We start from the raw sequence: 72089 nt of genomic DNA, 5'->3' as shown, positions 1-72089 counted from the left end.
TACCAGGAAGAGAAGTACCTTTACCAAAGAGAATGTGTAAAAGGACAGGTGACCTCGGGCTGGAAGGACAACTGGACTGATGCAGTTAGTCTTCCTGAAACGCTCATTTTGAATCCTTGCCAAGGTTTTTGAGCCAGATGACAGCTATAATATTTAGTATTTTTAGTAAGATTCTTCCCTATCTCTTCAGGGCTGAGTGTAGAGACAGGTATGGCCTTCAAAATGCAGCAAGATATGAAGATAAAGACATGTATGTCATATGAGATACAAGTTAAAAACCAAGATGTTATGTTTAATCTGGCTCTAGGCAGTTCTCCAGATGAATGTTTCTACCAAGTACACAGTATGACCTCTGAAGATTCAGGAAAGGAGGCAGGAAGCCAATGTAACCCTAGCAATCAGCTGCTTATTTGAACTGCTACAGAAGCATTTGCCTGAAAAAATACACTTCCCAGCCTCTTTCCCACTGGACGTGGTGTATCAGTCTGCAGTGGCTGCCTGCAGGAAATATCCCTTCTGGGAAGGTTGAAGGACTCAGGGATTCAGGCTCCTGGGTTTACCACAGTGCAGTTATACAATGGGAATTTTAGCTTCAGATTCATCTGCTAGCACCTGTTTGAAATTTACATATATATATTATAAACATAAATTACATAAGGTATAATTCACATGTGGTAAAACCTGTTAGTTTTAAGTGCACAATTCAATGAGTTTTGAGAAGTGTATAGTCATGTAAAGGGTACCACAATTAGGAAATAAAACACTTCCATCCTCCCTGAAATGTTCTCTTGTGCTTTTTTATAGTGAACTCCTACCCCCACCTTCCAGTCTCTGGCCACCACCGATCTGTTTCCTAAACCTATGGTTTGCTTTTTCCCCAAAGTCATGGACATGGAATTATATGGTGAATAGGCTTTTGAATGTCTTCTTCAACAAGAGAACTAGTGGGTTCAAATTACCCCAGAGGGGAACTGGGCATTACCAGTGCTCTTGGGGTTTCCTGCATTGTTTATTGTCTTTCCTGGGGTTGGGTAGGGGATTATGGAGAGCTGTGGTGACCTACTGCCCTTCTAAGTGTTCCCGAGTGGCTTGTAGGCCATGGGAGGGGTCGGAATCTGTGCACCAATCAAACCTACCAGTCAGTGCTCCCAAAGCATGAGATTTTCTTCTTATCAGGCTTGTTGAAGGTTTGTTCTCCAATCTTACTCCTGTACTACAAGCATCCCTATCCAGGTGAGACTGGATATTAGTTAACACTGCACAGAGTGGTTATGAGCACAGGATTCAGAGTCACGCAAAAATGGATTTGACTCTTGGTCCTGCTACTTGCATATGGTACGGTTTTGGGATGGTGCCTTAACTTTTCTGAGACTCAGTGCCTTTTTCTGTAAGATGGGATAAAACCACCTACCTCACAGTCCTGTGGGATAAATTAAATGGTATTACGTATATAAAGTGTTTAGGGAAGTCCTTGGCCCATGCTCTGCCCTTTACAACGAGTTTTTAATCCCTGTTTCTCATTTTGAATTTTAGGTTCAGAACAGTCATTGGGTTGAAAAGATATAAAACTAACTGGGATTCAAGTTTACATTTCCTTCTACAATGCCTGTTGTAGCTCGTGACTTTTTGAAGTGGATATCATTTTGCCATGAAGAGTTCCAAAGGCTAGAACATCCTCTCTTTGTCCTCAATTCCAAGATTGATCCTCAGTGCTGATATTTTCTGTGCTTTGATCCCAAAAGATTAGCCAATGTGATCAGCAGAAACAAACCTGTTTCCCATTTCTTTTGGTCCACTGATAACCTAAATGAAGGCTGGCTCTCATGAAGCCCTGTGGATAAGACTCAACTATATGCATATGTTCTTCTACTTGCTTTGCCGTAGTCAACATGGGTATCAGCCTTTTCAGAAGATGCATGGATACTTATTTTGTACTCCATTTTGAGTAAAATGCATTTACCTCTTAAGGTTTGTTTATATCACCAACCTAAAGAGTCTATTTTTTTTCTCCTCTTCTCGTTCATGAATCACTGAAAGGGAGAGCTTCATCCTTTGTCCTCTGACTGTGTGGGCTGCCTTCGGGATGACGCTGGGAGGTTCTGTGCCTCAGCCTTCAGTCATCTCAAACAGATGTCATGCCATGGAGGGTGATGAGCTTCCTGTACTCCAGAATGTTCCGGAAAAACAAAAGGGTAAGTCGTGACACACCAGAAAATAAAAGGCAGGCACATTTCTAAGGCGTGCTCTTAGTCAGTGGAACAGACCAGCTGGCCTGGCTCATGGGTAAGAGATGCTATTTGAGCTGTCAGTTCAGTTGCCAGGCCCCACATCTGTAGCCCTGGATGTGCCCACTTGTCTCTGATATCTGCATCTGTTCCTGGAACTCATTCAGGGGGAATAGCCCTCAGAATCAAGGTCCAGTAGGGAAAGATGGCCTTCAGTTTGTCCAACAGGGAGGTTTCTTGGGTGGCACCCTGAACCTCTTGGAGCCAAAAGTTCTGCTAGTAGAAGGGTTTTTCAGACCTTGACTGCTCTGAGGACTATTAAGGAAAGACCTGTGGTGTGTTTGAGGACTTCTGAGGGGTTTGGCCAGAGCTCAGTGCATGTGCAGGGCGGCAGAGGATGGGTACGAAAGGACAGGTAGGGCCCAGGTTTATATTCTATCAAAGGAGTTTGATTTCTGTACCTCCATCCATCAAATTTATGGTGACTTCAACTTTCTCAAGTCTTCTCTTTCCCCCCCAGCTTTATTGAGGTAAAATTGACAAATAAAAATTGTACATATTCAAGGTATACAAGATGGTGCTTTGATATATGTATTCACTGTGAAATAATTGCCGTCATTAAGTGAATTAACACATCACTTGCCTCACATAGTTACCAAATCTCTTCTCTTTTTAGATTCTGCCAACTCATGTGTTCTTTTTGGTTGTGACCAGTAATATTTTTATATCAACATTACCAGTGATTTTTCTCTTTCACCTTGGTGGCTGTTGTCAAGGTTCACTGTAAGAACAGAAAGAACATCTTTTAACTGGAGCTGCTAACTGCTCTATTAGATGAACCTCAGTATCTCAGTGACTTGGTGTAGCAGTGGGGTGTTTTTCTCCCTCACTTCAAGGCCACTGCTCTCATCATTTTGTCCTTGGTCATTGCTTCTTTTAACGTCTTTCTCATCCTAACCCCCTTTTCCGCCCTCACTCCCGGTTTGTGGTTTTGTCTGGTGCTGCCACGATGGGAGACAGCTTCTCTTCCAAGATGACTCTCTTTTAAGCAGTGGGTCAGGAACCCAGGCTTGCTCCATCTTGTGTTATCACCATCTCCATATATAGCTTCCAAGGTCATTGTGCTCGTTTGCATCGCACAACTGGAAAGGAAAGGAATATGAAGAAGCCTGGTAGAGAGGTTGGTTGAATCTCTTCGTTTTGGTCTAAGAATGATGTCCAACATTTCTGCTCACAATTCATTAGTGTAGGTCATGCCTAGCTACAAAGAAGGCTGGGAAACATATAGCTGATGGGTGCATAGGAGAAGAGAAAATAGCTTGGTGAGCAGCCAGCCAGTGTGCCTTACCACTATAGGTATTACAGGAAGAAGAGGATTTAATACAGAAAATCAGGTGCTAAAAAGAAATCACTGGAAAGGTTGAAGGTGCAGGGCAAGTAGGGGCTGCAATTTAACAGTTGGCTTTGAGGTCACTCCACTACCTACAACCTAGAAATCAAGAAACTGCATCTGCTACTACCATTGGTGTCATCCCCACATTCCCCATCCTGATACCAGATGATGGACTCTGGACTCTGCCACAAGCTCTCATCTCTGCTGGTGCTCACCTAGCCTACCCACAGTAAGCCTTTCACCTTTCAAATCTAATGTAAGTGGATCTTATTGACCGAATCTAAAATCACCCTGAACTGTATCAGAGGAGCCTGGGAAATGTAGTTTTAATCTTTCTTCCCCTGTGACACAGTGAAAATGATAGGAGAGGTTGAAAATTGATACCAGTGCCAATAGTCAGTATCTGTCACAACTTCATTCAGCAATCCCTGTTTTCATCATTGCTGCTGCTTGGTGATTGCTTCTTTTAGCACTTCCTGTATCCCCTGGTCATTTGTCACCATTTTGTTTTATAATGTTCACATTCCAGTGGTAGCTAGCCTATACCACCATAATGGGGGAAAGTTTCTCCTCTAACAATGCACGCTCCAAACGACCTTTTTTTTTCTTCATTTTTTGAGATGGAGTCTTGCTCTGTCACCCAGGCTGGATTGCAGTGGCATGATCTTGTCTCATGGCAACTTCTACCTCCAAGGTTCAAACAATTCCCTTGCCTCAGCCTCCTGAGTAGCTGGGATCGCAGGTGTGTGGCACCATACCAGGCTAATTTTTTTTCTTTTTTGCATTTTTAGTTTAGTAGAGACAGGGTTTCGTCATGTTGGACAGGCTGATCTTGAACTCCTGACCTCAGGTGATCCTCCTACCTTGGCCTCCTAGGCAAAGTGGCTCATGCTGGGATTACAGGCGTGAGCCACTGCATGTAGCCCCAGACTGACTTTTGAAGGGGAACTGGGCTTTATAATTTGTAGCTCCTCCACCAGACTTCATCAGAGTTGCATGGCACCACATGGCAAATTTCTCTCTGGTGACCTATCACTGTTCTAGGAGAGCTTCAGGCCCCTCAATTCTTTTTTGTCTCTGCATAAGAATCTCTTCTGTTTCTGGGAAGAACGGAAGCAGCGTCGTTGCCTAGGGCAATACCTGAGGTTCGTGGTCTCACACTGAGGATATCAAGGATGTGGACACACAAGGAATGAGGTTATGAGTGGAGGTGTAATAGGGGAAAGAAAGAGAAAAGCTCTCTCCTGCAGAGAGAAGGGTCCCAAGCAGATTTTCCACTTCTGCAGTGAAATGAAATGGATTTTATAGATGAGCTTGAGGAGGCAGTGGCTGATTTACATAGGGCATGAAAGATTGGTTGGACCAGGTATGTCATTTGCATAGGGTGTGGAAAGCTGGCCTAATCTTTATTATGCAGATGGCCAGCACCATGTTGCCTGTTTCGTTACTGTGCACATGGCGACAAAATAAAGGGAAGATGGAGCCCCCATGTTGAACATACCTGGCCCTCAGGTAGCCCTTTTCTATTGGCATAGCTGCAGGCCTTCATCCATGCAAGCTTCCAGCTTGCCTATCCATGTTTGCAGCTCGAGTTTTCAGGCTGCTCTTTGTTAGAAAAGAAATGAGTTTGGGGTTGCTTTTTCAGTTAAAAAGGAAAATTCTGCAAGGACTCTTTTAACCTCACTATCTGCCTAAATAATCATTTTGTATCTCCTGTAACAGAACCACCCAGAAGCTTCCAGAATTTGGAATATTCTATACCCCTTATTTCCCCCTGTTCATCATCCCTGAAATACTGGCTGAAATTTTTCCCAGGAAGAATTATGGGGTTATTTGGCCAACAGGCTACTGCTCTTGGGAGGTGACAGTGTAGAGGGGGACCACCCTGAGGCCATCTACAGGCCCTGATTTCCACCTGAAGAACACCCTGATAAGTTATGGTAGTGTTCTGATTCTCTTCTCAGAATGATCCTGGGTGGGGCCGCACCACACTGAGTTTTACAGCCCCACTGAGATGATCTGTTGCTTGCTGCAGCCTGGGTAGCAGATTTTCTAGTAGGATCTGAAAAGTCAATGAGTGAAGGCAGAACTGCCCTGGAGAGAAGGAATTCTGGCAGCATAAGCTCAGGGAATTAGTTTGGGAAGGAAAGTTTGTAATAACAGTGTTCTAGTTCCTGCTGAATAAAACATTCAGAGAGCTTTTCTTCTCCCAGCAGAAAAATAAAATACTCTGGTGGCAATAGCATAGTTGTGCTTTTTAAATGTTGTTTTTCATAAAAATCAGATGGTTGCAGTCATCTGACCTGACACTGCTCTCCCAGGATGCCCTGCTCCTGCACTGGGCATCTTGTGGGGGTGTGTGAGACTACATGTCCTGGGGCTGTATCATGGTTCTCTCATTTAAGCAGATGGAGAAACAGCCACTTAAATGAATAGGGCATGAGCCCAGAGAAGGTATAACCAGCTGCAAACAGACCAGTAACTATGGTTGTTACACATCTGGTAGGTAGTTCTACAGCGACGCAGCTAATGGGACTGGTATTTAAATGGCCATTAGTAGACTCTGACTCTGTGCACCCAATCAAGAAGTACCCTGGAAGCTCTCTCTCGGTGCCACTCTGCTGTCATTTGGCTGCAGATTGGGCCAGCAGCAGAGCTCTGGTCTGCATGGCTGTCATTGTTGCCGACAGGGAGAAACTTCATTTTTGTCTAACTGAAATAGGGGATTCTGGAGTGGGCCCCCCACACCTGTGAGGCGTCGCAGAGAGGTGTGCGTCTTGTGGCCCTCTCCTGCATAGGTGAGGGTGCCAGCTTGGCACAGCATGCACCTCCAGCGTCTGCCTCTCATTAACCTTGTATCGACAAAGCCGAGAGCCAGTTAATCCTAGGGATTCAATCCGCGTGAGTGCCAGGTTATTCCTTTTAAGCCCTCTGGCAAAGTGAAGAAGGGGGAGGTGCTTTTTCATTATGAAGGGGCCTCACAAGAGAACGGAGACGGCCTCTGCCCACCTGGTGTAAAATTCTGATTCTGAGGCTGCTGAGAGCCATTCCTTTGCCTTAGAGATTTGTTCACAGTTAAAATGCAAATATCTCTGGCAAAGAGAATTTATTCAGAATGCTTTTTAAACCTTGCCTGAAAAGTTTGAATAATGAGGAGTATAAAGACTTTGAGGAAAGTGGAGCTTGGTATTGATGAGGAACATCTGGACAGTTTAAGGAAAAGAAAAAGGAGACAGAAAGACTGGAGAGACACCTTTTCCTGCCTTTGCCAGGCATCCTTTCTCCACCCCTTCTCAGGAACAAACTATTTCCCCCCCTTGTTTTTTTTATGGATATTAACAATAGGTCAGGTGCAGTGGCTCATGTCTAATTCCAGCACTTTGGGAGGCAGAGGCAGGAGGATCACTTGAGTCCAGGAGACCAGATTGGGCAACGTGGCAAAACCAAACCTCTATAAAGAGTACAACAAAAAAAATTAGCCTGGCGTGGTGGTGCATGCCTGTAGTCCCAGCCACTTGTGAGGCTGGAGTGCAAGGATTGCTTGAGCCGAGGAGGTCAAGACTGCAGTGAGCCAAGATCTTACCACTGCACGCCAGCCTGGGCAACCCTGAGACCTTGTCTCACTCTGTTCATGCTTGTTGTCCTGGTGTAATTATTAATAGTGAGCCCTTTTTACTCTCAGAAAGGTTCCAGTTTGAACAATAAAACATATAATCACCCTATTTTTAGGCACCTCATAGAAAAAGGACATTTGTTTTGTCTCTTTTGTTTCTCTCTTCATTGCTTTTGGTCTGGTTTTGAGGAAGCTACAAGGAGACACATGCTTCTACCTTCACATAGCAATTCAGTGACAAGTAAAAACGTGAATCAAGTGTGTTTGGCGGGGCGGTGGGGGGGGGGGAACAAGGCAAGCCTAAAAGACATCAACTGCACCAAAAATGCAGATTGAAATTGTCTGTGGACCCCTGATTCCTCCTTGGCCCCTGATGTTGTGATCACTGCTTAGCACTAAAGCTGCAGGCCTGGCAGCTGGGACGAGGCTTTGGAAAATGACATGGTGGGTTAGTCTACTTGTGGCCAGTGGCCTGAATGGAACTTTGTGGGGGTACAATATGCTGAAGATGTGGCTGTGTGGTAGTGGAACTGCCCAGTGGGTTCCTGCCTGCTGCCTAGACAGATGGGAAACACTCAGAGTAGTGGGAGGACACAGTCACATCTGCTTCCAGCACCAGCAGAGTGAAGGCTGATCACTCGTCCTGGCCTCTCCATAGGAGAGGGACTTTGGAGATATGTGTGTACACACACATGCATACGCATGCACACACACACGCATACACGTGTGTACACACACACAAAGCAGGCACCAACATATGGGTGAGCTGATAGTATGACTTAGTATAAAAAGGTCTGGTTTTGGAAGCAATCAAACTTGAGTTCAGATCCTCTCAGCTCCACAATTTATAAGCTGTGTTACCTTGGTCAAGTTTCTTAAACACTCTGAGTCTGTTTCCTTAACTATGAAATGTGGTAGTGGTGAGGATTGACTGATATCATATATTCCAGTTTTTAGCACCATGTCTGCCCCATAGGATGATCGATAAATGTTAGTTTCCAGTGTATCCTCATCCTGTCTTCCAGCTCTAGTATTTAAGAACCTTTAAGCGCAGCAGGAAGAGGCTTGTGGAAGAGAAAAATGTGCTCTCTTCTGTCCAAGGAAGCATGCCCACAGTCAACCTTTTATTTAGTTTTTATACTCATTACAGGAAGCATCCAGGTCTAGCTCCATTCATCCAACTTCATACATTGTGTAGGGCCTAGCATGGCCAGGCTCCTGGCTTACAAAATGGCAGTTGCTGTGTGGGTGCTGAACAGAGGAACACAATTGGGTAAGGAACAGGAAGTGTTTTGTTCACAGAAGCCATGCAGCTCAGAGTTATGTTTTGGTTCCTTAAAGTCCCTGCAGGTGGATCCAGTAGTGATTTAGCACGGGTGTTTGTCTTTCAGACACTGCTGAAGAAGTCCTGCTCCTTTTTCTACTTCTTGCTATCCCCAGACAACAAGAGGGTAACAGGATCTGTCCCCCAGAAAACAGCCTGCTCTTGGCCTGTTACTATTGCGCATCCTCTGTGTTTGGCCTTGACTCTCCTGTGTGCAACACCGTGAGCAGAATATTGATTGGTATGGAGGAGAAGCAAGCCAGGCGCTACCAGCCCGAGCCTGCATTATCGGGGAGAAATCATGCTACATCACAGAAAATAACTCTTTTTCTCATTTTATAAATTAGCTTGGTAATTTCTAGAATGATGACCCTTTAGTCTCACAGATCCTGCTGGCAAAGGGTAGGGGAAAAGGAATCAGAATGCAATACTCCTTGCACTTCCAGAAAGGAAGCCTGGGTGGGAATTACTCTGGCAATCCCTAGGGTACCCTACGGTCTCCCCTCCCTGACTCCACTTTTTTCTCCTTAGCAGCACCCCTATTTTAGCTGCTTTATTCGCCTTTGGCGAAGGCCTGGGATCTCAGTTGAGGCTTCCAGGCTGGGGAGAAGGGCAGGGACCCTGCTTTTAATAGCAGAAGAACCATGCAAAATGCTGGATTCCTGTGCCTGATAGATGACTAGCCTTTTCAGATATAGGTTTATCCTGTATATTGATTTTGTCATAGAAGCATAAAAGCAGAGATAATCAGAGTTACAAATGAACCAAAACATCAGCTAGACTCACCTCTTTGCTCTATAGATAAGGAAATTGAGACCCAGAGAGGATAAGTGACCCACCCAAGGTCTTCACACAGCTGACAGGTGGTCAGGCTGGGCTGGATCAGGAGCCTGGGGGTGCATCAAGGTGCTTCCCCTTCCTTGCTCTGCCTATCATAGAAACAGACTCAGGCTTCCCAAGGGGAAAATGGGCAGATTTTTCTCATTTCCTTTTGTTTCAAAGTAAAAAACACATTCTTATTTGTTCTTATTCTACTTGCAAACTCTAATGACTAGTTCTAGTGTTAACTATTTAAAATAATTTACTTAATTAGCTAATTACTAGCAATGGAAAGTAGTTTTCTTTGACCTTTTATTATCCACATTCCTTCCATCATAAAGAAGTTCTTTTTATTAGTGTTGAGTGACATTTGCATAAATGGTGAATTACTTGGCAGAAAACTATAGTCTAGCTCCTGAAGGTCTTGCTTCACTTTGCTAAACACTCTGTACTCCTTTATAAAGAGAGGGCAATTCTGAGTTGAAAGCAGTACACACATACATATGTACTGATCATCAGGGAGCGTTAATGTTGTAATTAAATATAGAGGAATTGGGGTCTCTTGGATTTGACTTCAAGCTTCCTCCCTTTCCCAGATAGGTGACTTTGAGCAGATAACCTAAGCCTCTATTTTCTCAGTTGTAAAATGGGTGTGATGATTGTGCTTATTTTGTAGTTGCTATGAGGATTAAGTGGAGGTGATATATATGTAAAGTTCTTAGTACCTTACCTGGTACATACCAAGTCTTCAATAAATGCTAATTATTATCATCGTTAATACACATGTGTCACAGAAAAATTGGAGAGCTCATACAGATAGGAAGAAGGAAATAAAGTCTGCCTCAATTCCACCTCTTAGAGTCTGCTTCTCTTCCCATTGGGTACAGACTGATAGAAGATATAATTACAGAAACATGTTCCTATTGTAATGTATGTATATTTTAGTTGGCTGTGAGTTCCTAATGTATGTATAATTCAGTAGGCTGCTTTTTTCATTTCACATTCTTTTGTGGACAACTTCCCTTATTTTTTAAAATCATGACTTTTGAGAGGGAGAGATAATTGTGCAACTTGATTGTGGCAGGAGCTAATGAGTACAGTGCCCTCAAATCTTTAGATTTTATCTCATTGAATAAAAATGACTTTTAATGCCTACAAATTATTCCATAGACATATCATAATTTATTTAATCATTTCCCTATATTGCAAGTTAGTTTGTTTTCCCTATTTAATGTTATTTTTTTGACATTATAAACCTCTTTTTTTTCTTCTAAACTTGGATTTTCTCATAAACTTCTTAACTATAAATCTTTTGTCTGCACCTTTGATCATGTCCTTAGGATATTAAGTAAATTATTAGGTCAAAATACAAACACTTGTCAGAATCTTAATCCATACTGCCAAGTTGCTCTGCAAAAAAGAGCAGCACTTTGCTTTGTAAAGTTCATTCTCCAAAGCTGTACAGGCCAAGGTTTCCCACTGGGCTGTTTTTGTGAAAGTGGTAGTCAAATTCCTAACTAATATCCTTGGTCATCAGGAGTCATTTTCCCCTTCCTTCCTTTCCTGGGCTGCACCTAGGACAGTTGGAAATGTCTCTGGTTTGGGGATCCTTTGGGATCTCCCTCTAAGAAAGCCTTGTGTATACTGATTTGGAGGCTACCTAAACCTGAACTTGACCTCTAAAACTCAGCTAATCTAATCCTAAATCTTCTGATCAGTGCGATGGCATCCTCTATCATGCTTGTATTTAAAAGCTTTCAAAAGAGTCAAGCCCGTGGGTTCTTTGCTCAGTCTACTATTAGATGGATAATATTTCCTCTTTGCTAGAAAGTTACTGCTGACGTTTACCCTCAAAGACTTAATGAATTTGGTCCTGGTGAGGGGACCATCCAGACACATGACTTCCCTTCGTAACAACCCCATCATAGGGAAGCTTTGCTGATGCCCTCTCTTTGTCCAGTACAGGAAATGTTTGCTACCTGACTTGGGTATTGTTAAGCTTCTTCTCCATCTTCTCTTCCTTGAATCTAGACTTTTTACCTTTCCTGGAATCCTTTCTATTCTCATGGCTGCTCCTCTGAATTCATTTATGCCTCAAACATTGCATCTTTTTTCTTTTGAGATGGAGTCTTACTGTATCTCCCAGGCTGGAGTGCAGTGGCACTGTGACCTCCACCTCCCAGGCTCAAGTGATTCTCCTGCCTCTGCCTCCCAAGCAGCTGGAATTGCAGGCATGCACCACGACACCCAGGTGCCCAGCCAAATGTTGCATGCTTAACTAATTGGTTTCTCTGCTGCCAACCTCTTCTTCCTCCAACCTGTCCTGCACACAGTTGGCAAATTAATCTTTTTAAAACATAGTCCTGAGGCTGCCACTCTTCACTGATGACCAGATTAAGCATTCTTTCAAGGCTATCCATTGTATAGACCCTGTTTCCTGGTTACTCCATTGCATTTTCCACCCAAAAGGCATTACTTGCTGTTCTTCCATGGACCCAGTCTTTTACTGACTTCTTACTTTCCCCTTGCCTTAATTTCCCTCCCTTTTCCCATGTCTCTGTGTTGAAATTTCATCAGTGATCAGTGTCTATCCCAAATGCTCCTATGTGAAGCCTGTCGTTACCCTCTTCACTAGAATGAAAGCTTACTCATCATGAATACCTAGTGCATGTTCCTCTCTCTTCTCAGTTTGCCCCATATTAGAATGATTTCTTTGGCTGGAGATTTCTCCCTTTGTCTCAATCTTGGCAGATAATAAACTCCTGGAGGGCAGGACTGTGTCTTCTTCCTCTCTATGTCCCCCGCATCACCTGAAGAGTGCTCTGTACGTGGACACTCATGTGTTCTGAGACAGAAGTCCTCAGACGCAGTCCTCCTGTTGTGTTGCCTAAGAGCAGGAGCAGCGCAGCTGCCTGGATTTATTGTTTTTCCCAGGAGAGGTGATTATAACACTTTGTCTTCCCCCTTTGGCTTTCAGCTAGTGGCTCTGCATCTAATCTCTAATTTTCATTTTGTTTAAAGGGTTGTTCTGTCTTCCCAGCCAAAGCAAAATGATGATGGTAACAATGTGAGTTGTTATTTCTTGAAAACCTACTATGTGGTAGATACTGTGCTTTACACATAGATCTCATTTATTAATCTTCACAAACATTTTATAAATTAGGTTCTGTTTCCCTATTTTATGGGTGACAAAATGGAAGCCTGGAGAGATGAAAGACACTGCACCCAAATTACTGAAGTCATAGGTTAGGGTTAGAGTCAAGAGGTGAACCCGAGGCTGTCACCCCAAGTCTTCTCATTATGTCCTGCTAGAAAAGGATGACTTAAGGGTGGGAGAGATATCAGACTTGTCTCACTTTTCCTGGGACCTAAGACCATGAGGCTTTTGTAGTAGAGGGACATGCAAAACTTGATTACAGCTTAGTTATGCTGAGTGCTGGTTCTTCATCTGTTGCAGGCTTTAGGAAAGGACAGGGAGACTGAGTTAAGCCTCTTCTCCCAGACATATCACTGCACCAATATGCAAAATGTACCCCTGATGTTAAATTTGTGGGAAACTTGACTCATTGCTATACTATCCAAGTCATCTGCTTGCTGGGCAAAGGCAGTTGAAAATGGGTACAGTACATGCCAAGATTAAGACACTCTCAAAACTAGTTATGGTGGGAGAATTCAACGCTGCTTCTTAAGGAACTCTAGAAAACAGTACCTTTGCTTAGTGATTGATGTAAAGTAGTTATTTAATAGACATTAATCAAATAAATGAATGAATTAATATGGGAATGAATTAGTGGTATTTTATGGGTGTTTTAAAATGGCAAACGATGTGGAATAATGGGAAAAATGGGATCTGTCAATCATTAGTGCTTTGACCTTGGGTAACTTATTCTCCCTGAGGTTCAATTTGTCACGTGTAAAATGGTAATGTTAAAACCAACTGTCAAGAACTATGAGAAATCTGAGATTTTATCTACTTTCTTTCTTTCTTTTTTTTTTTTGAGGTGGATTTTTACTCTTGTCGCCCAGGCGGGAGTGCAATGGCATGATCTTGGATCACTGCAACTTCTGCCTCCTGGGTACAAGCGATTCTCCTGCTTCAGCCTCCTGAGTAGCTGGGATTACAGGCACCTGCCACCATGCTGGCTAATTTATATATTTTTAATAGCGATGGGGTTTCACCATGTTGGCCAGGCTGGTCTTGAACTCCTGACCTCAGGTGATCTGCCCGCCTTGGCCTCCCAAAGTGCTGGGATTACAGGTGAGAGCCACTATGCTTGGCCTGATTTTACCTACTTTCAATATGTCCTGCCACATTTTCAAAGATGCTTGCGGAAGACATGGGTATTTTGGGTCAGCTACATGGACTTTATTACTCATGGCATAGCAAAACATGAACATCACCGTATCTGTATCAGTTTCCCTTGCAAATGGCTCTAATGTATGCTTGTACAGAGAGTGAGCTGTGTTGAAGATGAGGGACCCCCAAGCCTAGCTGTCCTGAATTTAAAATGGGCGGTAAGCATGCTTGCCCTTTCCTCCGGCAGGAGATGCTATCTTCCCTTTTTTCAGGCTACTGTCTCTCCACGTGTCCTTGAGAAGATGTATGGGAACAAAGGCTGATACTGCCATGCTTGCAAGACATAGAGAATGCATGAGATCTGTGAAGGATTGCCTCCCAAAATCTACCTCATGGATTTTGTTTTATGAGAATTAAAGAACTAACATATTTTAACAGTTAGAATAGGCTGGGCTATGCTTCAGCAACACATGACTGTCACAGTGCCTTAAACCATGAAAGATTTCTTGCTAATGCCACATATTCATAGGGAGTTGGCCAAGGACTCTGTTTCAGATCAGGTCCCAGGCTGAAGGAGGTGCCATGATGTGGCACGTAAGTGAGTGTGCACATTGCATGCTGACTCTACAAACTGCATCCCAGAAGTGACACACATCACTTCTGTTCACATTTCATTGTCCAAAGCAAGTTATGTAGCTAAACGCAACCTCAATAGGGAAGTGAAGTGTGCCCAGAAGAGCCAGAAATATTTATTTAGTAGGTGGCACAAATTACTGCAACCCAAATGCAAAGTGCTTGGACAAGTCTGGACACATTAAAAATGGTCATTTCTCTCTTCTTTTTTACTTCTGGAGTCATGAATTTGGACAAGGTCAGAAGTGTGGTTCTTTGGCTGAGAAAAAACTCACGGTGGTCATGAATTCAGGTTGTCTTCTGTCTATTGGCACCCATGGTCAAGAAAATTTGAAGAATTACCAGTATAAAGCTATGTGCCCAAGCTTATAAATCCAGTTAATAAATACTGATTATTCAAATGCATTCAAGATCACAAGTTTGTTGGTGAACATTAAAAAAGAAGAAACATAGAATTTCTCCCAATCTTCAATTATTACACAGAGATAATGACTACATTGAGAAAGAAAAGAAAAATGTTGATTTATTTTCATTCATGATACAATGCAATCACAGATTCAATAGCTGAAATACTTTCTGACTTGAACTGGTCACTGCATCTGACTAGCAATCACTGAATGCCAGTAGAATGAAATAAACATTACTAATTATCACAGTCTTCATGCTTCAGAGTTTAAAGACACTAGACAGGTCCTTGGCTTCTTTTTTCATTCATTAAGACCCCCTATCTCTCAGAGACTGTGTTAAGGATGTGGCGACAGAATTAGAAGCAAAACTGGAATGGTTCTTAGGAGCTTAGAGTCTAGAAGGAAAAAAATTTAACAGTCAAAACTAACTCTTATTCATGGCTTCCTTACTAGGGGCTGAGCACAGGGCTGTGCAATACTTCTGCATTTCATAAGAGAGTCAATAGTCTTTTGGTATTTTATTACTCGCAAGAACCCTGTGGAGATGGTGAGATCCATGGCTTTGACTTGGTATAATCAAGACTCAGACATGTTATTCAGTACATTCTTGGGGTGCCAAGAAAGCTAGGTCAGAATTCAGGTCTCATGTATCAGATTACAGATGCACTGACACCTAACCATTTTCACTAACCTGCACCGCAAAAACCAGCCTTGTTTATAGGTTGGGCACTCTACCTCCAGGCAGTGCCTTGCTTGGTTAATATTTCTCATGAATAAAAGAATTATTCAAAGAATTGGTTGCACACGTATTTGGTGGCAGGCACTGTGCAAAGTGCCTACTCATCCTACAGATTTCACACTCTTCCTACAATTATCTGCAAGGGTAGGAATCATGATTTTACAAATGAAGAAATGAAGAATCAGAGAGTGAGAGATACACCTGTTACTTCCAGGGCTCAAACTTGGTGGAGAGATCCAGGATTCAACCAAGCCATGTCTGAGCCAGAACTCTTCCCAGAGGCACAACTCTGCCCCTGTGAACTGCTGGCAGGTCTGGCCCATGGATGCTCTCAGACCTATAACCATGGCTCCTGCCAGATATCCCTAAGTCCCCCTGCAATAACACAGGGTTATGAAATCTAGGCAGCTAGTAGAAACAGATCACTTTGAGGATACCTGCCTCTTCTCACTGCAGCAGCACAACTTGCTGCTTTTACTCACCTAGTCTAATGAATTCAACAAACATTGACTGAACAGCTTTGGTGTAGCACGCCCTGGAGGCTACCAGGGTGAGTTCCACATAGCTCTGCTCTCAGAGGTTTGAAAATCAACAGTGGGAGAGAGACTTAGAACCACAGAAGCTACAGTGCAAGCAGACAACTCAAGGTTATAACAAACAAAATGCAACAGGAGAAGAGGGAGAAAGGGAATCCTACTGGGAAATCTGGGAAGGCTTTGGGGGAAGTGTGTGATTTGTTGGGGATATAAAGATAGGTAAAACTCAAGTGCTCAAGTGCTAGAAATGGGCAGAGGGGAGTGGAGGGAAGGAGTGAGTGTGAAAAAGCCACATCATGCAGGCAGAAGAAGGGGCTGTTTCTTCCAGAGATTTGTAACCTGGAAGAAGAGTTGTTTTTCTAGAGCTCACAAAGTCTGACCCATTTTCACAGAGGCCCTGGGGAGGAGCAACTAGTGCAAGCCAGGTGCAGCTGGAGAAGCGGCCTCAAAGGTTAGCTGAGAAGAAAGGCTATTGTGGATACTTAGAAAATCTTTTCTGAAAGGGAGCCATCTGGTGCTTAGTACCAACCAAGCTTCTTTCTGTTTTTTCCAGGCTTCTGGGAGCTGGTGGCTGATGCATAGTCCTCCTGGGCTTTGTGAGGGTGGAGGGACTGGTGGTGGCTTTCTGGGCTGTAAAAGGCTGCATCTCATGCCTGAGGTCCCAGCCTCTGCACCTCTGTGGAGTATGGTCCCCACGGTGAGCTGATGAGCTGACAGCTGTCTCTTTAGAGGCCCCCCAGGTCTTCCCTGCCTCTATGTGCGTGTCCCCTTGCAGAAAGCATGGAAGGTTTCTAATCCCGGCCAGTCACATCTGGGAAAAACAACCCAAATGTTAATCCATCTGGAGAGAGAACTAATCCATATCTTCTGCTGTCTGTATCTTTTGTTTTTCATCTCTGGATCTTTAAATCTAATTATGAAGCCAGAACGAGCCCCCTGCAAGCCTGTCTCTTACCCTTCAGGCAGCCTTTAAACGTTCCTTTGTGCATGGTCTCCTTATGCTGCTAACAGAGCTCCTTTCATCTAAATGTAGCACAGCTCTTAGAAACGAAGCCTCACTACACCCCCATGAGGAAAGAAGCAATCATAACTTGCCTTCACCATGGCTGAGAGATGAAGGAATGGGCGTCCACTTGGTTAAGGAGTCCCAGCTACAGTGGTCTTCTCAAAACGACAAGAGCACTACCCACAACATCCTGCCCGTGTATATTTTCCCAGAAGTGGACCCAGGTTCAAGAAGTAACTTTGTATATTTCTTTCTAAATGGGCTCCTCCTCTTGTGCCCTGTGTTTAAAAACATGGTATCAATCAGTCACCCAAGCTTGGATATTTCCACTCTCCAGGGCAGCGAAGACTTACCTGATATTTCAATGGTCGTGACTCTTCTGCCTCTTCTCTCTCTGATACTTGGGGGTACCCTGCTAGCCTGGATTGCTGTCATGGCGTGCCCTCTTCAGTCTCTGTTTTTATTGTACTTTCCTCCTAATCTACCCTCCAGGCTGCTGTCAGAATAGTCTTTCTAAATGATGAACTTAGTTAAGTCATGCCTCTGCTTAAAATACTTCTTCTATAGGATAAGATGGAAACTCCTTAGCCTGACATAAAAGCTCCAGGCTCTACCTGTGCAAGCTTACCTGGCACCTGTACCTCTCTGAACTCTCTATAGCCAGCGTTTTGGAACTAGTTCCTGTTTCCTGAAGTGATGCTTCCTCTTGTGGTCCATGTGGTAATCTGACCCTCCTGCCTGTCATCCTACCTGCCATCAAAATCCAGCTTAAGGGTGGTCTCCACTCTGAACATCAAATGGAAATGACGACTGCTTCTTTGTGGTGCTTTGTATTTTCATTGGTTTTCTGTTGGAGCACACAATAAGATGATTATACTTGTTCCCTGTTTACGTATTCTCACTTCACTTCTAAATAGCCTGTGCATTTCTCCTAGACAAGTGCTGTGTCTTATTCAGCTTGGCCTTGTTTGTACCCAGTTTAGTGCTTTGCTTTGAAGATAGTAGTCACTCAATAAAGTTTGCTAAGTAAGTAGAATTATCACATCTGTCTGTAGGAAAGAAAACTTACAGATAGGGAAATTGAGGCTGAGGATGTTCCTACCTCATGCTGTTAATTAAAGTGCTGATACAATGACTGAAACTCAAGTCCTCTGGTCTCTAGGCCATTATACTTCTTCAGATCCTAAAACCAACAGCTCTAGGAAGCTGCTTTAGGGAAGAGTTTATATGCATCTACATGTGACAGATGATGTTAATTTATATACCCAATCAATATTTTTGTGGGTTTAGTATAAAGCAGGCACCGTGCTAGACGTTGCAATTACAGAAGTATACAAGACAAAAAATATCCCTTCTTACAATAAACTTTCTACTTAGACAAACTGACACAAAACAGATAAAGAAGTAAATAAATGTGAGGAGAGCAGGCAAGGACCAGATCAGGTATAAACTTGAAGGCCATCATAAGGTGTCTGGATTTTGTTCTAAAGAATAACCAGAAGCCATTGGTGGCTTTAAAGGAGGGAATTTGATGACTATGTGGACATGAATTTGGCATAGAGTAGATGAGGGGGACATGAGTTTAAGAGTTACTATAGTTTCTGGAGAGATATGATGATGGGGCAGTGGAAGTGAAAGAAGCTGAACTGCTTTGTTTTAGAGGTGACCTGTCAGTGCTTGTTGATGGACTGGTTGTGGTTAGCATCCTTGGTCTGGAATAGTCTTAAGACATGGCTGTCATCTGCCTGCTTCTCAGCATCATGCTGATGGTTGAAGAGGCGTTGAGTTGGTACCTTGAGTCATTGAGGGCATCCAGCATTTGGTCATCACCAGCTATTTCCATGAACAACCCCACAATACTTTATTATGTGAACAATGTTATTGAAGCCCTTCTTTGGGATTCAGACTTTTTCTTGTACTCCCAAAGGCAAAGGATGATGGCAGTAGGGCCCTGGTCCTGGGCCAGTCTGGAACTGAGTATGGCCTTGAGGATCTGACAGTAGGGCCAGTATGGTAGAGGAGCTTGGGACTTGAAGCTATTCAGTCTCATTTTAAGGCCTTGTTCAACTATTTACTAGCAATGTAACTTTGGGAAGAAATTTTTAACCTCTCTGAAACTTAGTTATCTTATTTGTAAAATGGGCGTCAAAAATACACATCTCACAGAGTTGGTGCGAAAATTAATGACACAAGTAAAGCCCAGGAAGGGGTAAGGGGTCAAGAAGAAAACTCGAGGGAAGGCAGGAGCAGTCCTTGCCTCCCCTGGTACCAGCTTGGCCTTGATATAACTGTGTCCCTGAAAATCAGAATTTTCACATTCCTAGATGGGTGCTCACCCAATTTTAGGGAAAGCGATTTTTCCCTCCTTGGTTCTGGCACTTTGAGGAGGTATAGTATGGAGGACAAAGGAATTATTGTAACTAGTTAGTGGTGCCCTTTTCTTTGTCCCAGTGAGGATGATAACAGCAGGGTAGATTTATGACAACGTGATGAAGATATCCATCTTCAGCCAGTACTACAGCAGCCTCTGGTGTTGATTCTGGATTTGAGGGTAAGGTGGAAGCTACAAGGAGCCTCCTGTAAGAATCCTTCTCTTATTGAATTTCCCATAATGTGTAGTTTTCAGTGGTGAATAGAGAAGGGTAGCTCTGTGGGCAGATGTTGGCTGCTGCGGCATAAATTTTTCCTGGTGGGTCATTCCCTTGGAGGCTAGGAGGGTCTTCAGACAGGAAACCAAGACTTGTAGGCCTTAGGTGGGCATGAAAAAGCATTTCCTGGCCTTCTCTGAGCTTTGGCCTTTTTGAAAATAACTTTGAAGAGTCTGAGGCAGGGATCATAAAGCGGATTGTCCTTTGATTGATTGGTAGTTGATGCCGGAGTACTAAGGCTAAGTCTTCATTCAGTAGAAAGAATGGTGTGGTTGATTAGTGATGTCTGCCATGAGCAGCCTAGGGAATACTGCAGCATGTAGGCTATGGATTCGTCATCTCTGGTGTGGAGATTCAGGAGGGCCCTCTAGGATGGCAGGGACTAAATGTGCCCTTGTAGCTCCATGTACATTTAGCTCCTTACTAAATAAAAATGGATAAACTATTATTGTGTAAACCAAATGATCTGGTTGCTTGTTATTTTCTGTTTATTTATCTTTTTTTGATCCCTTAGCCATTAGTTTAACTTTCTAAAGATTTTATGGCTGGCTCTCTGCTTTGTCATGTGGGACTGGAGGAGAGTTCATGTCTGGGCAAGAGCATAAAGGGGAAGTACAAGTCCCTGAGAACAGTGGTGCTGGTGGTGGACCTAGGACCCCATGAAGAAGGTGAACCTCGGAGTCCACCTGCCCCTTTCCCACATATGAATTTTCCCTCCATTGTTAACTGTAGTCAGGCTGAATTCTCATGTGATCCTCCTTCCTTGGCCCCCCAAGTGCTAGTATTACAGGCATGAGCCACTGCACCTGGACCTATTTCATTAGGAAAAGGAGGCAAAATACGTTGAAGGGGATGTAAACCAAGAATAATTAAACTGAGTATTTACCAAGTATTTTTGTGTATTTTATCTCACAACTGCTCTATGTGGTAATTATTACTGTCACCATGGTATTTGATGAAATATGTTTGGAGAGGACCAGAAACAGGCCTGAGGTCTCCAATCTGGCAAAAGGTGGAGTCACAGCCCAGAACCACGCCTGCTAGTCTCTAGTGTGCATGCTGCTTGATCCTGCCACACCGCCCCTAGAGGAGTGCTTGGGGTTTGTCGTCCTGATGGAGCCTCCAGTCAGGGGATGGGCTCTGCGACGGTTGAACCCAGGCAGGGATTGCAGCCCAGTTCTGGGCCAGAGAGCTTCACTATGCCACTGGGGATACAGGAGAGGGCTAGGAAGCTATTGTGTTCTTTGAGCCAGGGAAGTGAACAGCTTCCCTGCTGAGTGAGATAGCTGTGAATCGAGGCGCCCACAACACCTGCCAGACTGCGGAGTGTGCTGGAGACTAAAAGCCTAACTGACATTGTGTTCAAGAGACCCCTCTGGGCCTCCTGTCTGGTCCTCTGTGCTAAAAATGCTTTCAACCACAGGATTTGCTCTATGGCTTTTTTATTAATAAAACTTTCAGAGCACTGCATGAGGTGGTAGCTATTTTACTTTCACTGAGTTTGAGTGGGAATTGTATACCTCAATCAGCAAGCAAGGCAGCCTTGCATTCTTTCTGTGCATGTGTGTGTAGTGGTGCTGGTGGGGGTGGGGTGCTGAGGGGAGGCGGATGTAACTTGATGTCGTTGTGAATAGTTTTAGAAACTTTTGGATACTCTGTAGTTGTACCATCTGTACTTTGGGCCTAGTGTTATTATTGTTCAGTTGACAAAATACTAACTGCTAATTACAATAAACAAAGTATTTTATTTCTCTGAAAAAAAAAAAAAAAAGATGTCTGCTTGAAGCAGACTAAAATACCTACTTGGAATTTAAAAAAATGCTTATGACAGGCACACCCAAGACAATATTTTATCACAATGACATCTGTATAGCTTGAAAACAAGGAAGCCTCTCTTGACACCTTCTGTCTGAATGTGGTGGCACAGAGATTAAAGGGTTTTTGTGTGTAAAGTTTAAACGGAAGCCTGGCTTTTGTGTGGCTAAATAGCAATGCTTACTCCAGCATTGCTCCCGTCTGGTTTCACTGTGTAGACAGAAGCCTGGGACTTTTCTATGAGCTAGCAAGAGAGGAGGTGGGATTTGCAGCCTCCCATTTCACAGATAAGGAGGGGACAGGGAGGAGAGAACGAGCACAGGCCACCCTGTGGCATGTTAGCTCTGCCACTACTGTGTGGCCCGAGGCATGTTCCCTTACCTCTCTGAGCCTCGTAGTAAAATGAAAAGAACGTTAGTTGTTGTGCGTAGATAGAAATCATTTAGCACAGTGTTTACACAGGAGTGTTTATGCAACGTTGGCTATTATTTTTAAGATGTGCTCAGTAAATATGGGGTGAATGAATGAAGAATATTTGTTCCAATCACAAGATGCTTCAGGCAGCCTTTTCAATTTTAAGTTACACCAGGAAGAAAGCCTAATGAAGTGCCAGCCTCCTCCAGGAACCTTGTAACTTCTGATTGTCTCCAACAAGGACGGCACTAATCTTCCTGTTTAACTGTGGGCATCTGTACTCCGCAGTGGCAGCAGCCAGGACGCTCTTACTGGAGCGAGAAGGGCCAACATGGCAGGGCCCGAGGGGGCTGGGAAGAGCTGCCCCAGCTATATATAGCTGATGCTTAGGGACCTCTTGCCACGTGCCAGCATTTTATGCATAGAACAACAACCCTGCCACTAGGCACCATTATTATCCCCATTTTACAGATGATTAACCTGGAACAAAGAGGTTCCACTAGGAAGTCTCCGGAGGTCCCACAGCTTTGTAAGTGACAAAACTGGGATGTGAACTCAGCCCCCTCATTCTGGCTCCAGGATTCCCCCTGGGCCTCTGCCCTATTGCCTCCCCAGAGACTGTAATGCTGAGAGTGCCCTGAATATGATTTGGAAGTTCAGATGCATGTTGGGAACAGGGCATCGGTTCTCTGATCCACAGAAGCCCTGCTGAGAGGTACTCAGAGTAGAAAAGCCAAGTAGCCTGGCTGAAATCTCTCCCATATGCACACACACCTGTTTACGGGTGGTCTTCAGCATTTCACAGGGCTTAGACAGGCAGGTGAGAAATACATAAAGACCTCAAGGGAACACTGTGTAACTAAATTAAGGAATTCTAAAGACAGGTGAAGGAATGAGTATCCACATGTTTTGTGCTTGCTGGAAGGGCTCACACAGATTCATCTGATTTTCATTTACCCTTAGACATTATTTAGGCTTGCCTATCTGGGCTGATGTTAAAGTGACAGTTCTCCCTAATGTGTCCCCTTCCCTTAGGAGCACTCTCTCTGCTTCTGGCGAGGGCAGCTGACAGTCGCAGAGGTGGTAACGGGTAGACAGACTCCAGAATGTGCCCTGGGTCTATACCCACCTACCTTGCCTCTCCAGGGAGTACAGAACTGTGTAAATCAGCCATGAGAAGGGCTTAGCAATTAAGGAAGCTGACACCTGGGTGATTGCTCCATCTCCAGTGGTTTCCAGACCTTTTTGAGCTGGAATCTCTATGTTAAATTAAAATCCTACTGAGACACCCTGTGTGAGGGTCTGGTGGAAACCAGGGGGTCTGGGAGCCCTGCCCCTCTATTGTGATGTAATTCTGGGGGCAGAGAAAAGTGGGTTGAAAGTCCCAGTGGGCAGCTCTCACAGTTTCTCTTTATAACTGAGAAAACAAGCTTGGCCCTGTTCTGTCTCCATTCTTCTCTTCCGGGTGCCTGTAATCCACAGGTTACAAACAGGTATAGCTAGAGCACAGGCAGGATTGAAAGGTGCTTCTAAGGTGCCAGATTTAACATGCATTCTACTTCAATCTTTCCTAATAAATGAGGGCTGGTTGCAATGAAAAGTGTTTGAAAAATAGAATAGTTTAGAGGCTGAGAGTATGAAGTTTGCAGTCAGCCCAGACACTTACTAGTTGTGTGACCCTGGGCAAGATTCTCAGTCTTTCTGTGCTTCAGTTTTCACATCTGTAAAATGGGAATTAGATAATAGCAAAGTATCTCATTGCATGGTTGTGAGACTTCAATAGAGTAATATATGTGGTGCCCTAGAACCATTCCCGGCACATGGTAAGTACTCAATAAATCATCTTTTCTCCCCTCCCATAAGTGAATTTCAGGACACACCAAGGTATACATGACAGACTTTCTGAAAACCATCTTTTTTCTTTTTTTGAGTTGGGGGAGAGGGGAAAGAAGAGCAGACCAGCATTGGAAGGAAGAGAAAGGGATTTCTTGAAAGGCAGGAAAGTCACAGAAAAAGGAGCCCACCGTATGTGGAAGACATGATAGAACACTTGCTACAAGTTTTTCAGCACTCTAAGAAATGGGGCTGTATCTGGCATGAACCTGAGGGAAGAAAGACTGGCTGGAATTTTATATAACAGTTTTGCTTATGAACCAGCACTACCTCACCCAACCATTTTTCTGTAAATTGTTTTCTTTCTTTTTCTTTTGGAGCTGGACTCTCTTTTATTAGGTGAGATGCTGAGATGTTCAGGGCCCGTGGTCCTGCTCCAGGTGCTAGGCTGGAAACGCATCACGTGTTCCGCCAGGAGACTTCCTGAGGGGTTGAAGAAGGCTGCGGGGTAGAGCTGCCAGGTTACTAGGGAAATTGCTCGCCTACTAAATATAGTGGATGATTATGTAGTTATTCTGTTGATTTTTTCCTAATCACAGTTTACTGGAGGCCTTAACCTTTAGAATTCTTAACAGCAGGGGTGCTGAAAAAGCTCTCCTGGTATCCTCACACAACAAGCATCTTTAAATAGTAATTAAGGCAATGTATTGTTACCTTGGTTACAGAGAACCATCCCCAGAGCATGACTGCATGATGTCCAGAGCCAGCGATGTCAGGAACTAAGCCAACCTCAGGGGAGCCGAGGCAGGACATGGGTGGACCTGGGAATCTGAGGACTAAGGCTGGGCTTACTACTGATATAAAGGAGTTTGGCTAGGGGACCCTGTCTATTAAAACTCCATTTCTATGGAAGCTGATAACAACAAGAGCTGAGTCCAACATGAATGTTCACAAGATCTAGAGTTGAAAATAAAGGAAATGATGGACTTATACATGACAGAGTATAAGTAATCATACATAGGGCAATTATAAGACATCTATAATATAGGACATCATAGAAATAATCATTATTAAGGGAGTGATAATACTGTCAGGAAGATATGATGGCCCGAGACATATTTCTCTCTTGTCCCTCACATTTTTGACTTTTGATAAGACAACACTTTGATTCTAGAGTCTGGGACCAAATCGTTAAGTTTGGTGAGGGTGCCTGGTAGCATGGGAAAGAAATGCTACAGCTGGAAGGATGATTTTGTTGATACTGACTCTGGTGGTTATCTTGGCCTTTGGCTTGCAGAAGGAGGGGCCTAGGGTCAAGATCACTATATTAGTCTGGTTTTGCATCACTGGAAAGAAATACTTTAGATTGGGTAATTTATAAGAGAAGAGATTTAATTGGCTCACAGTTCTGCAGGCTGTACAGGAAGCATGATGCTGGCATCTGCTCAGCTTCTGGAAAGGCCTCAGGAAGCTTACAGTCATGGTGGAAGGCAAACGGAGAGTAGCTCTTCATATGGCAAAAGCCGGAGCAAGAGAAGGGGAGGTGCCACACACTTTTAAATGGCTAGATCTCAGGAGAACTCACTATTGCAAAGATAGCACCAAGAGGATGATGTTAAACCATTCATGAGAAATCTACCCCTATGATCTAATTACCTGCCACCACCTCCAACATTGGAGATTACATTTCAACATGAGATTTGGGCAGGGATATACATCCAAACTATATCAATCATGTGAGTCAGTGCTGGATTCCAGAGGAGCAAAAGGATAGACAGATTCTGGCTTTCTAGAAAAATCAGAAAGAAGTCCAAGGGGAATTCGTCTCCAACCTCCAAAATTTTGGGGGGAGAGCAGGATAGTCTGAAAGGAGCTCAAAGCCACTCTGAGGCTCCTCTGAAATCATCCAGTTTGTAATTAAATTTAACAAGCATTTGTTGAGGTTCCAGGCACTATTTTGATTTTGAAGGATGGGGAGTAGGGAAATAAGAGTAAATCAACTTATTCTCTGAATATAGTTTAAACCAAATGAGCAGTCTAGTTGATGTGAATATGAAGAACACAAGGTAGCAATGGGGAAGTCGGGCTTATCTGGAAATTATCCAGCCTCATGCTCTCAACTTGGAGCACTGGGTTGAGTACTTCTTCTAAATTTCACTGTGGCCTGTGGTCCATGTTAGTGTGTTCACCCATGTCTCAGGTAGGGGCTAGTTGTTAGAGAAACTCTTACGAAGCCTCATCTCCCCTACTTTGTATGGGAAATTCTACTCGGGTCTGGGGGACTTTAATTTGTAACAACTTATTGTTTTACTAAACTTGTCTTTCACTTCAGAGAGGCTATCCCTACATACCCCTAGCCGTTAGGTTTCCCAAAGCCTTACATCATGGCAATGAGTTTTGGCCATAGCACCTGAAAAAATGAACTTGCCCCCATGTTTATTCTTGTCCCTTTGGGGAAAGATAACTAGAAAAGTGAAGAAGGTCCATCAGAAAGCCAGATGCCCATTTAGTCCCTCTTCCTGTTTTGAGGAAAGGCAGCTAGTCCGGATAATTAGAGTCAGAATCCTGCTGAAGGATTTGTTCAAAGTTCAGTCACAGTATGGGATGGAGAACTCTGCATGCCCACTTCCCTTGTTAATAGCTTTGCTGACCTTCTCCAAAGAAAAAGTCATTAGAATGTTGAGTTATAATCTGTTTCTTGTAAAATCTCACCAGTCACCCATTTATAGCCCTGTATTTCAACCAATTCTAATTACCTTCTAGAATATACTTCTCCCAGCCCTTGAAGAATATTATAAACGCTGATCCATGCAATCAAGCATATTTCTTGGTTAGAAAGCTGATTGTGACCTGATATACACACACATTCCACAAACACCCCCTCCCTTTTCCCAAGAGCTACATAATTATCCATAGGGCTCTCCAGGGCTCCAGAGAGCTGGTGTCATTTGTCATTTGGTTACTTAATGTTGGAAGAGGACATTTCATGGAGAATGTTTTGTGTGAGAAAACTGAGGAGGAAAAGCAAAATACTGTCACGTCTCTTTCCATCATTTTCTGCATCTCCCTGGGGAGGTTCTCTCCTTCCCACCCATTACTGAGCATCGTCTGAAGTTGGTGACCATCTTCTTCCTTCACCTCTGGAGAGTGAGATGGATCAGATCAGAGTCCATGGGGGAACTTGAGTCATGGGGTTCGTGTATCATTTTTGCTTTGTTCCAACAAAATAGTCACAGCTTTAAAAAGCTCTCTGTTGCCTTATGAAGTCAAGAGCTCTTCGATACATCTTGAACTTGGCTGCGTCTAGTGGATTTCCCTCTGCTAACCCTCTGTTATATATTAGTCTCTATCATTTGAGACAATTCAAGTGACTCAAAGATTTTTGGAGATCTCTGTTTTTTTTTTTTTTAATGGTTTGAATAGAACTAAAATCACTAGCACTGCTGAGAGGCAACATTTTATAGACTTTCTAAATCTCTCCACTGCTGAGAAGAAATTAAAAAAAAAAAGGCAGTAGCATTTCTCTTGTCTCTTTATTTCTAATCACTTTTTTCTTCTAACGGGACTGGAGCACCATGAGATATGTCGCTCTTTTACGGCAAGGACTCATTTGCCCATAACGAACACTGAGTACAAAAGCAAATTAAAAAAAAACAACCCTATGCTTAGAGAGACCATTAGGAACGATTTGACATTTATTGAACAACAGATGGCGATTAAAAACATAAAAGCTAGATTGCCTTGCTAGAAACAAAGGGTGGTTCTACTGAAGAAGTCTAACGTTTCAATTAAAATCCCTCTCAATGTCAATTAAATCATATGAAGATAAGTCTGAAAACGGTTTCTAGCTGCACTATAATCAATAGTGCAGTTAAAATCCTCATCAAGAAGCACCCAAGTTTTCAGTTTGACAGTTTGCTAAAAGATTAGCCGGAGCTTCAAGAAACCATTTCCTTTAGTGTAGGGTTCAAAAGGTAAACATTTAACCAGGAGTGCTTCATATGTATTAAACAGATTTATTTCCACGATAAGAAGAAAGCCTCACTGCCTTTGCTTTGTTTCAGATCTCATGCACTTTTCAATATGGATTAGGCATTAGTGAGGGGTGGAAAAATAACCCCATTATTTCCACAACAAGGATTTCGTTTTAATGATGCTCATATTCTTTTGAGAAGCAGTGAGTTGGAGTGGAGAGAGTGGTGATTTGGTAGTGACACAGACCTTGGGTTGAATCTCAGCCTCGTCACTTTTAGCTAGTATCTTGAATGATCAGAATCTGTTTTCTCATTTGTAAAATTCCTACACAATATTATTTTTCTTGGATTGCCTGGTACCTTCTAGGGACTCAGTGAATGAGCCCTGTCTTTAGCTCTCAGTTGGCTGAACCTTGTGACACAATCTCTAGTCTAGGCAGATCTTACTAAAAGTAAGCTCAGTGGATACCAGTTCTGCTACATGTTTTACGCCAAATGGTTACTGTGCATTTTGGCTTGAAATGTGTCCCTTTCCAAATTCATATGTTGAAATCCTAATGCCTAGTACTTCCGAATGTGATTTTATTTGGAAACAGAGTTGTTGCAGGTGCATTAGTCAAGTTAAGATGAGGTCATACTGGAGTATGGAAGGCTCCTAATCTCGTATGAGTGGTGTCCTCATTATAAAAGAAATGTGGAGATAGACACACACACAAGAACACCATGTGAACATGAGGCAGAGATCAGAGGTATCTACAAGCCAAGGAAGGCCAAAGATTGCCAGCAAACCCCCAGAAGCTGGGGAAGGCAGGAAAACATTCTCCCTCACAGCCCTCAGATGGAACCAACAATCCTCCTGACACCTTGATCTTGGTCTTCCAGCCTCCAAAGCTGGAAGACAATAAATTTCTGTTGTTTAAACCACCCTGTTTATGGTACTTTGTTACAGCAGCCCTAGCAAACTAATACATGATGTCAAATACACTTGGTAAAAATTGGTACAGCACCCTGCTTTTGAAGATCCACAATAAAACACTTTACCAAATTCAAGACCCTGAGAAATTTTACTAATATGAATTATCTCCATCTTTATTCAGTGTTTCCCAAACATTTGACCACGGATGACTTTTCTCCCCTGAATAAATACTGATTTGCTTACTTTGGGAAAAAATACTCTGGAATGTTTTACCTTTAAGCCTACCTCCACCTTAGCCCCCAGAAGTTCTGCTTCAGCTCTGGCTCCCTCACCAGCTGCAACAGCCACTGAACCATGTGCTCAGCATCATGGCAGAGTGAATGGGGATCCTTTGCCCTCTTTGTCGGCAACCTTCCCTGGTGCATTTTCCCCCTTTCCACCTCTCTGCTGTCCAGGTGTGAGGTGTTGCTTGAGAAGGACATGAAACACAGTCAGCTTCCATGGTAGTGCAATGTAGTGCTTTTTGAGTTGAGTCTCCACTGCTGCAGTTGCTGCTGAGTCCTTACATTTTTGTGTTTCTCAATTCATCATTTGGCATGTGGCCTAGTGTGAGCCAGTTCTTGTGCTAGTGATTTGGTAGGTAGGTGAGGAGGAGCAGGCACTGAGTCATCCCTTCTCTCAACTGTTGATGGCCTAACAGAGGAGTTAACCTCATAGTGTGAGAGAAAATCATTAACAAAAACACTTTCATGTTGAAACAGAAAAGGGAATAAAGGACGAACAAGACTTTGCTAGCCAGACAAGGGTAGGAGATTGTATTTCAGGCAGAAGAAATAGCAGGTGTATTCAGAAGATTTTAAGTCCTGATCAGATGTGAGGTTACAAGTTTGGGGAGAATAGGACATGAAGCTAGGAAGGAGACAGGGATATAAGCACTACAGGCTAAAGTACTAGCTGTTTATCTGGGAGGGAATGGGGAGTCATTGATCACTGCATAGAGTGATGAGATTTTCATTCGCGAAAGGTCACGATGGGATTGTAAGTGACATTAATTTTCCTTGCCCTTTTTGGTGTGTTCAAAATTGTCATTCAACTTTTGTTTTAGAAAATGTTATGTAATTGTTGCATAATTATATTTTTATTTAAAAGATTCAAAAAATTAGACATATATGGAGAAATTGTTGGCTTTTCTTATTACTCTCCTCATCAACTTACGTTCCTCCCAATAGGTATGGTTTATTGTTCAGTCCCTCATTTATCCTTCTATGCATCTGTGGGTATGTATACATGGACATGCGCACATACATGCTTGCATATGCACACACATATACATACATTTGTATACACACATTGTGATTCAAAGTTGTTAATTAAAAAACAGATACAATCATGCTGTGTCTTTGGTGACTTATATTTTTCACAATAACAATGTTCTGGGAGTCTTTTATGTGTGGGTATCTAATTCTTTATAAAGGTTTCATAGTATTCCATAGAATGAATTAAACAGTTTATTTTAGCCACTTCCTCTTTAGAGAAAATGCTAAAATAAAGTGTTGTTACAAGAATCACTTCAAAGATATTTTGTTCACACATTTTTGTGCCCATATTCAAATATTTCTTTAAGATTTCTAGAAATATATTGTTTGATCAAAGAGTATAGAATTTAAAATCCTAAAAAATGTACTCAAAAATGACTTTGAAAATAGCCTCAGTGATTTACTCTTGTACTTGTTTTGCAAAGATTGAAATTATCAATATTTTAAATTTCTTTGAAATTGCTGGGCTTAAATTTTAAAAATATTCATTTTCCTTATTTTGAATGAGGTTGAAAATCTTCTTCTGTGAACACTGCTTATTTGAATTTATTATTGTAAGTTGCTGGTTCTTTTCCCTTCTCTTTTTAAAAATTGAGACTTTCATATTTATCTTAATTTATAGAAGTTTATTATATAATTTGAATGGTAAATTCTGTCATTTTAATTACTATTTAATAATTTCTTTCAATATAACACTTCTCTTTTGACTTTATTTTGACTTTTACTATAAGGAAATTTAAAATTTATATAACGTACATCTGACAGTTTCTTTTATGATTTCTTGGTATTGCCTCCTGCTTAGGAAAGAATTTCCTACACTAGAATAATTTCAAAATTATATTTTTCCTTTTGCTTTTATAGCTTCCAGAACATCAAAGAGTTTGTTTTTGCACACAGTGCAATATTGGAAGCTAAGTTTTTTTTCCCCAAAAGCCTAACCAATGGCTCAACAGTATTTATTGAATAATAAACGCTTATAACCAGAAAAATATATTTCAAAAAGATATCTCAATTTACTGTCACTGTACAAACTGGACTGGAAGGGATCAAGGAGAACAGCTGGGAGAGGGACAGGAATACCTCCTTCCTTGTTTAAGCACACCCTGGGGTTTGTTACTAAAAAGAAAGCTTTCAGGTCAGGAAAGTTAGCAGCCTGAACTAAGGAACTGGCTTTGGCAGCAGTAAAGGTGACTTAGAAAACAGGCTGTAAAATTGAAAGAGCTTTAGGAATAGAATAAATAAGGGTTTGTAACTGATCGAGAGACAGGAAGGAATCCTGTGTGATTCCGAGGTTTCCAACATTGGTAACAAGTATGAAGGAATTTCCTGGACAAGGGAATAGATTGAACACACTGAAATATGCTTCCCAACCTAAATTCATAGAAATCCTAGGCAAGACATTTAAACATTCAAAAAAGTCACACCTCAAAGCAAGAAGGGAGTTCTCCAATGCTAAAATCAAAAGGGGAACGAAAAGTAGTGAGTAGGAGACAATCACCTTGCTCAAGGGTGGCTTGACATCAACATAGGCATCAGCGGCTATGTTTTCAACATCATCACGGCGACAAAGTTCTGCTTATAAACTCTGGGTCAGGGTAGACCCAGAAATTGGATTCCTCGTATGAGGCTTTGGGCTACAAATGTGTTTCCCCACTCCCCACTTCTTTTACAGGGAGGGAAAAAAATAACACTGTCCACTAGACAGAAGTTGTAGCCTGAAGCAAGCTTCTGCCTCAGACAGGGGTTGGAAATAATCTTACCAGGGCTGGGTCACAGTTTCAGGACTGTGTCTTGCACAGGTTTGGGGCCCAAACATATGCTGCCTGTGTGATATAAGAACTCTGAAGCCATAAACTCACTTAAAAACTGGTCTGGGGCTGGTTAAGCTCATAGTGCTTTGGTCGAGCAACTGTCAAATTGGCCAGTTGGAGGACTAAGAAGTAGAATAACTAGAGCTAGATAGATATATACCAGAGTTCCACACCTAGACATTTAACAGTGCAAATGCAGAATAGCAATTATAATGAGAAATCCTAAAAGCCAATAAAGAGAAAAATAAAGAGGGTAACTGTAATCTCACAATAAGAGTGGTGGCATACTTCTTCTCAGCAGCAATAATTATCCTAAGGTAGTGGGTATATTTTCAAAGTTATGAGGGAAAATATTTGGGTTGCTAGAAATTTGTAATGAATCAACCTAACATTTATTTATCTATTCTTCTTTTCAGATGATCACCCAGGCTGGAGGGCAGTGGTATGATCTCAGCTCACTGCAAACTCTGCCTCCCAGGTTCAAGTGATTTTCCTGCCTCAGCCTCCTGAGTAGCTGGAATTACAGGCACCTGCCACCACACCCAGCTAATCTTTGTATTTTTAGTAGAGAGGGGGTTTCACCATGTTGGCCAGGCTGATCTCAAACTCCTGACCTCAGGTAATCCACCCGCCTCGGCCTCTCAAAGTTCTGGGATTAAAGGCGTGAGCCACCACGCCTGGCTGACTCAACCTAGCATTTAAGACAGAGGATATTTTGTGCTTCTTGGAAATGTATCAACTGCTGTTTTGCTGATTTGAAACATTAAATAGAAGAGTGAAGGTAAGATAAAAATATTTTAGGCCTACTAGAATGTAAAAAATATACTGCCCACAGTAACATTAGTGTATTGCTGTCATCAAAAACAATTACGAAATGATAAACTTTAGTTTGAATAAAAAAGTATTCTGAGGGAAAAAGTGAGATGCAAAAAAGGAAAGAGAATAAATGGTGGTAAATTTAAATTGACATCAAAATCAATGAGAATAATAGTAATATTGCTCATAATATGCTTCAAACAAGATGAAACCAAAATATCCAAACGAACAAACAAAAAACCCACCATAGCACAATAACAGAGGAGTTAGGTGAGGGATTTCTGAAGAGAGGTTAAGTATGCAGAAGTCCGAATTTAGTTTGGAAGAAAGAGTTATACGTACCAACTGTCCCTCTGAAGGAAAAAATTCAAATTTCTCCCTTTCTCTCTCTCTCTCTCTATATATATATGTGTGTGTGTGTGTGTGTGTGTGTGTACACATACATACATATATATGAAAAATTATTATTAAAGGAACAAATATAGGCTGTATAACTTTAAATGGGTGAAGGAAAATAAAGGAAATGAAGAAAATGTGATTAATTAACAGAAACCAGGAGAAAACAATAAATGAAGCATAGCAAATAGAAAACACCAGCGATGATGGCAGAAATGAGTTCTAACAGTATGAACAATGAGGCCGACTTTACATATTGACATTGGTTCTATTGTGTATGATGAATTCAGGCCAAGCAAACAATGACATAGTCCTGGAGATTCTGCTGTGTGGGGAAGAGGAGGGAGATAAATGTGTCCTAAATTGGCCTACAACTGAAGGGAATAATTTATCCTGCCTGGTCAGGGGAGAGGATTTTTTTCTTCCTCCTGCTAGAAGCTTGTAGCTCCTTTGGCTCCATCAGCCTCCTTGCAGCCATGAGGGTACCTAGCCTTGGATGAAGCTGAGAGGGGCAAAGTAGAGAAGTGGAAACTTTTAGGTTCTTGAGGGCATCATTGAGCCATTGATCATATTGCACCTGGAACTTGTCCTACCTCTGGACTACTGGTTATGAAGGTAATGCATTTCCTTATTGTTAAAGTGGTATCAGTTGAGATTGTTTATTGCCTGAAGCTGAAACATTTTAATTGTTACATTGGGTATTTTAGCAATCAAAACAAAAACAGAGATTTAGCTCACTTATTAAAAGGCAGAGTCTTAGCAGTTAAAAAACGAACAAATAACCAACCAAACAACAATAACAAAAAACCTAAGCAGCAGTTTATCAATGTGTGAATGTATGGTTTAGAAGAAATGACTCTGAAATAAAAGAATATAGAAAGATTAAAATTAAGTGGAGGAAAAAAGATATACCAGGCAATTATGAATCAAAAACAAAGCTAGCATAGCAATATAAATGCCAGACCAAATAGAATTTAAGATGAATAAACCTAGAGAATGCACAGAGAAAAAACTTATACAAACACAAGGAACAATCCACAAAGAACATGAACCTAAGTATATAGCCCCAAATTAAAGCAAAATTGAGAGTTGCATGGAGAAATTGACAAACTGTAATAAAATGAAAATAATATAGAACAAAATGCTATTTACAACATTAATAAAACTAAAACATGCTAGGAAAAACCGTAATAAAAATATGTAAGGTCCCTGGTATGGGCAAAGACTTCATGACTAAAACACCAAAAGCAATGGCAACAAAAGCCAAAATTGACAAATGGGACCTAATTAAACTAAAGAGCTTCCACACAGCAAAAGAAACTATCATTAGAGTGAACAGGCAGCCTTCAAAATGGGAGAAAATTTTTGCAATCTATCCATCTGACAAAGGGCTAATATCCAGAATCTATAAAGAACTTAAATAAATTTTACAAGAATAAAACAACCCCATTAAAAAGTGGTTGAAGGATGTGAACAGACACTTCTCAAAGAAGACATTTATGCAGCCAACAAACCTATGAAGAAAAGCTCATCATCACTGGTCATTAGATAGATGCAAATCAAAACCACTATGAGATACCATCTCACACCAGTTAGAATGGTGATCATTAAAAAGTCTGGAAACAACAGATGCTGGAGAGGATGTGGAGAAATTGGAATGCTTTTACACTGTTGGTGGGAATGTAAATTAGTTCAACCAGTATGGAAGACAGTATGGCGATTCTTCAAAGATCTAGAACTAGAAATGCCATTTGACCCAGAAATCCCATTACTGGGTATATTCCCAAAGGATTATAAATCATTCTACTATAAGGTTGCATTCACAGGTACATTTATTGCAGCACTGTTCACAATAGCAAAGACTTGGAACTAACCCAAGTGCCCATCAATGATGGACTGGATAAAGAAAATGTGGCACATATACACCATGGAATACTATGCAGCTGTACAAAAGGATGAATTCATGTCCTTTGCAGGGACATGGATGAAGATGGAAACCATCATTCTCAGCAAACTAACACAAGAACAGAAAACCAAATGCTGCATGTTCGCACTCATAAGTAGGAGCTGAACAATGAACACAGGGAGAGGAACATCATGCACCAAGGCTTGTTGGGTGGGAGGCGGGTGAAGGCTAGGGGAGAAGTAGCATTAGGAGAAATACCTAATGTAGATGATGGGCTGATGGGTGCAGCAAACCACCATGGCACATGTATACTTATGGAACAAACCTGCATATTCTGCACATGTATCTTAGAACTTAAAGTATAATAATAACAAAATTAAACTAAAAAATTCAAACAGAGAATAAAATATGTAAGATCTTAATGGAGAAAATTATCAAATATTACTGATGGACATAGAAGATGTGAATAAATTAGAGATATAAAATATTCATGGATGGCAAGACTAGATATTAAAGATGAAAAATTTCCCCAAGGTATTTTTTATAAATGCAACTCACTCCCAATCTGCATCAAAATCTCAATAGAATGTTTTGCATACCTCATAAAGTGTTCTTAAAATTCATATGGATATAAAAGGATGTAAGATAAGCCAAGACAATTCTGAAAAAGAAGAATAATAAGCAGGTATCCACTTTGCCAGGCTGTTACTACAAAGCTATTAGATTGCAAACAACACATGGCTGGTAGAGGAATTTATAGGTAAATCAGGAGAATAGCACAGAGACCCCAGAAACTGACTTAGGCATGGACTTGATTTGTTACTGAAATGACATCAAAATCAGTGGGGGGTGGGGAAGATACCCTATAAAATACATGGTGTTGAAACAAATTACCTTCTGCAAGGAAAACAAATAGAAAGTAGATTTTTTACTTCACGCCATACACAAATTTCAGCCAAAAATGTGAAAAATGAAACTCTAAATCTACTAGGGAAAATATCTTGAAAATACATAGGAAAAATGTGAACTTAAAAAATTCTTTAAAATGATAAAAAAGCACAATTAATTAAGTAAATGATAGAAAAATTTGACTCCATCAAAGCAAAAATATTCCATAAACAAGGATTAAAACAAGTGATGGGCTAGAAGATATTTTCTGCTTTCATGATAAAGAATCAGTATTAGAACAATAAAAATCCCTACAAATGATTAAAAAAAGACAAGAAAAGAGAAAAAAATTTCAAAAGCTATAGAAGACGACAAATCCTAGTAGAGATATGAATGAACAATAAATATAAAAAATGCAAAAAATTATTTATTTCATTAGTTATCCAGAAAATGACAACTAAAACAGGGAACAACATTTTCCTTTGTCTGTTAAAAAATAAAACAATGTCCAGTATTAGTGTGCATGTGGAAAAAGATATGTAATAAGCCACTGAAAGGAAAAACACATTGTTCATTCAAGCTGCTATTTTATTATTTTTTTCTTCTGCTTATTTTGTTCACCCCTGTGTACTGGCTCTGGCACTGGATATAGCTGATGGGCAGATTGTATGATATGATTTTTTGAATGAATGAATGAATGAATGAATCTTTCCAAAGAAACTAGGTATCATCTCTCCCTCCTTGACACCACACCTCATTTTGTTTGTATCTTTTTATGGGTCCTACCTTATTTTGTCTCTATGGAGTCATTTGTTAATGTGTCTACTTGTCTTACTTTACCCTTCATTCTCATTATTCTAAAATTTTTGAAGGCTGAGAATATTTAATATCCGATTTTCCTATAATTCAAAGCATGCTACCTTGTATATAAAGGGTGCTGAATAAATACTTGTTAAATGTAGTTCAAGTAAAAATTATGTAATCCTCACTAGAAAAATGTGCTGGCCCTGGGACCATTGTTTACCAGTGAACCTCCAAGAACGTTCATCTATCAGTGCAGTTGACTTTGTTGCCTATGAATAAAAAAGGTATTTTTATACCAGCCATATATTTTAAACTTTGGAGAAGAAAAAGCATCATTGGATTTATTTTCTTATTTTAGGAAAAATTGTGCTTAGAGCAAATGAGAATTAAGGTCACAATCTAGACATCCTGAAAATGTACTAGAATTTCCTTAAAATTGGATTTCCCTTTCCTCCGACCACCGATGATCTCTTGACTTTTTGATTACTAAAGACAACAGGATCAAGGAGCAACTTTGGAGCTCCTGGAAAGTGAGTTTTGATTTAATTATGTCTCAATGTATGAACTGAAAATTGATTCACATTGGTAGAAAGAGAGAGGCAGAAAAACAGTGATTCTGCTCCATTTTCTCTGCCCTTTTCTTCCTCACATCTCTACCTTCATCTCTGCCTCTCCTTTCCACCTAGCTATTCGTACTGCTTTTCACCCTTCTCAGACTGTTCAATTATAACTTACTGCCATTGATTAAAAGTCTCTATCTTAAGCCTATATCTGTTTTGGCTTTTCCTTATCAGCACACAATTTATCTTTCTCAGGGATGAAGAAAGAGGACATTTGGTGTAGTAAAGACATGTATTCTCTAAAATACCTCAGAAAAAAACTATCATTATTTAATGAGTGTACTCTGGTGGTTTAGGAAATAAAATACCTAGACAAGGGGAAAATATAGCAACCCAGGATGCCTGGGCATCACTGGGCAGAAATAATTGCTAATTAGTATCCTACTAGCTTGGGAGCATTAATTGGCTTTGGGGGATCTGCTTTCTACACCCAAAGTGTATTTTGCTCATTTTAGCTTGCTATATGGGATGAGAGAAGAATGACAATTACTAAAATAGTTTCATCTCAGTAATTCAACCTAATGAAGACTTGTCATTTGAATGATTATTCAGTAGCTGGTTCTTGTTTTTCTGCCAAGTTTTCAGAAAAACAAACTCAGTTATTCCTCACTTCTGAAAAAACATAGCCCTTCCTTTAAAATAATTGAGAGAATTTTATTCAGAGATACAGGAATGCTCACAAAAGAATTGTCATCCTATGTGACTATGTAAGCAGAGAGAAAAGGAAGGGAGATATTTTTTGAAACATTTAATTTTTATTTCAGAACATACCAAGCAATAATATAAAATAAAGTGCTTCAAATTGATATCTTTAATTTTCTCCTAGAAAGAAAATTTGTCATCTATTTTATGATTTATTGAAGCTAAAGGCATATGTGAGAACAAGTTTTATGATTAATTAAATGAAATTACTTTTGCATAATACTTGTAACGATATTATCTTTGAATTAAAATTCACTTGAATAAGATTGATGACATTTTCAATCAGCAGATTAATTAAACTCTTTTGTTAATTACACATAAGTCAATATGTTTGGATTATATATCAATCAATATACTGAAGCAACATCCACTTACTTTGCTCTGGAAAACTGCTTTGCTGATATTTTTCCAGTAGCTTTATTTTAGAAGTTGGATTTCTTTTATTTTCTTTATATCAGGGGTCTCAATAATTGGCCAATTTAGATGTGAAAATAATTATTGCAAGTGTATATATATATATATATATATATATATATATATATATATTGTGTGTGTGTGTGTGTGTGTGTGTGTGTGTATTTTTTTTTTTCATCATTGCAAAAATCTTTCTTGGATTCTGATAATTCCTTCAATGATTATTCTTGCAACCAAATTTCAACATTGCCATGCTCAGATTTTTTTGTTAGAACAATGCTGGAACTGGAACTGATGAAGTCTGCAGCTGCACTGCCAGGCCTGATGCCTGTCTGATTTGAACTGTTATTGGCTGCTTCTTACTTGCAAGCGGGGAAATGGCTAAAATGAAATCGTCTATTATGTTTAACATTCTGAAGGATTGTTAGTTTTTTATCTTACCCTTCCTTTGACAATTTATCCCCCCCCACTCCAAATCCCATTTCTAGAGATTTAATTCCTAATGAATTCATATTTGCCATTGTAGATAGACACTGGGGGAAAAGTGAATAGTACTTTTTTGACACAAAGCCACAGAAAGAGAAATTTTCTTATGCCTTGGTATGCATTTGAGTCAGTGATAAGGCCCTAGACTGATAACTTTTTGTTTTGAATGCTTCTATAAAGTGCAATAAAACCAAATGGTGTGGTTGGACAATCAGTCCAGAGCCTGTCCTCCTCCGTCAATTTCTGAGCATTTATTTTCCATATTTTTATTCACTGGGCCAAATTCTCCTTTCAGTCTGGCAAGAGTTTACATGCTACAAATAGCTACCCTTGAATGAGTGGGAGTTTTCTAGGCTCTCACCAGAGAATCCAATTTTGGGCTGTCATTTAGCTCCTGTTGAAGCCTGGCTGAGACAACTGATGTTTGAGGAAGTGCAGTTTATAGGTGTGCAGTTTCTTGTCTATGTGTGCTGAGCTGTATTCATGATCACCAGAAACATCGACATGTAGTGCTCATTAGCTTAGCCTTTCCCAGTAAAAACTCTTTCATGCATCATGTTTTAGTGTTAGGTCTTTATATTTTTTTTAAAAAATCCATTAATACCAGAAACAGTGAAGTGAAGAATATTTCTGTAGCTTCTGTAAAAACTGCTTAAAGATACTGCCCATTATGTTGTTCAATGTTCCTTGTGCAAGAACTCATGTGATCAATTCCTTTAAAAATGTATTCAGGAAAAAGTCTGTTTTTATCAAAGAAGTGAAAGTTTTTCTTTTTTCAGAGCGGGGACACCATACTCTTTATTGTTTCCCTTTCTGCATTGGCTGTCAGGAAGCTCCCAATGAAAGTAAATGTTGTATCATAAGATGAGAGAATGAGAAATCAGAGGCGGATTCCAAGAAGAGTATACCAGTGAATCTTTCTTTGCTGTCTTTATATTTATCTGTTCATTTATTGATTTAATGCACATTTATTAAAGGATGACTATGTTCCAAGCACTGTCCCAAATGTTGGATAGAAGAACATGGTCCTTTCCCTGGATGGGATTATAGCCTAAGAGGGGACAAAATAAATAGACACATCTACCAATGAGAGGAGTGCAAGAATTGATGGAGGCATGAGGTACTGCAGGGGGTTGAATAAGAAAGCACCAAGTCCTGCCTGGAGGCATAAGGGAAGGTGTCCTTGATGACGCATGTAGAATAAATCCTGAATGGACAGGGTCAGAGTGGAGCACAGAACACCAAGGCATACAGGGAGGAGAAGCAAAGTGGGGAGAGTTATAAAATGAAGGTGGAGAGAAGGCAAAATCTGAACGTTCAAGATCTTAGTGCCTTGCCTAGGAGTTTGTGATTTGTCCTCTGGGTAATAAGGATTAGTAAGAGTATTTCAAGCATGGTGGTGGCATGATGGGATTTTCAGTTTAGAAAGCCTGGTCACCTAGAGGAAGACAATTTGGGAAGGGGCCAGGAAAGAATCAGCGATCCCAGTGGGAGGCTGGTGGAAAAGTACAGGAGTGACTACACTAAGGCTGGGCACAGGAGGGAAGTGAGGTAGAGAGAGGGATGGAATCAGAATTCATAAGATTTGGTGTCCGGTTAATGTTGGACATGAGAGGAGGGAGTGGAAAGGATGACAACCCAGGTTTCTGGCTTAGATGGATCATGATGAAAGGAGAGAATATGGAAAGATAAACAGGTTGCAACTGTGTGGGTTGAGAGATGATGCATTAAATTTTGCCTGTGTGGAGATGAGGTCCCTGAGAAATAGATAACAGAAGATGCTTTGCAAGTGGCTAGATGTATGTGTCCGGACCTCAGGAGAGAAATCAGAACTGAAGTTGTAGATCTGGGAGTCATTTCTGCGTGGATAGTAGGCGATTCCCTTGAGAAGAGTAGGAAGTAGGAGTACAGAACAGGGCTGAGGATATGGAGGTGACATTCTTTAAGGGATGGGCAGAAATACAGGGGACCTTCAGAGATCCTCAGGAGGTATGGGTAGAGAAGACCAGAGAGACCCTGGAAAAATGGTGTTGGCCTGATCATCTTAATGTGTTTGTGGTGAGTCTATGAGGTTAACCCATAGGCATCTCAAATTCAATATGTTGAAGGCTGAGTTCAACATGCAGTTCGAGAATAGTCCGTGGTAAACAGGAAAGGATGATTCAGGTGGATGATCTTCCTTCTCTTCTCTGCATTACCTTCTGATCTCCCTTTGAAGTAGAAATCCACCCATATTCCAATTCACCCATATTCCACCAAAGGCCACCTTTGAGTACTCATAAGCAGCCACCAGCCTTAGAAGGACAATCCAATTTCTTATTAAGCTCTGCCCTTTTCTTCCTCCCACTTTGGGCATGGGTTTTTGGCAGTAGCAACAAGGATCCTTGACTCCAGTCTTGCTCTTGAAATCAGATTTACTCATATCACCTCAATGCTAAATATCATCCAGTAAATTCCTATTTCCTGCCAGACAAAGTCCAAAGCCTCAGCTTGATATACAAAACTATTTCAACAGTATAGTACAGCCATTTTGAGGCAGCCATTTTGATACCATTCTTTTGCAAAATATAAAGAAAGCAATGTCACTCTTTCCTCATTTCTCAGCTTCACTCCATTGCTGTGCCTTCCTCCATTCCTTCTGGTTAACCTTTTTCAGGCAAGAGATTACAATGAGACTCCACCAATCCAAGGTCAGGGGCAGAAAACATCATTGTGTTTTGTTGCATTGTGAAGTCTACCACCACAGTTCTATCTTTGCCTAATTCTTGAAACTGAATTGCAGTATTTTTTCTTTCATTTCCAGGCATTCACACATGCTATTTCTTTGCCTGAGATGATTTCCAGTTCTTCATATTTGATAGTTTTATACAGGAAATAAGATAAATGTAGTGAATTCTGAACAATGGTAACATTTTGTTTAGGTTATAGTTAGCTTAGATGTTGTTTTCCTCCTCTGTCCCCTCCTATCCAAGCCAGGATTTATAAAATCCTTCCCTTTGTCACAATGCAGTTCAAAGTGACAGAGATTAGAACAAAGAAAGAAAAGTCACTTCTGAATGACTATTAGAGTCAGCCACTATTTGTAGAGAGAGTGCACTTTAAGGGAAACCAAAGATCCTCAGATGACTTAAAGATAAATTTTGAACAGTTATTGACTGAGAAACTAAAAATTCCCTATCATTTGAATGAAATTCCTGATACAAGAAAGCATCCTTTGCAGAGCACAGTGGCATCAGAGGTAGAATTTTTAAAGCAAAGAAGTGGATCAGCAATAAAGTAGATTCAGGACAAAGAATGAAAGAGAATTTGCACAGAATCAGTGAAGGGATATTTCTTTTAGTAACACCTGGCTAAAAGTTTCGCCAGTTTGGAGGTGAGGAAGAATGAGTATTTTACTGTATGTTTACATGCCTAAGTTAACTGTTTGATAATCTACATGCAGTCAATTCCAAAATAAGCATTAGTTTAGTCATTCTTAGCAGGGAAACGAAAATTATAAACAGAAAACCCTCAAAACCCTTTTCTAAAATTAAAAGCAATTCTAAGTCATAATGCTGTTTGAGAAGCCAAGGAAGAAAAGGAATTCTGTATGTCAAGTGCTTTGAATTTTGAAAGTGCTTTGCTGCTGAGATAAGGATATTTACATTCTGTGGCCACAGCAACAGAGCCAGAAAGTGCAGTTAAGAGAATGGAGGGGAGGGGAGGGGGAAAGGCAGTATTTAAATTTAAATTTACACAGGCTTTGTCTGTTATTAAGTTTATTGGAAAAGAGCTAGAAGCTTCTGGACAGACTCGGCAGCTATACATTTTTTCCAGAGATATCCATTTAATGTTAACTACAATATTGCTGTTCAATATTCATAGATCGTAACCTTCTACTGTCACATGTACAAAACATTCCATTATTTACTTAAAGCACATTTGTTTTGTAGAAAATGGAATTTGTTTACTTAATTTGTAAATAAGGTAACAACCCTGTGCTAATCTATATAAAAATGATTCTCACATTAGTTGGAAAATCCTGCTATTTCAGGAATGTCTTTTTTTCTTCTTTGTGGGTTGCAAGTAGACCCATGTCTTTAGCAGATTCAAATCCAAATACAAGAGGAGGATTGGTTTCGTGACATGATAACTTTAATTTGTTGAGCCCTTACTGTGTGCCAGGAACTATATCATGCACAATTCCTGCCATTTCCTAATCGCCCTCTGTGAGTCAGAGTTCAGCTGGGGAAACAGCCATTGTGACTGGTTTGAGTGGAAGGGGCTTATTTGACTGGAGCTGGCTTGCATGGGCTGCTAATACTCACGTGCCTTTCTTCCAACTCTGAGTTCAGGGACTTAATGTTGGTGAACTTGAAAGCAGGGAGTATTTATACCACAAAATCAGCAATGGCTACAAATCAGGCTTTCTCAGGAGAGCAGGTTTATTACATATCCCTGCAAGGAGCCAGGAAAGTGAAAGTCTGGAAGAGGATGTTGGAGGGTCAGAGATGCCACTAGTTCTCCTGAAGTACTGGCTCAGGTGGGGAATGCAGAGCTTGAAGAGAAACCAGAAAAGACAAATGCATCGACTTGCCAAAGATGCATTGCAAAGGGGAAGTTCTTGGAGAGGAACACAGGAAGCTGCTGCCCTGTGGGGGTACAGTTAAGCATCTAGTGGTGGGCTTGGTCAGCAGAGTCAGCAGTCAGGAAGACAAACTAGACATGGAACGGAGCAAAGTCAGTGTCCACTGGGATCCAGAAGACTGTGTCTTGCTCCATCACCATCATCTACCTGTCCTTCCCCTCTCCTCTGCTTCATTTCTGCCTCCCAAATTTTATGCAGATTCTTTTTTTGCCCAATCTTGTATTGAATCATATAGGAAACAGGTGTCTGAAAAACACAGATCTCAGCCTAATCAAGGTGACATAGCAAATCCAATACATGTCCCAATAGTGCAATAAAACAGATATTACATCCCCATTTTTCAGGAAAAAAATCCAAAATCTAGCAAGGTAACTTGTCTGAGGATATGCAATACGTCACTGGGCCTGTTAGAGTCCAGAACTTGTCTTCCTTTAACTACTGTAGAATACTGGGAGTTTTGCTTTTTTTTTTTTTTAAATAATGACTCAAATAAAATAATCCCACTCCAAAAGTGCTATAGGTAAGCATTTGAGATGGATGAAACCATTTGACAATTATAGTCAATATTTTAGTCCACTGAATGGTCAGATCAAGTGAGCATTTTTGCAAATGTATCTTAAGGATGCTTAGTTCAGTCTATATAAGCTATAATTTACCCTTAGCTTCTGAGGTACAAAGATAAATGACAGGATAGGATTTTTGCCAACAAGGAGCACATAGTCTATTTGGAAAAATAGACATAGAAATAATTTTGGTACCAGACCTTTTAAATTTTTTTATTTTTATTCTTTAGAGATGGGGGTCTCACTATGTTGTCTTGGCTGGTCTTGAACTCCTGGCCTCAAGCGATCTTCCCACTTCAGCCTCCCACAGTGTTTGGATTATAGGCATATGCCACCCTGCCTGACCCTAGGCTCAGACCCTGGAATGAACCTTTCCAGGTTTTCTCAGCTCTACCTGCCTGCCAGGGCTGGGATGTTTGCTCCCTGGAGACCCTGGCCTCCGCAGCCACGGTCTGAATCCTATCACACTGCCTACCTGAGTTTCAGCCTGAGCTCTGTGTTGTTTGCTGAAGTGGAAGCCCCAGGGCTTCACAGATCTGACTTGACAATTCCAGGTGTGGGCAGGGGAGCTGAGAATTCCCCACCACTTCTGACTCTCAGAGGAAGCATCATATTGTTGGCTGTGGATTGGGTTTCTCCAGCAGCTTCCAGGAAGGCCTGACTATCGTAACTCAGGAGTGGTTCTGGGAGTTGACACTTGGTGACCTTTGATTAATGATAAACAGGAGTGGAGGTTGCTGGTAGGTAAATCATGCCTTCCTGTCTACCACAGACTATTCTGAGGTCCAGTGGTTCCATAGAGCTGTCTAGAAGTTGGGGTCAAGTGACTGAACAACGGTGTTTTCTAGGAGGATATAGCAAATTGAGTAAATTGTCACTTTGTTTATGTCTGCCTCCTTTCCTTCCTTATTCTCCTTTTCCCTTCACTGTTACTGCAGTGGGATTGTGCCTTCCGTAAAGCCTTGGACTCTAACCTTTGCCTTAGGCTCTGATCTCTATTTAGCAAAGTAAACAAATGCTGAATAAATGCTGATAGTAGCACGTATAAAATACTGTCGGGAATGATTGCTAAAAAGTATTCTTTACTTCTATTTTGATGGTTGGCTTGTGTTTCATTGTTTAAAGCCCAAGCCTTTGATATTTGCTCAGTAAATTCTTAAATTAATCCTTCACTGTTCACGTGCCATGATGTGATATGTTATAACCATCAGTGAATATGTTTTCATTTTAAAAGAGATGTCATTAGGCCAAAGGAATGAGTAGTACACGAATTTCATATTGTGTAGTGTGGAATTCAAAGGGAGGAGGGATGCTCAAATCATAGCCCATTGATGATGATCTAATTCATCCCAATATGACAATCATTGGGTCAGACTTGCACAATACACAGGACTGTATGCTGTAACACTTGTTAAAAATTACCCGAATTACCTATATTGGGATGTAAACATCTACACATTTTATTTGATGGAGCTAATGGGTGCTTTCTTTAGAAAAAATATGCAACTATTCTGCATGGCTAGGAAAAAACAAACAAAAAAAAACCTCACTTTATCCCCAAGATTTGTAGTCTCATCGCCTGGTTCTCATGGTAAAGGCACACTACAATGAGCAGAATGGGGGAAAGTGATAGATATTTTGCATTAATGATTAACGTACTAGGATAGTTTAAAAAGTGTATTTCAAATCTCAGGGATAACATGCATGTGTTCATATTTTAAATGAGTTTGTCTGGCAACTGCAGAATGGGCAAATTAGCTTCCTTTATTATAAGAGAAGAACTCTCTCAAATTAACTTTGGAGACTAAATCCCAAACTGCAAATAATTGAAAATAAAGGTTAAAAATGAATACGCTGATACAGCAGCATCTTAGAACAGAATGCATCATCACTAGACAATTATAGCTGGGTTTACCAAGTAGAAGATTAGAAGAGAAACTGCCAGTTACAACATTTTAGTCACAAAGATTTTCAGCAGAACTTTGTGGTAAAAATTAGGACAATGGTAAAATGATATATTTAACCTAAATCATCTAAGAGTCTTCACAATAATCATAATTTTCTTTTCTCTCAAGATTTTACCTTTTCTTTTCTTGGTTAGATCATCTCGATGGAAAATTAGCAGTCACAGAGCAATGTTCAATTTCAGTAAATTATGGTACAATTCTGGTTCTGTATGTTATCAGGAGCCTTTAATGCCATTGCTGCAGGACAATCAGAGATTTTTTCCAGTTCTTGGTACTTGAATTGCAAAGGAGAATATTAATAAGATAAAATCCTGGAATGGAGAAATCTTTCAACTCTGAAACTCTATGCCTGGAAGAATCGTAAGATAGCATTTTCTCTTAAAGTGCCTTTGCTTAAGAAGATCCACAACCCTGATTATTATTCAAACCTAATTTCATCTCACAAAACTTAAGTAAAGAACAATCTTCAAGTTCTGAGGATTATAAAAGATGACAGCATATGGACTTTTGATAAAAAATGCACCAGGGGCAACAGCTCCCCACCAAAAGACGGCTCAGTGAGGCTGTCAGTCAGAAAAACGGGGAGGCAAGTCAGAGCAAATCACCATGTCAGGCTCGCAGGCGAGAAAGCCATTACTCCTTAAATGCTGGTTGCTGTACTGTGTAGATGACATTATGATATTCTTGGTTAGTTACTTATCTGTAGTTCTCATTTAGCATTTACATACTTGAAAAGGCAACCCAAATTACCATTGTCCTGGTTAGGGTTTGGAAACACAGTATAAGGTTCGTTTCTTTCCTTCAACCAATATTTATTGAGGGCCTGATATTTATGAGGCACTATGCTAGATTCTGGGGCTGTAAAAATGATTGGGTCCTGATCCCTGTTCTTTAGCAGCTTATAGTCTAGTGGGATATGAAAGTTGGAGGTATAATTAGAGGTCATTTAATTTTATAGCTTAGGACTCTTAGGCCCAGAGAGAGCTAGGGGTGTATTAAAAGTGACCTGACTTGCTGGAGTCAGAACTGAGATGATTCAGGTCCTCTGATTTCCAAATTGATTTATTTACTCATTCAACACATATGTATTGGGTACCCACTCTGGGCCTTTCACTTCCTTCTTCTCTTGGAGGTAACACTTTAGCAGGGAAGCTAAGCATCAAAATGATGAAGAAAGTACAAAATCCTTCAGCCATAACTCAGATCTATAAATAATGTCATTGAAGTTTTTAACAAGTAAACTTAAAGAGTATTGCAAGCATCCTCCCGCTGATGGCAGACCATTCAACATGATCAATTCCAGGTAAATTGTGTCCATATCAGTTTTCATTCTTTCCTTCTCCATCAGGGTTGATTTTCAGTTGCCCCTGGAACTTACTGTTTGTTGAAAAGGCCTGTCTGGTTCTAGGTCATCATCTGCCAGCGCTGTCAATATCTGCTGAGATGTTTGATTTCCCTCATCCCTGACACTTGTCATTAATTCCCATTGGGATCTGCTGATACCCATGAACCCCTCTGGTCTGTGCTGCTTGGGTTCCTGCCGCAAAGCCCCTGGTTTGGGATTCCAGGCTTCTCAGGTCGTCTACTCCTCAGATACACACTCTCTTTACATAAAGGAAAAGTTTTTGGGAGGCCGAGGCGGGTGGATCACCAGGTCAAGAGATCGAGACCTTCCTGGTCAACATGGTGAAACCCCGTCTCTACTAAAAAATACAAAAAATTAGCTGGGCATGGTGGCGTGTGCCTGTAATCCCAGCTACTCAGGAGGCTGAGGCAGGAGAATTGCCTGAACCCAGGAGGCAGAGGTCGCGGTGAGCAGAGATGGCGCCATTGCATTCCAGCCTGGGTAAACGAGCAAAACTCCGTCTCAAAAAAAAAAAAAAAAAAAATGAGTTAAAAAAATTTTTTAAAAGTATTATCTTAGAATGGAAAACTCATTTGTCTTCTTCCAAATTTGTTGTTTAGGTATAAATATAATGCCTTTAAGTTCTTCGAGGCTTTGTCTTTTGATAGTCAAATGCTAGGATTTTTAGACTGCAACTCTAATTCCCTCAAGCTATTGTCATAGAGGTGATTGTTGAACTGCTTTGAAACTCAAAAAAATAGTTGACATATTTTTCTTTCAACAACGTAACCTGAGGACAGTGGTAAGGGGTAGGGTGCTGTGTCAGTGATTGCTCAAAGCAGTGATTCTCATTTATCATGCCTCATGGTTTCCATGGGTCAGGCATTCAGATAAGGCACAGTGAAGACAAGTTATCTCTACTCTGCTCTATCTGGGGCCTCAGCTGGAAATCATCAAACGTGATGGGCTGGAATCATCTTAAAGCTTGGAAATGTGGTATCTGGAGGTTGCTTTTGGCTGGGGGCCTAGCCAGGCAGTCAGCTGAAAGAATCTCACACGGCCACACCATTCATGTGCTGTGGGCTTTTCACAACATGGTGGCTGCGTTCCAAGAGCAAGATTAACAGAGAGGAGAGAGAGAGAAAGAGAGGAGAGCTGGGGAGAAAAAGGAGAGAGAGAGAGAGAGAGAGAGAGAGAGAGAGAGAGAAAGAAACTAGGTGGAAGCCATATTGTCCTTTATAAGAGACCCCATCAATCACCCAACATTCTTTTGTCAGTTAAGGCAATTGCAAAGGTCTACTGGTGTGTTCCAAGGGAGGGAATATTAACCCTGTGTCTGGTTGGGGAGGCTTGTTCATGTCACCTTGTGAGCATATGAAATGGTATATATATTGGATATTGGTGTGGCTATCTTTGGAAAATTTAATCTGCCAATGGGATTTGGCAGGAAATATATATCCCATAATATTATTTTGTCACATAAATGACTGCAACTGATAATCATCCTCCATGTGTGCAGATGTGGCCCTGAAGAAGTAAAATGTACATTGATGGAGAATCAAGCTCTCCCTTTCTTTCTTCTTCTCTTTGTGTCTTTAATCTCTCTTCTTGGGGTAAAAGGCACTTTTCAGTTATTTGTTCTGTAAAGGAACTATAGGTCTGCCGTGACCTGTATCTGTATGGGTCTGCAGCAACTTCAATTCTTGCCTCCTCAGAAGAAATAATTCAGCTGAGGGGCATACGGCAGAGAGACCAAGGCAAGTTTTGGAGCAGGAGTGAGAGTTTATTAAAAAGTGTAATAAACTTTTTAAGGAGGAATGTAAGGAAGTAAAATATACTCGGAAGAGGCCAAGCTAGTGATTTGCAAGATCAAGTGCCCTGCTTGACCTTTGACCTGGGGTTTTATATGGTGGCCTGCTCTGGAGTCTTGCATCACGTCTGCCCTGACAGCGAGGTGGGCTGTCCGCATGCACAGTGGCCTGCCAGCACTTGGGAGGGGAGCATGCACAGTGTGTTTACTGGAGCTATGAACATGCTTGCTTGAGGTGTTCTTCCCTTCCCACTTGAATGTCCCTAGGAGGTCATATACCAGTCAAACTCTGCCATTTGCCTCTTAATGTGCTTGCTGGAGCCCACTCGCCCAACTCCTTAGATCTTATCAGGAAGCTGCGGATCACATTTCAGTTCTTTTCTGTCTATTGGAAGATGGTCTTTTCCTGGTGCAGGTTGTGACCAATTATTATTTTAGACAGACAGTTAGCTGTCTGACCATCACCTGACGGTTGCCTGAGATTCCTGGTGTGTGTGTGTGGCAGGGGGAGCTCTCTCCAGCTCTGCTCATATCTGACTAGTTATCTACTATAACTGGTCTACTCTAGCACATTTACAAAATAGCTAGGCTTTTCCTCCCTAGTCACTCCTTTTGCTTGTTGCCCGTGATAGTTAATTTTATGTGTTAACTTGACTGGGCTAAGGGATGCCCATGTAGCTGGTAAAACATTATTTCTGGGTGTGCCTGTGAGGGTGTATCTGGAAGAGATTGGCATTTGAATGGGTAGACTGAGTAGAGACAATCATACAATCCATGGAGGGCAGGCATCATCCCAGTGTGAGCAGGACCTCATCAATGTATGCAGGTATCATCTCTTCTGCCCAGTTAGAACAGAAAGGCAGAGGAAGGGCACATTCTCTCTCTCTTCCTGAGTTGGGACATGCGTCTTCTGCTCTCAGATATCCCCAGCACTCTTGGTTCTCAGGCCTTTGGACTCTCTCTGAATTTTACCACTGACTTTCCTGGTTCTCCAGTTTTCAGATGGCAGATGGTAGAACTTCCTGGCCTCTGCAGCCATGTGAGCTAATTTCTATAATGAATCTCATCCTCACATGTCCCTATATAGCCTATTAATTTAGTTTCTCTGGAGAACCCTGACTAATACATTGCCCTTTCTCTACTTTCCCCAGTGACTGAGTTTGTTTATGCTGAATTTCCCCCAACCCTGTCACCAGTTCCTGCTCATTTTTCCTTCTTTCCTTTCCCATATCAGAATTTAACAATCTAGCCTTTTGCTAGGGAATTAATTGGAGTTACCATGTCCCTAACTAATAACAGTTTGTTTCTGCTTTTGCCCATGCATTTTAACAGCTGCCTAATTGAAGTATCTGAAGGGAATAACTAATAGTGAGAAACTTAGGTTTTAAAAGCTGACTGCAGGATTCATTTGGAAATAAGACCAGGCAAGGTAGGTGAAGCCACTCAATAGCTTCTGATGGTGACATGCAGATATCATCTGTGTGGCCTGGGCCCAGGGCTGACCTGCTTTCAGGAGGCCTAATTAACAAAAGGAGAAGAATTGCCTTCTTCCCATATCCATGGGAAAGGGCTGATCTAGCAGAATTGTGCAGCCCAGTTATTCTCCTCCTTTTAAGTATATTTTCTTCCAAATGAAACACTTTTACTATTTTATTCTTGTTATAAATTAATGCGTCTACTCTTAAAAATTTAAATAATTCTTGAATGTATAGAGAAAAAGGGGGAAATCGTCTGAAATCTTACCACTCCTTCTTAACTGTTGTAATATTTTGGTAAACAAAATTTCCTGTGTTTCCATATGCTATAGGTATCTGCAGCTATGCCCATGTATAACTGTGTATAAATAGTACACTATACATATAGTTCTCTATCTTATTTTTTTCTTCAGTAATTGGTGGTGGGTTTTCTTTTATGTGTCAATAAATATAGATCCACACCATCATATGTATTGACTGCGCAATATTCCTCTGTGAGACATACCACGATTTACTTAACTAATCTCTATTGAACACAATTATGCTGATTGCATTTTTTGATGTTATGATCAATGCTCTGAAGAGCTTTCTTGTACATCCATTTTTATCTATTGTTTTAAGATCTCCTTGGGATAAATTTCCATAGGGGAAAATCACTAAACTTTTTTTCTTTTAAAAGGACAATAGGAAGCCATGGGGGAAAGAAAGCTGAGTTAGCAGCCTAGTTCCAGAGGATTTATGCAACCAAAATGCATAGAGGCCTACACTGTGTCAGGAGACTAATCTAGACAGCTTGAGATGCAAAGATAAAATAAATCTTCAAAAAACTCTAGGCTGGTGGGGTAGATAGACTGACTCTTAAACACATAATTACTACAATGAGATCAAATTCCCAATAGAAGTATGAACAAAATACCATGAGGAAGATAAAAGAAGGCAATGAAACCTGGGCAAGAGAGTTTGGGAAATACTTTAACAGAGAAAGCAACCATTGAATTGGTCCTTCATTAAAGAGGTAAGTGTATTATTTGTGTGGGTTTCTATAACAAAGTACTACAGACTGAGAGGCTAAAATGATTAAAATGTATTTTCTCACGGTTCTGGAGGCTGGAAGTTTGAGATCAAGGTGTCAGTAGGGTTGGTTTCTTCTGAGGGTCCTGAAGGAAGGATATGTTCCAGGCATCTCTCTATGGCTTGTAGATGGCTGCCTTTATCCTGTGTCTTTACATTGTCTTCTCCCCATATGTGGCTGTGTTCAAATTTTTTCTTTTTATAAGGACATAAGTCACATCAGATTATGGCCCACCCTAATAACCTCATTTTAACTTTCCTCTGAATTTCTCTCTAAATACAGTTACATTCCGAAGTACTGGGGTTTAGGACTTCAACATACAAATTTGGTGGCAGGGATGGGGCAGGGGGGACACAATGTAGCCCATAAGAGTGAGGGAATGCAGAAATGCTTGTAAAAAGACCCAGAGTCAGGCAGGGGTGCTGTATGATTACGGAAGACCAAGGAAGCATTGTGATGTAGGTGGAAAAGGTCTATAGGCTGGGAATGTGGAAAGGGAATCCTGACGGGAGATGCATTTGTACTGGGAGTCAGGAGCTTGCAAACATCCCTGAGGAAGGTGGGCTGAGAAATTATGGATGAGTTTAAGTGGTGGAGCAGCATGGTCAGATTTGTCTTTCATTTAGATTTTGCTGTCAGAATACCAATGTGGATGAGGATTTGGAGCACTTGATGAGCAGCTGGTGGGATTATAAAATGGAACAATCATATTGAAAAATAATATGGCACTTCCTTTAAAAGTTAACCTATGATATGATCACATATTCCTCTCCTAGGTATTTATTTCAAGAGAAATGAAAGCATGTCTATATAATGATTTGCGCATGAATGTTAATAGCAGCTTTATTAATAATTGCCAGAAACTGGAAACAATCCAAATATCCATCAACAGGTGAACAAATAAGCAAATTATGGTATATCCATTCAATACAGTACCACTTAGAAATAAGGAAGGAACCATTAATAACCACAACATGGGTAAATCTCAAAATAATTATACTGAGTGAAGAAACCCAAGCCCCCAAAACAAAAATATGATACCTATTATGTAATTCTATTGATATAAAATTTTACAAGATACAAATTAATGTAGGGATGAAGACTGGGGATGGGTGGGGCAAGGGTGGGAGGGAGGTATTACAAAGGGACATGAGGAAAGTTTTGAGGGTGATATAAATGTTCCCCCTCTTGATCGGGGTGATGTTTTCATGGGAGTATGAATATGTCAAACTCATCAAATTGTACACTTTAAGTACAGGCAGTCTATTGTATGTCAATTATACCTCAATTAATAAAAAGCAAACAAAACCAAAATAAACAAGAAAAGAGATATGCCAGTGGATTAAAAAATAGAGCACAGACTTGTGAAAGAGATACCAATTAGAAGATTATTCCAGAAGGCCAGCAAGGGCTTATGAGAGGCTCAGTGAGACTGGGTAGGTGGTGACCACTTGACTCTGCTCCTTTTCTGTTCTGGGACTCAAGATTTTAGGAACTGAACACCTGCAGGCTGCAGAAGGGCACGTTGTCCCTGTGTGATGGGGGAATGTATCAGACTTCTTTCCTCCTACTCCCTTCTATATGCTAGCAATAATTGTAGGCATTCATACCAGTGGTGAGTAAGACAGGCAAATATTCTGTTGTGTTCATGAGGCTACATTTTAGTGAAAGACAAAAAGTAATATATCAGATAGGGGTAAGCACTATGAAGAACAAGCAGGGTAAGGGAGCATGTGGTAGATGTGAAGGGATGCGAAAGCTACTTTAGAGAGGTGTTTAGAAAAGGCTACTCTGAGGTGACATTTGATCTTAGATCTGCATGAAGTGGCATGCTGGGTCCAACCCACAGACCCTGACCCAGCAATGGATAACAAATGCACTCAGACACAGATATCCAATGAAAGAGCCAGCTAGGGGTCTGGGCTACTCACAAACACTGAGGAGGGTGCTATAAAGAGTCAGTAGCAACAGCCCTCACCAAGTGGTGCTGTGGGCATTTATTCAGTATAGATTTAATGATAGAGGCTTTGAGTCAACACACTTGTGGATAATTAACATGGTTACCTGCCTTGGAGAGAGCAGTCCTATGAATGATTAAAGGCCAGGTTGTGAGGCCTAAAGCAAACACTATTTGTGGGTAATAATATTGTTGACCCCCTGAGTAGAGAGCAGTCATATGCCTGTAGATGCCCATGGATGTTCAAAGGTCAGTCTTAGAACCACATGAGTAAACAAGCTCTTTAGATAAACCCCCTTATGTTCCTTTGTACCTACTCCTGCCTAATTGCCTCAGAGTAAGAACTGCCACCTTCGGCTCATTCCTTCCCAAAGCTTTTGCAAAAACCTCTCAGTCTTCCAAGAAGGTTTGTGTCCTTTTCTTTATAATTTTTCTCTTATAATTTCTCCCAACACCCGACTGAACCCCTACAGTGGTAAAGGGAGGTTAGTTGAGATCAGGGACAAGTACCCTTGGCTAAGAATCTGACAAGTGCAAAGGTTCTGAGGTGGTTGTGGAAGTGACTTGTCAAGAAGAAGCCTGAAGCAGCTAGAAAAGTAGGAAGGGCAACAGCAGCAGCTGGAGTAGCTTCCTGATTTGCCACCCACATGTGCCAAGACAAGCCTCCTGGTAACTTACACTGGGCACTTCCTACAACAAAGTTCATTCTAGACTGTTGAAAGTGTTAAATACTATTTGAAATATTGTTCATTTTACTGTAGCTTCAATTCTCTTATGCCTTTTTTAAAAAATAAGATTGGGATTGGTCATAGTATTTGTTGTAATGGATTTAATCTACACATTATTAGCTTCTAAAGTGTGAAAAGTCTTACAACAGTGTCTTTATTTACCATCTATCTCAATGCCCAGTGGTGAGTGGAATCTCAAATTAAAACAAATCTGGGTATGACAGAGAAACGGATACTCAGAAGTGGTTGACAAATTAAGACCACTGATACATTTCTATTAATATAAATTCTGCCTTTAAAATGGTAGTATTAAGAGGAAACAACAGGCATTCTCAGCCAGCTATTATGAGGTGAGCATTTCTATATGTCTGAATTAATTCTCTTAACAATCTATCTCAATGCCCAGTGGTGAGTGGAATCTCAAATTAAAACAAATCTGGGTATGACAGAGAAACGGATACTCAGAAGTGGTTGACAAATTAAGACCACTGATACATTTCTATTAATATAAATTCTGCCTTTAAAATGGTAGTATTAAGAGGAAACAACAGGCATTCTCAGCCAGCTATTATGAGGTGAGCATTTCTATATGTCTGAATTAATTCTCTTAACAATCTTGTTATTAACACCATTTTGCAGCTATAGAAACTGAGGCTTAGAAGCATCACATGACTTGTCCAAGGTCACACAGCTAGGAAATGCTAAAGCTAGGATTTGAAGTCATCTCTGCTGCCTCCTGGCTTGGGTTCCTGTCACTGCACCCTGGCAGTCTTGAGTGCTGTGCCATGACATCCATAATGCCAGGCAGTCATGGACTGAATAGGAGACAGTCCTCTTAAGAAAGCAAACAGCTTCCTTGAGAAAAAGCCCCATGGCTTTATTCTTTTGATCGTCAGACCTACCTATCTGTCTGAATGTTGCAGAGGAGTCTGTGCCTGACTTCAGCTACTCCTCCCTTCTGACAAGAATTCTCCAAAGGCACTGGCGGCAGGAGGCTGGGGGACGTGGCTGGGTCAGCCAGGCGTGATTGAACACTGTTACAGTATCGAGACCTGATAAAAATCTGGGAGCTCTGGGCACTCGATTTTTAAAGTAATCCTGTCAGTTCTCTAATAATGGTAATAAATTAACCAAACAGCAGATTCAGTGGTATTTTATGTCCTAAGGGTACTGCTTTCACACTTCAACTTGATAGCATGATTTATCAAGAGATAAATTACAGCTGGGAATGAATGGATTTACTGATGTCAGGGAGACGACAAGTATATTCTGAAGATGTTACCAGTGATGGGCATGTACCTGACAAGCATACTTGAAGATCCCCAAACAAAAATGCTTCTCTTCAGAGGCTGAATAACTTTTCATTTCTATGTAGGTCATTGCAAGGACAGAAGGATTTTGGTAGTCTAATTAGCTCCCGCCCTAAATCATTGTCACCTAATAGTATTAATTACATTGCTCTTTGTGGGTGGGCTTCTTCAATCACCTTCAAGTCTTTTCTGAAACCAGTAAGGAGGATCAGTAAACAAAGGAATGTGGGGTTGTGCTACTGTGAATGGAAGTTCCTGTGCCACCTCCTCCCACTCCTCCACTCCCAATTCGCCATTACTGTGTGTCTATCATTCTTGTTACATAAATGCACTTGACTAAGATAGAATTTGACTGTTGGATTCACTCGCTGAGCATGATTTTCTCATTCCTGAATGTAAAGGAAGGAGGGATTAGTTCTGGGAAGTTGCTCAGGAGAGTAATTAGAAAGCAGAACTGACAAAGAGAGCCCAGGGAGAGGGCAGAGATGACTTGGGCTCTCTCAAGTTGAGAAGGACTTCCCTGCAGATGTGTGAAAATGGCTTTGAGGCAGGCCTGGAACTGTGAGCTGAGAGTGGGGTTTGCAGATGCTTATGGGTCTATCTAGAGTGAGTACTTTCAAGGAACGGCATAGTAGAAGAATTCTTGGTGAGGAATGGTCTAATGAATGGGCTCTTAAAGACTTTTTGAGCTTTTTAATGACAAGAAGAGCAGGCTTATTTTTTTGTGTGTGGAAGGGGCATACAGTGATAGGGAGAGCTGGGGGTAGGGCTGGGTGCAAGTGATTAGCCCTTAATGGTATCTTGAAGGAAAAATAATTGTAAGCTTGGAGCATCTACTTCATGAAAGAGGCAAGTTAAAGGTATCTTGAGCCTTGGATATTTAAAACATGTTTTAAAAAACAAACTGCAAAGTCTGGGCAGTGTACAATTAAGAAGCCAACAAATCAAATTGTGCCCAACAAATCAAAGCGAAAAGTATAAGTCATTAGAAAAAGTAGATGTAGAAATAAGATTTAACTTCAGAAGCAACCAAGCAAATAAACTCATTAATGAATAGTCCACTCGAGGAACAAATAGGATTTAAAATGCTTTCAGCTTTTGGATGGTTTAAAGCCAGCCATAACTGAGTAACTATGTACACAGATTAAAAGAAAATGGTGCAATGCAGTTTCTTGTTAAATCTCTTTAAGTTTATCAACAGCCTGAAGCATCTGTCAAAATCCCAGGGAGGTGCTACAAAGAACTATTTTAAACCTCCAAATTCAGGGCACCTGAAGTAGAGGTGCATGTCATTTTCCTCTTGCAGATAAACAGCTTTGCCATTGGGCCGGGCGCGGTGGCTCAAGCCTGTAATCCCAGCACTTCGGGAGGCCGAGGTGGGTGGATCACAAGGGCAAGAGATCGAGACCATTCTGGTCAACATGGTGAAACCCCGACTCTACTAAAAATACAAAAAATTAGCTGGGCATGGTGGCGCGTGCCTGGAATCCCAGCTACTCAGGAGGCTGAGGCAGGAGAATTGCCTGAACCCAGGAGGCGGAGGTTGTGGTAAGCCGAGATGGCGCCATTGCACTCCAGCCTGGGTAACAAGAGCGAAACTCTCAAAACAAAACAAAACAAAACAAAAACTAGCTTTGCCATTCATAAACAGTGAAAACTATTATAAACATCTAACAGTTTTCCACCATATAGACTGTGTGAACGTCTCTGGGCTTGGATTTTTTTAATTGTAAAAACATTTGTTTCATCATCTGTCTTTTTTTTTTTTTTTCTGACCAAATTCTGGGCACATTTTTATAGGAAAAAAAATGATCATGCATGAGACAGGACCCCTGGATTTTGGGGAAGCACTTTGGTTTCAGGATAAGCCTTAAAGATAGGACCTCACCATCTTGGACATCTGACTTCCAGATAAATCCTCCAAAAAAGAAAAAAAAAAGCCTTAAGGACCAGAGAAGTCATCTTTATCATGCATATTCTCTTAGAGAAAATATGCCCACGCTAATGTGAGAGGCAGAGCAGAACTGAACTGTGGCTTTAATTTTTCTACCTGAGAGTCAGAGTTTGTGTGTGGAGATGAATTTTTATAGGTGTCATAAAGTAACTGTTGGCCTGATGCTCTTACAGTTACCCACACTTCCAGTGAGCGACCCGGTGGGTGCTAATATTGGGAGGCAGGGCCATAAAAGCCAACTGTATTCAAATTAAGGTAGACAGAAACCCAGATTTGGCTACCTGCCAGCCTGCTATGATACCTCTTTCTCAACTGAAATTAACTCAGGAGTAGGAAGTTGGGGCAAGGGGTGAATTCTTCTATTTCTTCTGTTATTGACCTTCCTTTGAGACCCAATTTAGCCCAGGATGGGTAAGAAAAGTGAGACTGCTGATGTTATTTATTTTGACCTTCACCCAGAAACGTACTGCTTCAGCCTTTCATCTTTTTTGGAGCAGTTGACACAAGCGTTGTTTTTTGTTTTGTTTGATTTGGCTTAAAATGGTGGTTATCATTTTTTTTTCTGCCTTTGGTTTGTGGAAGCAAAAGTTGCTATGAGTCACAAACTTTGCCTGCTTTACATAGCCATTTAACTATATTAGAAAATTAAATTAAATATATTAAAAATATTTTATAATAGTAAATATATTAAAATTATACTGCAGGAACAAATGGGAAGAAATAGCACCATTTTAAAGTAAAGTATAACATACCATTTATTAAACAACTTGCCCTATGAATTTTCACAAACAACAAACTGAACATTCCCATGTAAGCCCCACCCAGGTAAATAAATAGAAAATTAACAGAACCCCCAATTCTACCCTTTGTCCCCCTTTTAATTTCTTTCTGACAAAAATGACCACTGTTTTGACTTCCATCACAGATCACTTTAAAAAAATCTACTTTAGGCTGGGTGAGGTGGCTCATCCCTGTAATCCCAGCACTTTGTGGGTACCAAGGAGGGAAGATCACTTGAGCCTAAGAGTTCACTACCAGCCTGGGAAACACAGTGAAACTCAGTCTCTATAAAAATAAATAAAATTAGCACACACCTGTAGTCCCAACTTCTATATTCTGGAAGCTGAGGTGGGAGGATCACTTGTACCTGGGAGGTTGAGGCTTCAGTGAGCCATGATCATGCCACTGCTTTCCAGGTCAGGCAACAGAGCAAGACCTTTTCTCAAAATAAAAAAAAAAAAAAATTTAAAGTAAATAAATTTTAAAAAATTACTTTGACTAAATAATGTCATACAGTTTGTATTGTGTCTAGATTATTTCAACATTATGGTTGTGAGAGTCATTAGTGTTGTTGCCATAGCATAAGTCCAGTGATTCTCATTGCTTTAGTATTTCATCTGGTGAACTCACCACAGTTCATTTACACTTCCTACTGTGGATGAACATGTGGAATGTTGACAGTTTTTGCCTATGATGAATAATGTTGCAACGTACATTCTTGTACATATCTTTTGCTAAACATACGTACCATTAGTGTTGGCTATATACTTAGGAGTGGAATTGATGGGTCAAAGAGTGCACATATATTCAGCATTGCTAAATACTGAATAGTTTTCCAATGTGATGATGGCAATTAGTGTTCTGGTCCAAGAGTTGGCTCTATAGTCTTACCATTACTTGATGTTGTGCCTACTACATTTTAGCCCTTCTGGTAGCTGTACGAATGGCTTTATTTCTGAGAATATATATTGTCAAACACGGTAGTCAAAAACTTTTTTAAAAAGCTATAAATATTTGTGTTTTAAAGATTAAATAATGTCCTGAGAGAGAGAAATCCATGGATGACCTCACAGGGGAATACTGGTGACACAGAATTTATGTAAGAACAATGTTTTGAGGATAGCTGATCTAAATTATTCTATGAAAGATGTGCAGAATTGCTTTAAAATGTGGGACTTTAGAATTTTAATAACAACAAAACATTTTTCAGTCAGTTTCATGTTCTTGGGCATTTTGAAGACTTGTGATCAATATATTGCAGGATATTTGACCACTGGTTAAGCTACATCAGCACACAAAAAAAGTGCTTGCAATAGAGTCTGTTCATATGCTAAACACTCTGAAGCATTTTTCCCTGAGGTAATCTGAATTCTGCTGTTATTTATTAACTCACTTTCCATGATTTCTACAAACTTTAAGTTTTGGAAGGAAGTCCACATGTATTTCTTATGGTATTAGAGCTGTTAAAATTTGCCAGCCATTGCTTAAAAATTACATTGAACATATTCACAAAGTGCCTTCCTCTGTGCTGACCTTGCAGCAGCATCTGATACTAAATGTCAGTTAGGAATGCATTTGGTGCAATAACAAACTAATTGAGGAAGAGTAGCTCAAGCAGCATGCTTATTTTTCTCCCATAATGAGAGAGACATATTTGCTGGTTTCAAGATATATTTACCAGCTAGTTGCTGGTATTGTTTCAGCTATTCAGCAATGTGATTAGGCATCTGGCTTTCGATCATTCTACTCCAGCATCCTTCATGCACTAACTTTCATACTCATGCTGTTGCTTTGTGGTTGTAAGATGGCTGCTCTACTTCTGGTATCACATCTGCCTTCAAGAAGCAAAAGAAGAAAAGAGGGGGTGATTACAGCTATATATTTCCTATTTATCAAGAAAAGGAAAGAGCCTCCAAAGACTTCTGCTTATATCTCTGTATGAATTATCTATTCTGTAGAACAATTAACCCTCAAAATCAGTGGTGAAACAGTCACCACAATACTGCAGGGAATAAGACAGATGAAAGCAAAAACCAAATAATTATTATAATTTCTATGGATCAGGAATTCTATTGAGGCTTAGCTAGGTGAGTTTGGCTCAGGAACTTCCATGGAGTTGCAGCGAGGATGTTGGCAGGAGCTGCAATCATCTGAAGACATGACTGGAGCTCGGGACTCCACTTCTAACATGTTTCACTGCCAAGATGAGCTTTACCACAGGCTCCCTGACGAGTTCCCACAACATGGCAGCTAGCTCCCTTCAAAGTCAGTCACCTGAGAGGCAGTGAGGTAGAAATCACATTATTTTATGAACTAGCCTTACAAGACGCATGCTATGTTTTGAATATAGCCTCTCCAAAATTCAGGTGTTGCCAATGTGATATTATTAAGATATGGATCCTTTCAGAGTTGATTAGGCCAAGGAGGCTTCTTCCTCATGAATGGGATTAAGACTCTTTTAAAAGAGGCTTCACACAGTGTTCAGCTAGCACACTCGCTTGCTCCTCTGTCTTCTGCCATGTGAAGACATAGCAAGAAGCCCCTCACCAGACACCAAATGCTAGTGTCTTGATCTTGAACTTCCAGCCTCCAAAACTGTGAGAAATAAAGTTCTGTCCTTTATGAGTTACCCAGTCTCAGGTGATTTTGTTATAGCAGCATAAAACAGACTAAGACAGTTCTTTCTTTTTTTTTTTTTTTTTCTATCTTTTAAAGGGAGAAGAACCAAATAACGTGTGGACATATTTTTAAACCACTACTGCTTCATTCACCAAAATGGATTCACTTCTTCAGTCTAATTACAGTGGAGCCTAGGAAGTAAATTATCGTTGGAGGTTATGCCTATTCTTCCCTTGAACAAATCAGAGGCTCAGCAAAAAGAAAGAAGATCATTGCAAAGGCAACTATCTCAAGAATTTGTATGGAGTTCTTGAGAACTTCATCAAATAATTCTAGAGTTGATCTGAAAAAGTAAACAGGTTAGAATAGATGTAAATGTTTTTAAAAAGACTTTTTGAGGGTGCACAGGAAGATAACCAGACCTACTAGACTTCAAAATGCAAGATGAACCAATATATAGGCAAATGAATGGGAAATATATAGTACATACATAGATCCTAATTCATAGGAAACTAAGATCGAAAGGGATAAATTTTAAATAAATGATATTGAAAAATATCTATTAAAAGATCCATTTACATTCTTGTTATACAATGGAGTAAATTCTAGATCAATTAAAAAGTAAAACATGAAAAAGATAATTAATTAAAGAAATTAAAATGAAATTGTGGTAAATATTTACCTGATCCAAAATGGGGAAGGACTATCTAAGCATATATACAATGGAACAGATAGCAAAATAAAAGATTGATTTCAATATTTAAAATTAAAAACTTTGTGTCAAAACATTATAAAACTTTAAAAGCAAATGAAGAGATTGTGCATTATTGATATTTCAATGGGATATATTTGCAAGAAAAATACCTTCCCTTTGCTTGGAGGGCTATGGGTCTTTTCTATGGAGTAAATATTTCAAAAATTAAAAACAAAATGGCAGGAATATGTTTGTCTTAGTCCATTTTTCACACTGCTGATAAAGACATACCCAAGACTGGGCAATTTACAAAAGAGAGAGGATTATTGGACTTAAGTTCCACATGGCTAGGGAGGCCTCAAATTATGGCCAAAGGCAAGGAGGAGCAAGTCATGTCTTATGTGGATGGCAGGAGACACAGAGAGAACTTGTACAGAGAAACTCTTATTTTTCAAACCATCAGATCTTGGGAGACCCATTCACTATTATGAGAACAGCACAGGAAAGACCTGCCCCCATGACTCAATCATCTCCCCCCAGGTTCCTCCCACAACACATGGGAGTTATGGGAGCTACAAGATAAGATTTGGGTGGGGACACAGAGCCAAACCATATTATTCAGCCCCTGGCCCCTCCCAAGTCTCATATCTTCACATTTCAAAACCAGTCATGCCTTTCAAAGTCTCAATTCATTTCAGCATTAACTCAAAAGTTCACAGTCCAAAGTCTCATCTGAGACAAGGCAAGTCCCTTCTGCCTATGGGCCTGTAAAATCAAAAGCAAGTTAGTTACTTCCTAGATATAATGGGGGTATACACATTGGGTAAATACATCTCTTCCAAATGGGCGAAATTGGACAAAACAAAGGGGCTACAGGCCATGCAAATCCAAAATCCAGTGAGGCAGTCAAATCTTAAAGCTACAAAATGATCTTCTTTGACTCTGTGTCTCACATCCAGGTTATGGTGATGCAAGAAGTAGGTTCCCATAGTCTTGGGCAGCTCCACCCCTGTGGCTTTGCAGGCTATGGTCTCCCTCCCAGCTGCCTTCACAGTCTGGCATTAAGTGTCTGAGGCTTTTCCAGGTGCATAATGCAAACTGTCAATGGATCTAACATTCTGGGGTCTGGAGGACAGTGGCCTTCTTCTTACAGCTCCACTAGGCAGTGCTCCAGTGAGGACTCTGTGTGGGGGCTCCGACCCTGCATTCCTCCTCTGCACTGCTCCAGCAGAGGATTTCCATGGGGACCCTGCCCCTGTAGCAAACTTCTGCTTGGGCATCCAGACATTTTCATACATCTTCTGAAATCTAGGCAGAGGTTCTCAAACCTCAATTCTTGACTCTGTGCACTCAAAGGCTCAACACCATGTAGAAGGTGCCAAGGCTTGAGGCTTGCACCCTCTGAAGCCACAGTCTAAGCTTTACATTGGCCCCTTTCAGCCATGGCTGGAGTAGCTGTGACACAGGGCACCAAGTCTCTAGGCTATATACAGCATGGGGACCCTAGGCCCTGCCTATGAAACCACTTTTCCTCCTAGCCCTCTGATGGGAGGGGCAGCTGTGAGAACTTCTGACATGCTCTGGAGACATTTTCCTCATTGTTTTGGAGATTAACATTCAACTCTTAGTTACTTATGCAAAGTTCTAAAGCTGGCTTGAATTTCTCCTCAGAAAATGGGTTTTTCTTTTCTATTGCATTGTCAGGCTGCAAATTTTCCAAACTTTTATGGTCTGCCTTCCTTATAAAACTAATGCCTTCAACAGCACCCAAGTCACCTCTTGAATGCTTTGCTGCTTAGAAATTTCTTCTGCCAGATACCCGAAATCATCTCTCTCAAGTTCAAAATTCCACAATTCTGGGGCTGGGGCAAAATGCCACCAGTCCCTTTGCTAAAACATAACAAGAATCACCTTTGCTCCAGGTCCCAACAAATTTCTTATCTCCATCTGAGACCACTTTAGCCTGGATTTCATTGTCCACATCATTATCAGCATTTTGGTCAAAGTCATTCAACAAGACTCTAGGAGTTTCAAACTCTCCCACACTTTCCTGTCTTCTTCTGAGCCCTTCAAACTGATCCAACCTCTGCCTGTTACCTAGATCCAAAGTCACTTCCACATTTTTGGGTATCTTTTCAGCAGTGTCCCACTCTACTGGTACTAATTTACTGTATTAGTCTAGGTCATACTGCTGATAAAGACATACTTGAGACTGGGCAATTTAGAGGTTTATTGGACTTACAGTTCCACATGGCTGAAGAGGCCTTACAATCATGGGGGGAAGGCAAGGAGGAGCAAGTAATATCTTACATGGATGGCAGCAGGCAAAGAGAGAGCTTGTGCAGAGAAATTCCTGTTTTTAAAACCATCAGATCTCATGGAACCCATTCACTATCATGAGAACAACATAGGAAAGACCTGCCCCCATAATTCAGTCATCTCCCATTGGGTTCCTCCCATAACACATGAGAATTACAGAGCTACATGATAAGATTTGGGTATGGACACAGAGCCAAACCATATCAGGGTTAATATGTAATAAGTGACTATAACTGATAATAAGACTTCTGTTTTCTTATAAAATAGGCAAAACCATAAACCTAGAATTCATACAAGAGATAAACAAATGGCTACTAAACAGGAATGGATGGCCAACCTCCTTAGTAACCATCCTGACACAAATGAAAACAGGAACAAAACTTAATATTTTATCTATCAGAGTAACACAAATTGTTTTATGTAAATACTCAGGGCTGGCCAGGCTGTGGTGAAAGAGAATTATTTAACACAGCTAGTTAAAGCAATTTTACAGTCCTCACCAAGAGCCTTCAACATGTTTGTATTGTTTTATCTGATAATTTCCTTTATAGGAGTCTAGTCTAAGGAAATAACAGTAATACACTTAAAATGTTTGTATAAAATGGTGTGTCTTAATATCATTTATAGTAGAAACAAAATTACCTAATTGTCCCCCAATAAACCCATAGCTAAACAAATCATGGTCTGTCCATATGATGGGATATAAGTGCTGTTAAAATATTTTAATGAGTTTCAGTGACTTTGAATAATGTTTATGACACAATTTTAATTATAAAAGCAACACAGAACATAAAGTATGTGTGATATATAAACTATAGAATAAGTATTATATAAGAGTAAAAAAGTTTGGGAGGAAATAGAAGAAAATGCTTACAGTGTTTTCTGAGAACCATTTTTTGGAGGATTGTGAGATTCTGAAACATGTGTGTCTCATTTAGATTTATGTATTTCCTGCAATGTGTTGCTTTTGTGATCAGAAAAAAGTGCTCTGTAAACTCTAAATGAACAATTTTAATTATACCATTTCACCTGTCTCACTGCTCTGAGGAGTTGCTGTGTGTGTGTGTATATGTGTGTGTGGCTGTGTGTGGTGTGTGTGTGTGTGAGAGAGAGCGAGAGAGAGAGAAAGAAAGAGAATTTGATTTGTGTCCTATAATTCCAGGAAATTTATGTATAAAAATGGTAAAACTCATTTTGTCAGGAAGTGGTAGATTAAATCCAACAATAATGCATTAACTCTTTCAGGCCACTTAGGGACCAATTAGTGCATTATGCGAAGGGGTACTAAATTGTATCCTACTAGCTTGGAGGAGACCAGGCATGTCCCGGAGCTCTAACTCATATCACCACTGGGAAGTGATTCAAATCTGGGAAGAAGCTGGCTCATTGAATATTAATTGAATGGGTGAATAAATGAAGGGAAGGCAAAGAAGGGAGCTAACAAGCTAACACTTATTGACTATTTACTATGTGCCAGGGGTTTCCCATTTATTATTTCATTTAATTCTCATGGCAACCTTATGAGGCCATGTATTATTATTATTACCATTTTACAGGAGAGGAAACTGAATGTATACCCCAAACATAAAGAGTTTCCTGCCCTTCCTGTGGGGAAGATGCTGGTGCTGACTTTAGTCACTTATTTGCTGTGATCAGGAGTATAAGATCCTTCCTGGACCCACAGAGTCTTCTTTCAGCCTGACTGATTTGTAAAATTCTATAGTTCAAGATAGCATTCCTCTGCAGAGTGTGGCTTTTCTGAGTATTCCTCAGTAGCTAATATCCTTGGGAAGACTGGGTGAGAAAGAGATCTGGGCAGTGGAAAACCCTTTGGGATATCAGTCATTGACACTGAAACAAGGCTAAATTTCATGTTACTTTTGGAGAACTATTTTTAGTTAAAAATAAAAAATGTAGAATGAAGTGGAGGAGAGGAAAAGATTGCTGGGTACCTAAGGAGCACAAAAAGGAATGCCCCAAAGGTAGAAAAAGACATAGAATAAGGGGCCAGGGATTACTACCTGCTAACTGGTGGTATTGCCAGAGTGCCTAGAAACCACTGCAGTCCTTGAATCTTCTGAAGGCAAGTGGCGGGCATTTGCAAGATCGTTGTCTGGGCTGCCTGGCAGAGACGGTTTTTGTGCCTCGGAGTAAAGGAAATTGGTTTCTAAAGGGAATGTTTTCCTGACTTGTTTCATTAACACGAAGCTGTAGCCCAGTAAGTTGTAAATGGTACCTGAAACTGATGTAAGAAAACACAGTATCAGAGTGGAATCCATTTCTTACAGTACTCCTGGGCCAGGAAAACAGCTCCGTACTCTGAGTATTTCTATTTAGAAGGCCTTTTACATCTGAGAGGGAACATTTTTCTGTACAGGTGGTGAGACACAGTTTTACATTTTAGACAATTAAAAGTTTTCAGTACAAAGTTCTCCATGTCTATAATTTTAATTTCAAAAGAGAGACTTTAAGACATAAAATGAAAGTTCTAAAAGAAGCCTTTTTATTCTTTTCTTAGTTTGGGTACTTTATATTTAGGCTTTCAAGGAACAAGGGGGCAAAGTTTTTCTTTTTAGAAAGAAAATCCAAACAACTGACAACTTTAAACAGATTTACACCCAAATTATACACTGTAAGTCTACAAGCAACTTTATAAAATCGCATCTACATAGCCTTTTGTATTGTGATCCTTTGTATGATACTGAAACTCCTGTAGGAGGGAGAAAATAATGATTAGGCTTAAGCAAAGTGAAAAGATATTTTCTCAGCTGAAAGTTGTTAATACTTCAGCTGATAGCAACTCTGAGAGTAACTCCTCTGTTATGTGTTTAAAAAATAAACACACAAGCAGTGGAATAATTCACAGGAAGAGAAATCGCAGGAGGAAGATAACAGCCAAGCAGATCTGAGACTGATCATTTTCCTGCTTGTGGGGATGGTGCTCTTTTGCCCTAAGTCTTGGGCTGACAGCTCTTCTGGACGAAGTCTCCAGTCCTTTGGGCCTTGCTGTCTTGGAGTAAATACTATATAGCCAAGTCAGTGGAGGGCTTTACATTTTCATAGAAGACATAATTATTGGAGACATAGGCAGAGCATTCAGAATTCTAAACCTCCTCTGTACTTAAGAATATTAAATATAACTTCTGTTCTTTCTCGCTGTAAAAACAATACATGTTCATGGAAAACTTAAAAAATATAAACAAGCAAAAAGAAGAGGCTAGAGAATAATCCTACTAGTGGGAAAGTCACCAGTTAGAAGTAGACCGTCTCAATTCGTCTCTTCTTTAATCCAGTGGGAGTATATTTTACAAAAAGTTTTCTTCAGATGGTATGTGCAGTTTTATAATCTACTTGGGTCTACTCCCCTGTGCGTTCTGATGGGTAATAGTTAAATGTCTACACTCTGAATCAGATCCAACAGAAGGTAGAATTCTGCCCTGCTACTTACCTTCTAGGAGACATAAGTCTCCATTTCCTCTTCTGCAAAATGAAGATAATGTTACTTGGATTGAAAGGTGCTTGTGAGGATAGAGATAATGTCTGTAAAGTGCTCAGCACTCAGTAAATTTTCAATAAATGGCAGCTATTACAATTTTTCTTTCTGTTTCCCTTTTTCTTTCTCTACCACATTGGTGTCTTGCTTTGTTTTTTGCTCTCTTTAATATTAAAATTGCATATGCCATTCAAACACACACACACACACACACACACACACACACACGTATCTATTATCTATCTATTACCTATCTATCTATCTTAGGATTTAACTTGACGAGGAAAAGAGTATGATTTTTCATCTGGATGTGATTATCTGCTTTAAGGAAAAGCATACTGAATATGTTTAGGTTTGGGTGCTGCTTATATTTTGCCTTAGAATCTATAAAGATAGAGGATGTTTTGGACAGGTCAGGATAATGTGGCATTCCAACATCTTGATTACCAGGTTTCACTATATCTGTCTCTTCAAGTAAGATAAAGACTTGAGCCAATAGTAATCAAGATCTCACTTCTCTGATACAGGGCTCTAAGGACTGAGAGAATGATGTCCTCTACTTCTGTTTTAACAATTTTTGAGGAGAGGGAAGTGGGGTAAGATGCTGGTGCTGACTTTAGATAGTCACTTATTTGGGGACCAGTCCCTGTTTTGGTGCAGGGAAGTGGCATGAAAAAATTGAGCCCCTAATCAAGGATGAAAGCTGCTTTGGGACACATTTCCCTTGTTCAGACTGGATTCTTCTAACTTTTCCTGGAAGCATATAGAGGGCTCTGCCCAGTAACTGTTAAGTCATAGACTAACAGCAATCATGTATAGTGGCATATCTATTGTCCATCATATTTACTATCGGAGAATGCAGTAGGACAATAGGTGAAGCATGTACAATGGCCCTTACTTCTCCTTTCTTTGCTGCACTCAGTAAGTGGAGCAGTTTCTTTGTCAACGTGCCTGGTGTAATGGAATGCACTATTTAGTTGGTCAACATGAGTGGTGGGCCTGGGAAGCCTGAGAAAGATACTTTGGCTAAGCGCAGTGGCTCATGCCTGTAATCTCAGCACTTTCAGAGGCCAATATAGGAAGGCAACATAGTAAGACTCTGTCTCTACATAAATGTAAAAAAAAATAGCTGGGCATGGTGGTGCATGATGCCTGTAGTCTCAGCTACTCAGGAGACTGAGGTGGGAGGATCGCTTGAGCCCGCAGGGTTGAGGCTGCCATGAGCCGTGACCGTGCCACTGCACTCTAGCCTAGGTGACAAAGCAAGATCCTATCTCTAAAATAAAAGTAAAAATAAAAGAAGATGTTTTATAACTGAATTTTCAAGTATACACAAGAACGGAGAGAACAGTACAAATGAACTCATGAACCCACCACACAATGTCAGAAGAGTTCAACATCTGGCCAATTTTGTTTCATCTTTTGCCCTGTCACTTTCTTTCCTTGCCTCACTTGTTACCACAATATTCTAAAGCAAACATCAGAAAAGAAATTCTCTAAGTGCTTCTGTAGCTATCCCTAAAAGATAAGGACATTTTAAAAAAACCATAATCACAATCCTATTCATACCTAACAAAACTAGTATCCTTTATATCGCCTAATATCTATTTCAAGCTCAGATTTTCCTGATTACCTCAAAAAAACCCTGGCAGTTTGTTCAACTCCAATCAAAGCCTACACATTGCACTTGATTGTTAGTTCTTATAAAATGCTTTAATTAAAACAGTTCTTCTTCTCCTCTCCCTATTTTAACACCATTTAGTTTTTGAATAAACTGGATTATTTCTTCCTTGGAATCAGGGATGACTTTGGATGAGCTGTTTTTTTCAGGCCGTAAGATTTTTGGCTAGCTTGGAGGTCATGTGGAACAATGTAATAGAAGTGTGTCTGTGAACATGCTAATGTCATCCATCATGGTGCGATCAGATGATTGAGTGATGGGACATGGGAGAACAGCTTCAGCCATGAGATATGGAGTTGAGAATCACTGCTCCTGGGGCTTCAGTCATGAGATATGGAGTTGAGAATCACTGCTCAAAGGGAACTTCTTAGGCAGAGAAACTTAAAATGATATTCTGGCAAGACAGTTGCCTTGTGAATGATCGCATTGATCACACTTTTGTTCTTTTAAGAACTCCTCCCGCTGGACATACTGGCTCAGACCTGTAATCCCAGCACCTTGGGAGGCTGAGGCGGGTGGATCACGAGGTCAGGAGTTCAAGACCAGCCTGGCCAAGATTGTGAAACCCCATCTCTACTAAAAATACAAAAATTAGCCAGGCATGGTGGCAGGTGCTTGTAATTCCAGCTACTCGAGAGGCTGAGGCAGAGGTTCCAGTGGGCCGAGATTGTGTCACTGCACTCCAGCTTGGGCAACAGTCTGAGATTCCATCTCAAAAAAAAAAAAAAAAACGAAGAATCCCACCCTGGCCTACTGGTGGTGTGGTGTATGAGCCTGGTCTTCACACCCTTTTGTGTGTAATGACTCTACCGTCCCCCAGCAGCCATGGCTGGTTTTTGTTGGTAATGCCCTGGCTTTCCCATGTAAGACTCCCTTGGCATTTCTAATGAGCACTTTGGGAATGGTTATTCACATACCTACTATGTGTTCTGTGGAAGAACAGATATGTGGTGATGCCATTTAAAACGTTTCTGCTTTCTATCCCAAATTCAAACAGACTAAATATGTATAGTTTTTAAAAGCTGCTTAGCTGATTCTTTGGACTTTGAAGCCACACAGTCCTGGTAGGAACTGAAAAACAGAAATGAATTCTTTGTTAACTTGACCTCTGGGTTACTCCCGGCATTGTGCCATTGTTGGGCCTAAATGGTTAGGAAGGGGGTTAGACATGGGGCATAAAGCAGTGCTCTGGCTTCCCGCACAGCCTGTGCCCATGTGGACTGCTCAATATTTCATAATTTTCCACCGTCACATGCTGCTTTCTGTTTTAGGAATGTGCTCCTTTGTTGTCTCTTTGAAATCTCTTCGAGGTTCTGTTAAGGAGACAACTCCTTCATGAGGCCTGTCCTGAGCTCCCCAACCAACGGTGCTTTTCTCTCCTCTGAGCTTTCAAAGCGCTGACATTCAGTGGACCTGCTGGGACTAGAACTTGTGCAGAGCCCCCCTCCTCTTTCCTCTAAGCCCCTCTGAAGCTCAAGCTTATGGCTAGGTATCTGACCAAATAAAAAGGGATACAGCACCAACTAGCCAATAGAGAGGCAAAAGCAACCTAGAATGGCAGTGTGTAATGATAAGCACTTGGTGAAGTTTTCTTACCTATATCTTGTTTGTGAGTGAAAATTTGAGTTCAGTTCAGTACACTTGCTTAACTTTTTTTTTTTTTTTTTTTTTTTGAGGCGGAGATTCTCTCTTGTTGCCCAGGCTGGAGTGCAATGGGGCGATTTTGGCTTACTGCAACCTCCGCCTCCCAGGTTCAAGTGATTCTCCTGCCCTAGCTGCTGGAGTAGCTGGGATTACAGGTGTGCACCACCATGCCTAGCTAATTTTTGTATTTGTTTTTTAGTAGAGACAGGACTTCACCATGTTGCTAGGCTGGTTTCGAACTCCTGATCTCAGGCGATCCACCTGCCTAAGCCTCCCAAAGTGCTTGGATTATAGGCATGAACCACTGAGCCCGGCCAACTTTATTTTTAATGTTTTCTATGAGCAAAAGATGATGTGAGACACTGAAAATACAATGAATAATAACAACCTAAATGTTACAATGCTTATGATACATCACACCGTGTTCTAAGCACTTTACAGTAATTATAATTCACTTAATCCTCATAACAGTGCTATGAAGTTGGTGCTATTATTATCTTTATGTTTTTCCCCCCAAAAATGGAGGCATTGAGAGGCTAAACAAGTTACCCAGGTTACACAAGCTGTAGGTAACAATGCTGAGATTTGAACCAAAGCAGTCTTGCTCCAAGATAAATAAGATATAGTCCTTTAGCCTCCAACTGCTTAGAGTCTGAGGGTCCTAACCAAAAGTGCATTATGGTTCTTTTTCAGTCTCAGAATCACAGACACATTTCACAGACCTGGATGTAACCACCAATGGGGTGCAGTGTAAGCTTTGGGTTAGCAGACTGTTGGACCAGGCCACAGCTGAGACAAGTGTTGAGAATTGGTTGTCTTAGCATGCCTCAGAGAGGCAGTTGTCAAGAAGGGCTGGGCGGAGCTCCCTGTTAAACTGTGAACCCTCATGCAGACGGCATTGTCCATCAGACAGGACTGGGAGCATCACTGCATAAGGAGGCTGGTCCTTCTCTTAGGAATTTTTCTTTTGTTCTGGTTCATCATCATCAGTGAATGTAAATGCACAGTGCCATTTTGTGGTATGGACTCATTGCTATAAGAACTACTCCGAGGAGACCCCAACATATAAATAACCATTTTGATATTTCCTTAGAATTGCCTTCCAAAGTAACTGATCATGCTGCAGTGATGAAACTCTGCTAAACTGAAGCCACGTGGAATTGGAGCCAAATGCTAGGACAACATAGCAGTCTCCACAAACATTTCTCTGGGGATTTGGGAATGTTCAGAGTAACCCTCCATCTTAAACACTGTTTTTTAGCCAAATGGGTTTTCTGAGAAAGAAGAGGTTTTAAGAGTT

The 72089-nt window shown here is 40.7% G+C and overlaps 1 long non-coding RNA gene across 1 annotated transcript; it reads right to left on the bottom strand.

Moving 5' to 3' along the window:
* Positions 1–14753: 14753 nt before the first annotated feature.
* On the bottom strand, positions 14754–23151 carry LOC144579043 (uncharacterized). The gene is made up of 4 exons (XR_013525842.1): positions 23003–23151; positions 17082–17270; positions 16516–16797; positions 14754–15106 (listed from the first exon to the last, which is right to left on the bottom strand). It is a non-coding gene; the product is annotated as an uncharacterized LOC144579043 (long non-coding RNA).
* Between the last annotated feature and the right edge of the window lie 48938 nt (positions 23152–72089).

Source organism: Callithrix jacchus, chromosome 1 (assembly GCF_049354715.1).
Source record: "Callithrix jacchus isolate 240 chromosome 1, calJac240_pri, whole genome shotgun sequence".
Taxonomy (NCBI): Eukaryota; Metazoa; Chordata; class Mammalia; order Primates; family Cebidae; genus Callithrix; species Callithrix jacchus.
This window is presented reverse-complemented; position numbering and strand designations above follow the sequence as displayed.